The sequence below is a fragment of the Herpailurus yagouaroundi genome, unplaced genomic scaffold (assembly GCF_014898765.1).
Source record: "Herpailurus yagouaroundi ecotype Mexico unplaced genomic scaffold, PumYag 197, whole genome shotgun sequence".
Lineage (NCBI taxonomy): Eukaryota > Metazoa > Chordata > Mammalia > Carnivora > Felidae > Herpailurus > Herpailurus yagouaroundi.
The window spans coordinates 16,858,710-16,925,350 of NW_024412428.1; the positions used below are offsets into that span (position 1 = coordinate 16,858,710).

Below are 66,641 nucleotides of genomic sequence, written 5' to 3' on the forward strand. Positions count from 1 at the left end.
TGATGGCACTGAGGCGGAGATCTAAATCCATGCACACCTATAAATGCAGTAAACACACACACACACAGACACACAGACACACATACACACACACTATTCACTCAGGGCTTTAGACTGAAATTGACCTGTCCCTTCCAAGCAAACTCTCATAGCAATCAGTAATAATAACTACCATTCTATTTGGTAGGATTGACATGGTTTATAATCCTCAAAACATATAAAACACTGTTGCCCAGAGTATGGACTACCTACATCAGAATCATTAGGGTACCATTTTAAAAGACAACTTCCTTTGCCCCCAGGATTCTCCAGGTTGAAATTCAAGACAATCTTTTAGGGAGACAGGTAGGTATCATTACCCCCAAAGGGAGACAGTGTGGCAGGAAAACCATTTTGAAGAGCCCAAGGTATGAGCTTCTACAAGAGATCTCTCACCTGCCGGTGCTGAGGTCTTAGGCAAGGCACTCAATCTTTCTAAGCCTCCACTTCCTCATCTATAGGCTGGGATGGCAGTCAACTAGCTTGAAGGATTTGATGAGGACTAAATGAGATCATTTTTATACGGTGCTTGGCCCATACATTAACATCTACATTAGTAAATATATATTATTACTCTTATTCTCATTTTACAGATATTACAGGGACTTGTCAGCCACTGGTATTTGACATTTCTGACTTTTCACAGAATCTTGTTACACTGACTCATTACATTGGATTGGATGTCTTTTTGCTAATCCCACGTTATGATAACAGGGCCATTTTGGCTTAAAGACTATTGCCCTACAACGCTAACTTCAAATCAGACTCCAATCACTTAAAACTTTGTAGCTTTCACCACTTCAATTACATAATTTCTCAGGTTTTCGAGCTCATGTTTGTAAAACCCACAGGTCTGGCTGACCCTGTATGCGTATTTTATTGTTTATATTCACTATTCCACCCTCTTTTTCGTTCTCATTCCTTCTCACTCTCCTCTTCTTGACGACCGCCCCACCTCACCCCACACTTCCTCCAACTGAGTCCTATTCTCCACACAAGCACCCGAATTAACTGCACATACTAGATGCCTTCCCACAGATAATTCCACAAACAACATGCACTATCTCTAGCTCCATTAATGCCTAAACCATGCACCTTATCGTCCACGTTAGAGACACAGGGTTATCACTGTCCCTTCCCTGTTCAGCCGCGGAAGTCACTAGGTCTAACTGATGCCACCTCAAAAGCATCCTCACTTATCCACTTTACTGTTACTGGCTCGTCAGTGCCCACGCCAGAAGCGTATGAACATTCAGGAGAGTTCTAGGATTTCGCGCTTACAAACAATCTTGTGATGAGTGCTTTCTAATATGTGTTTTTACACACTTCATGTAGGGTAAATGCCTGGCAGTGAAAGCGTTAGGTCAAAGAGATGAGTATTTACAATTTTGTTAAGCGGTAAGTGCCCTTCAAAGACTTCAGGCCACCCCACACTGTCATCAATGGCACACTGTGACACCGTGGCTATTTCCACATGCTTCTCCTCACTAGATATTTTGAGTCTTCTCAATTATGACATTCCGACAGATGAGAAGCATCTAAGTTTTAGACACATATTTAGTATAAAAACTTTTGGGGGCAAATGCCCTTTAATAGGCTCTAGACACACATAAAGATATACTCAATAGCAATAAGGGCTGGCCTGCATACCCAAAGTTTACCCAGGCTCTGGGCTGTCAGCACAGAGCCCCACGCGGGGCTCGAACTCACGGACTGTGAGATCATGACCTGAGCTGAAGTCAGACGCTTAACCGACTGAGCCACCCAGACGCCCCCAAAGTTTACATTTTTAAAATATCACCTTCCAAAGCCTCGGACCACACTGAAGTGGATTCGACTATCATTATGCAGGCTAAAAAGACATTTTGTACATTCTAATAGAATCTTTGCTGCATTTTGCTTATTAGTGCTTTTTAAACTACTATTAACGACACAGCCTGTTTATAAACATTCTCATGGTAAAAAAAAAAAAAAAAAAAATCCAAAGCAACATGGATAAAACTAAAGTCCCCCTGACCGTCCTCCCCTTAGTCCACTTTTATCTAGAATGGTCCCATAGTTGTTGATTTGGTGCATTTCATTATAGACCGATTCAATGTATTTATATACATGTAACTATCATTAGAAAACATTTGGCTTCGGGGCCACTGGGTGGCTCAGTCAGTTAAGCATCCAACTTCAGATCAGGTCATGATCTCACAGTTCATGAGTTCAAGTCTGGCATTGGGCTCTGTGCTGACAGCTCAGAGCCTGGAGCCTGCTGCAGATTTTGTGTGTGTCTCTCTCTGCCCCTCCCCTGCTTGTGCTCTCTCTCTCTCTCTCTCTCTCTCTTTCTCAAAAATAAATAAACAAGCATTAAAAATGCTTACATTTGTAGATTTGGTGAGCTGTGGCACCACACTAAACTCCGTTTTTAAAAACTGAACGTATCTTAAAGATGCTTCATGTCAGCACGTGCAGCTCGACCTCCTTCTTCGTAACTACCGCACACTGTCCCCCCCCCCCCCCGCCCCCGAACCCGTGCTCGTACAAGTTCTCTCGGGGACAAGTTACACTTCCCTGGAATCTCGGTGACGTCGTTGCTATTCAGGCCCCTTGGGGTTTCCCGGGGCTGTGACTCCAGCAGGGCAAGGCACACAGGCAGCTGGGCTCCAACAAGGACAGGAGCTACACTCTGTGCCCTGAGGGAGCGCTAGACGTTTCCAGACCAGCTACGCTCTGAACACCACGCTGCATGAGAAAGTGTCTGCGGCGGAGAACCAGGCCCATCCCCCCCAACCGTAGGCATGCCTCCGGAGTCCCATCAAGCCCTTGCCTCACCAGCTGCCAGTGAGGCTCTGTTAGGTACTAAACGTGCTGAGAGACACAACAGATGAGAGTGTGATTAATCTGCCCAGATTTACCCTTGAGCATTAGCATCCCCCAGGCCACTACCGCTGGGAGAATTGCGGAGCCCGGGGGTGTCATTAGCCGTCGTTAAAGTGGGGCTGGGAGCACAGTTACCCAGCTTCCCTGCAGGCCCGGCAGCCAGCCTGGCCAGCCAGCTGTACAGGCTTTGAGCAGAGGCGATCTTCCAGCCTCCCCTTCGCAGAGAACCCACGAAGCAAGTGTTGGGAAGCGGGACCCAGGCTCCCCATTCTGACTGAGAAGATGGGCAGGGATTGTGTTACCAAGGATCTTCAGGAACCTCCCATCGCGCCTCCATTGCAGCCTCCACAAGGTTGCTGCAGGAGCCTTCCTGACGGAAGGAAAGGGCCCCATACAACCTCGGCATTAACCCGCTAAGCTCGAGGCACGCCTAATTCTCTCCTGCTTCCTCCAAATCCACGGAGGTGTCTTTCCTGTAATTGTCACAGTATCACATGGCCATCCTCGTACGCTCACTGCCCAGCAGAGAACTGGGTCTTGCCACCCCCAACAAATTCCTCTCGATTTCTCATCCCTCCGTTTAGCAGTACTTTCCCAGTTCTAGACCAGGCATCATGCTGGGGCCGAGGATACAAAGGAGGAGAAGATGGGGAACTTGCCAGCAAGGGTTCATGTCTGCAGGAGAGAGACAAGAGGGACAAGTCACAGGGTCGGGTCTTTGCTGTGCTGCCTTCTAGGAAATGTCCCCCTGGCAATGTAAGCGGCGATTCCCTCCTGTTTGTGACTGTGACAAAGAACAGCAGTATGTTCAATCACTACACTTCCTTCGAGCTGGAAAGAGAAAGGTAGAGCTGTGACGCACAGAACCCGAGACCCTGCACTGCTGACCCCGGGGGGAAGGACCCCGGGACTTTCAGTTGGAAGGACCTCAGGGATAACAGAGGCCAAGCCTTCATTGTGCAGCCCGAAAACTTCCCGGTTAGTGGTGTCATCATCATCTTAATCTCTTTTTAGGTAAACTGGGACCCACACATTTCCCAAACTGACAGTAATTCCTGTGTGCCTTTAATGATTTAGGCAATGAGGCAAAACGGAGCCTCACTTACAGAGGCATGCCTCCGGGGCTTTGTTTCTGCATTTAGCCCCGGCCTGTAGCGCCAGAGGAAACTTACATAACCTTTAGGACTAGGGGTCAACGCTTAAAGCAAGATTGATAATTTACTTGGGTGAGGCCAGGAAGTAAGGGAGATTATTCCAAATCCCCACTTACTTGGCGCTTGAAGTAGAAACGAATTTTAGTAAAGCAGGCGAGGTGACTTGCTTGCTTATTTCTTACTTTGGCTCGGTCAATAGTATTTAAATATCAGGTCAATACTACGAACGACCCTTGCCCGCAGATCCGTGTTACTGCAAAACAGTTATTTCTTCTCTAAGCAGAAAGAGCTGTTTGGGTTTTTGTGCCATTGTTTCAAAACGCCAGAACAGAAGGACATACACTACACATCAGGAAAATGCAAAGCAAAACCACCATGAGATAATAATACACGGCTTCCAGAGAGGCAAGTGTTAAGGACAGACAATACCACATTGTGGCAAGGTTGTGCCCCAGCGAACCCTCAAGTATGCAAATTGACCTGATCACCTTGAAAAACTATTTGAAAATATCTACTAAAGTTAAACACACTGGCTCTATGACTCAGTCTTCAACTTCTAAATAATACTTAAGAGAAATGAGAGGTAATGACAGTGAAAACACGTTCAAGAATGGTCATCGCAATTTTATTCATAAAATTCAAGAAATGTAGAGCCACCCTAACCCATCAACAGTAAAATGAATAAATAAAATTGTGGCTTACCCATATAAAGGAGTACTACCCAGAAAGAAAAAAAGACAAAGCTACCACCATATGCAAAATACAGATGAATCTCAAAACAAAATATTGAGCAAAATAAGCCAGACCCAAGAGGGCATGTGTTTTGATCCCATGTGTAATATACTTATTATATTATACTTATATATATTCTTACCCTATGTATAAGAATATATACTGTAAGAGCTCACTTATTTTGCATCATCTCATTCAAAAACAAGCAAAACTAATGTACTAGGTTTGAATTCAGAGTAGTAGCTGTCTCTAATTAATGGGGTTGGGTATTTTCTGGGAAGGGATGAGGAAACTTTCTAGGTGCTGTTATTTTCCATATCTCGATCAGGGTGGTGATCGCATATCAAGGCTGTGGAAATACACAAAGACCAATCGAATGAGAACAGCAAAGTTTCTTTATCCAGAGCCTTGCTATCTGGCACAAGAGTCAGCCTCTGTCACTTGAGTTTTGTCAGAGACTGAAAGGCGGACAGAGGAGTCGGGGGGCTTCATGGTGGAAAAGGGGAAAGGCTTCAGGCAACTGGAGGCTGTTGCATGGGGAAGCTACAGCTGGGCTCCCTGGAAGCCAGGCATCCCCTGTGATTGGGTAAAGGAGCAGGCTTGGCTTTCGTTAGTTGGTCCTAAGTTGGAAGCAGGGACAAAAAGTAGAGAAGCTGTCAGTTATTTAGGCCCTTTGGGACTGATAGTTACAGAAGTTATTGTTTAGCTTCCTGAGTTGTCACTAGAGATAACAATCTAGTTTCTTGCAAGACTGACTTCCTGACGGGCTGGCTTCCTGGGCTGGTTATTACAGACAAAGGGGGTTGTTTGGGGGGACAGGCGGCTACAGGCTGTTCCTCAGAGTTCTATTTTTATATATGGTCCAGCCATTGTCTGTTTGTCTATTCAGTCTCTCCAGATAAGCACTTACGTGTATGTATCTCACACTTCAATAAATAGTTCAAACAGGGGTGCCTGGGTGGCTCAGTCGGTCAAGCGTCCGACTTCGGCTCAGGTCATGATCTCAAGGTCCGTGAGTTCGAGCCCCGCGTCGGGCTCTGTGCTGACAGCTCGAAGCCTGGAGCCTGTTTCAGATTCTGTGTCTCCCTCTCTCTCTCTGACCCTCCCCCGCTCACACTCTATTTCTCAAAAATAAATAAACATTAAAAATCAATCAATCAATCAATCAAATAAAAACCAGAGGATATAAGGTCAGGCTAGTATTGAGGATGGAAAACTCACTGCTTACTCACGCCTTTCTCAGAGAGAGGACAGACAGAGTGGGAAACCTTCAGCAAAGCCAGCCTGTGGACAGATGGACACAGTGCCCGGCCCCGATGAGCAGTGGAGGCCCTGAGTCATTCACCGCACATTGTAATTGAGACGCCTTCACGTGAAAGTTGGAGGACATCCTACTCACCACGCAAGCCACTTAAGTCTTAGTTTCCTCCTCTGTTAATACAATAATAACTAGTTGCGTGGATTAAGTTACATGTAAAGGATATTAGCCGTATCAGGAGGCCCTCTAACCAACCAACACACTGCCTAACATTGTCCTAGAGGTGTATTTTGGTCAAGACGCTTGGAGGGCACCCGGGTGGCTTAATCGGGTAAACGTCCAACTCTGGATTTCGGCTCAGGTCATGATCTCATGGTCGTGATCTCGCAGTTCATGAGCTGGAGCCCCAGGTCAGGCTCAGTGCTGACAATGCAGAGCCTCTTGGGAATCTCTCTCCCTCTCGCTTACCCTCCCCTGATCACAAGCACGCTCTTTCCCTCTCTCTCTCTGTCTCCCTCTCAAAATACATAAACTTAAAAAAAAAAAAAAAAAAAACTCTTAACATTTCCATCAGATTGACTAAACAGTAAACAGATTTTTATAGATTCTTGGCCCCTGATCTCTGTTTTCTTAGTGCATTTTCTTTAGAAACACTTATGGTAAGTTCTTTCTCTGCCCCTTCAAGACATAAATCTTCTTTTTTTTTTTTTTTTTTTTTTTACGTTTGTATGTTTGTTTGTTTGCTTGTTTTGAGAGAGAGAGATCAGTGGAGGGACAGAGAGACAGGGAGACAGAGAATCTGGAGCAGGCTCTGTGCTGACAGCACAGAGCTTGACACGGGGCTTGAACCCACGACCTATGAGATCATGACCTAAGCCCAGATCATGACCTGAGCCGAAATCAAGAGTCTGACACTTAACCAACTGAGCCAACCAGGCACCCCAAGACATAAATCTTTTTTAAGAAGATTTTTAAAAGCCTCTTGCTAGGATTATTTTCTCAAGCACCTGGGAGCCCTTCTTTTGAAATGTAATCCTCTAAGAAGGTAGCACTCCCAATTTTTTGTGGGGTGCGGGAGCCTGACTGCCGTGGGCACCTCGCTGCAAGGTGTAAATATGCCGCCTGTCAGAAAGATGAGAGAAGTGTATTAGCAAACACAGATGGCCTCTGACCATCTCCTAAGCTCCCCCACTCATTTTCCAGTAGCTCGCTCCAGGCTTTAGAAACCCTATTCGCCTTTGTTTCAACACAGTTGGTTCACACTGAGTTGTGGCCTCTCTCCTCTATTGCAATAGTCTTCACTAAGTCTTTTAACTTTGGTGCATTTTTTACGCTGAGCACTTACATAATATTTTATTTATTTATTTATTTATTTATTTATTTATTTGGTAATTTGCTTTCTTTTACCAGATAAGATTCTACATATACATTGTGGATATTCTGGTCCGTCCAGATGATGGCCCCTCTATGTGGGCAAGAACATTTTCAAGAATGTACAATAAATCCCTACCCCTGAATGTATCTGCCTCCTAAAGTAATGGAGCCCCTGACTGTAAGTTCTTACTTAAAGAAAGAGAGAGAGAGAGACCAGATCTTCAGTGCAAAACTACTAAATCAGAGCTAGGTGGTGATCTTATCGTCGCTACACCTATGACTACCACATTTCATAACCACGAGCATTCTCTAAAATGTGATAATTACGTCTCACCCACAGAACGATGATCGGTGCTGAATAGTTACGTGAACCTGACGACACACGTATACTGATTTCCTTTGTGCCGTGGGGTCTCTTATAGAAATATGGAAGACATATTTTGAAATAGAATGTTTAAATGTTCGGGGCGCCTGGGTGGCGCAGTCGGTTAAGCGTCCGACTTCAGCCAGGTCACGATCTCGCGGTCCGTGAGTTCGAGCCCCGCGTCGGGCTCTGGGCTGATGGCTCAGAGCCTGGAGCCTGCTTCCGATTCTGTGTCTCCCTCGCTTTCTGCCCCTCCCCCGTTCATGCTCTGTCTCTCTCTGTCCCAAAAATAAATAAAAACGTTGAAAAAAAAAATTTAAAAAGAATGCTTAAATGTTCGAGAACGTGTAAAAATAAGTGCTTCTAACGCCTTATGCCCTCCCACCTTCAGCTTAAGAATTCAAGCACGGCCAACCCAAGGGAAGCCCCTCGTGCGGCCCGTGTCATGACCTCGCCCCAGAGGAACCTTGCCTGCAGCCTCCTCACGATGAGTTCCAGTGAGCCTTCATCCCATCAGTCAAATGCAGCAACACCCAAGCGCGCATTAGGAGACCAGGCTTGACACACGGGCTCTGAGGAAATCTTCAATTCAGTTTTTCAGGTGGTAGGGCTATGGTCTGTCACCTCTGGGTCTAGGTGACTAAGCCACATGCTAACACCTGTATTAGAGTTAAGCACGAGTGTCCTCACACATCTTTGTGCCTCTGCGTGGGCCTTTGTGGCCCCCAGCCCCCCTTCACGTCCCCCATTCTCCTCTCCCTCACCTGGCCACACCGCTCCCCTCACTCGTCACCTCTTCTAGGAAGAGTCTTCTCTCTCACCCCCACCTTCGGGCGCTCCTCTTCTGAATTTCTCGTACACCTTCCATCGTGGCTTTTCATAGGACGTTGTAATTTTCAGCTAACTCGTGTGCCTTGCCTGGAGATTTGTGGGGCTTTGAGAGCAGGCATTTTATTTTTAGGTCTCCATCTCTGACACACGGTAGATTTTAAATTCGTTCATCAAACAAATGAGGTGAATGGCAACCAAATGCACCGAATGATCAAAAATGATGCTCAAAAACAAACAAACAAAAAAGGATGATGTTCAGCAGCACAATAGATTTAGTGATCAGTTTGACGCCTCTTGTCTGGAAATAATGATCCGTCGGAAGAGATTCTGCCTGCTCTCCAGAGAGGCAATTAAACTGAGAACCATCTGGCCTCACATCTTGTCCTTCACGCTACTGCTGTACCAAACCCCCATACCGTTATGAGAAGAAAACCAAGGACATGTTTTCCTCATGAAGGCGTCCAGAATGAGCCCCCCCAGAACGGGCTGCTTTGGCACACGGATTATTCTGAACTGCAGGTATGCAAGGCCCAAAAGACTCAAGAAGAGCTTTTGGTCCAGGAAGAGATCATCGGAGATCATTACAAAGGGTGTGGTTAGCCAAGGGGAGATGGGCAGGACCTGTTCGTTTAAATTCCCCTCCGCATCCCACGGTTTCTGCCTGGTATGACAAACATTTATTTACCAAACGTTTGCTCTTCTCCCCTTCCTGTGTGTTGGAAGCCCCAGCCTACCGCCCCCTTCTTCTTAGCTCAGGCTGGCACATAACCCTCAATTGCCTGACTGTCGTAGAGCCTCTCGCGTTCACGCGAGGTGTTTTTCTCCCGCGAGTCGTCTTACGTTCATTTAATTAGTAGACCTGCCAAAGAACCTAAAAGGGTAGAGAAAAGGTTTGTCTTCTCCCCTGCTTGCATCATTCTTCTGTCTCCTCAACCTCCCTTTTCTGTATGAAATAACAGCATGGCCAACAGCAACAACAAATACTTTGTCCTTAAGATTTAGGTGCAGTCTCGTGATAGTGTTATTTATGACATGGGTAAGTAAAAAACTCTCTGAGAGTCCAGGGGAGAGATCATGAAGCAAACCACCACATACCCTCACAACATTGTATCACGGATATTTTTGTAAACAATTTATGAAAACATGAAAATGCCTACGGTATGATGTTAAAAGAAGAAAGCAGGAGAAGGAAAAATTCTATGCACGATATGATCCCAATCCGCACAAAATACACGCATGGAAAAATATTGGGAGAAACTGACCCAAATATTAACAGTGGTTAATTCTGAACAGTGCGAGTATGATCGGTTTATACTGAAGGGGGTCAGAACAAATCTCCCTAAAGCGGGCTACTTTGGCATGTGAGCATTTGGAGGAGAAATCAAGACCCAGTGAGCTCAAGAGAGATCTTTGCTCCTCCCTTAACTACCTAGAAGAACTCCAACCCCGGGGGGGGGGCGGTTTCCCAGAATGAGAGTTCTTACCAGAGATGAATTTTCTCTAAGTGACCCATCTCTGTGGCCGAGCAAACATGTAATTACCAAGCACCTGCTCTTATTGCCCTGAGAATTGCCCTCCTCCCCTTTGGGGCCCCAGGGCGCTGGCCCAGCCCGTAGGTCAGGATGACACATGTACCTCATTTTCTCTTTCAGTCTTTGAACCTCTTATGCATGTGGGGTTCCTGTTTGTACACAATTCGATTATCTCCCGTTAGTCAGTCTCAGGTCAATTTAATTCTGAGGCCAGCCAGAAGAGCTTTGAAGGGTAAGGGGAAATGTTTCCTCCTCCGCAAGACTGTCCTAAGTTTTCTTAATTTTTGATACCTTTATAATATTAAAAGGGGATCTTTAAATAAGAAACTTAATCACATCAAGTAAAAAAAGAAAAAAGTCCTTTCTGTTTCCACAGCAGGAAAGCCTGGATGCCTCCCAGGGGAAAAATTAAAAGTGTGTAGATCGAGGTCACCTTCCCTGGGCCTGGGGATGTAGGGTTACAAGTTCTTCCTCTTTCTATTCATTTCCAATCCTGTGGAGAAACAGTCGGTGAAGTACAGTCTCAGCACCTTCCTGGTTCTTTCTTCAGAGAATCAAAGATTTTAGGTGCCCGACATAAAATCTGAAGTGAACCCCTCCTGGTAAATGCTATCTTTTCATCACCTGTAAGTCATTTTCCCTCCTGCCTGTTTCTCTGAAATGTGCACCCAGCTTGCATCAAGGGATATTCTTCAGGGAAAACACAGAATTGCTAGAAAGAAATCCTGTGCTACTCGAAGTGTGGTCTCAGCCCGGCAACCTCACCAGCTTGCAACTTCCTTGGATGCAAAACCGTAAGCCCATCCCGGAACTAGAGTACCAGGCCTTCCAGGGATGAGGACCAAAGCCCCCTGTGTAGTAAAAAACTCCCTGGGAAAAATTTTTTTTCATATTAACATGGAGAAGAAATTCCAAGATTTGGATGATTAAGATTCCAATTGGCTTCACTTTAAGTCTTAAAGAGAAAGGGAACAAAATAAGGAGTGTGAGAGAAGCCAACGGCTAATGAGTAGTGTCGTCCCGAGTTACAGGAGTACGTTACACGAGTACGTGTAAACACGTTACACGAGTACGTGTTTAACAACCAGGTGGAGGGGGGGAGGGAGCCCTAATTTATAGCACTCTGTAGATTTGATCTCCCCTGTGATGTCACTGAGCTTGGAGTTGGGAAGAGACGCACACTGGTGGCTTCCGGACGTTTGTGCCACAAGCTAGTGGCACAGTACCGCAGAAGTCTCCTGCTGGAGGTGACAACAAGGGCTCAATCGCTCATTTAATTCCCTCAACATTTGTAAGTGGAAATTTCCGCACAGTGTGAAACACTAACTAAGGTCAGCTCCTTGACGTATCCAAGATGGAGGAGGGCAAGGGCGAACTCACCCCCCCAATCTCCAGAGGATGACCGATGCCACATCTCTCATAAACTGCCAAAAGCATATGAAATCAGAAGCTGTGACATATAAGCTCCATGTCTGTTTGCACTGTGATAGTGCAGGGTTTTCACTATATTTAAAAAAAACCAAAACCGAGTAACCCTGTGGACAGTTTTAAATATCCCACTGGTCTGGAGCTCCAGCCATACCATTTCCCCAGCTGCTGCTTTCTCTTGTTGATTGGAAGCTAAAATGTCTCAGGAAACGTCTTGTTTAAAAAGATAATGGAAGGTATTCTCGAGAGACCTCCCTCTTAGCTTCCAAGGGATATTTACTGCCTCCAACATATCGATGTAGATAAATATCTCTACACGTATACTTTTCCTTTTACAAATCGATCATGCCAAATGTGTTCTCTATTTCTAGCTCTCATTGGGACTTCTTCAGCAGCATAAAGTATAGACAGGGTGGGTAAGGACCCCCTCTCCCTCCTCACACATATGCACATACCTACACATGTGTATCATCACTTTCTGGAAGTTGAACAAGTTTTTAAGCTCCCCCAAACTCAGTTTTCTCCCTCATAAAATGAGATTATGCAAGAAGCTACCTCAGAATTATTGTAGGATTTAAAAATCTGGGGCGTCTGGGTGGCTCAGTCGGTTGAGCGTCCGACTTCGGCTCAGGTCATGATCTCACGGTTCGTGAGTTCGAGCCCCGTTTCAGGCTCTGTGCTGACAGCTCAGGGACTGGAGCCTGCTTCGATTCTGTGTCTCCCTCTCGCTCTGCCCCTGCCCTGCTCGCACTCTGTCTCTGTCTCTCAAAAAGTGAATACACGTTAAAAAAATATTTAAAACTATAATGCAAGCAAAATGCTTCATAATACCGACATGCCGTTCAAGGTAGTAGTTAGCGCTTATGGCCCAAGTTTTTATTTTCCTCAACTTTTCTCCATGTACCAAACATGATGCAGCTCACATCAACTTTTCTTTTTTTTTTTTTCAACGTTTATTTATTTTTGGGACAGAGAGAGACAGAGCATGAACGGGGGAGGGGCAGAGAGAGAGGGAGACACAGAATCGGAAACAGGCTCCAGGCTCTGAGCCATCAGCCCAGAGCCTGACGCGGGGCTCGAACTCACGGACCGCGAGATCGTGACCTGGCTGAAGTCGGACGCTTAACCGACTGCGCCACCCAGGCGCCCCTCAACTTTTCTTTTTAACCACAGCATCACCAGCTGATATTTGAAAACGGATACATTTCAGCCTGAGGTCTTTGCTGTGTAATGCAAAAAAAGAAAAACAAAGAGTGTAAAGACAAACACAAATTCCAGCTAACACTGAAGAAAAGAGCAGATGATAGACTGCTGTTTGAGAAGAAAAACCAAAGCCACAAAAAGCAATGAATCCAAAACCCTGGGCTCCAACTGGAATTGACGCCAGTCCCGATATGTATCAATCCCCTTCATGGGTAACCCTGTAACTCTCACAAATGCCACAACTCTCGCTCTGCTTAACGTACAAAAAACGAGCTTAGGGCACAAAAGAGGGACTTACCCACTAAATTCTCTTTATCCAGCTTCTCGGGGGAAGATGCCCCAGGATCCATCTCATTCTTGAGAAGCTTTTACGCTTGGCCAATTTTCATGGGTTTGGAGCCAGGCCTGGGCTCCAGGCAGCACCCCGATGTGCTTGGGAGAAGGAAAGGAGACAGAGACGGAATGAGCGAGAGAAAGAAGTCCCTCGTCTTTCTGGAGCACCCCAAGGAGCAGTTTCCCTGGTGAAGGAAGCCCGTTAACATAAACAAAACGATTTCTTTCATGAATTCAGACTGCCTTTGTTCATAGAGAACATTCAAAAGAACATGACCTTTGCTTCCTGTAAAACAGCTCTAGGTAATTCTCTACATCATTTATATTTCATAACACACTTTTATGCACCTTGTGTGATTTGTTCACCACAATGAACTGTTGATATAGTTTACCTATTCTTATGTTTCAGATGATGAGATTTCATTCAATTCAATCTATACTAAAAGATCACTGTAGTGAGTGATCTTTTAAAACCTGAATCTGATCATGTTGCCATCCTGCTTAAAGTAATCCAATGACTGCCAACTGTTAGTATGGCAAAGACTAAAATTTTAAGTGCCCCCAAAGTTCCTGCTAGTCTGCCCCTCTCTCCCTTTCCTGTCTCACTCACATGCTAATCCCTTCACTCACTTGGCAAATAGCCCCACTGACCTTCTATGAACCCCACTAAAGCTATCTGTGTCCTCTGTGCCACAGGGCCTTTGCATATGTTGCCACATGCACACTTATCTGGTTAATACTTGCTTCTTCCTCTAGACTAGGCGTTGGCTAACCACAGCCTGCTAGCCAAATTTGGTCTGCCACCTATTTTTGTAAATAAAGTGTTACTGGAGCACAGCCACATCCATTTGTTTCTGTGTTGGCTGTGGCCACTTTTGTACCACACCTGCATAGTTGAGTATTTGCTATAGACACCATGCAGCCTGCAAAGCCTGAAATATTTTCTATCTATCCCTTTACAGAAAATGTTTGATGACCCCTGAACTATACGATAACTTGCTTAAGGGGTGTGACTAGTTCTTTATTTTTTTTGCCATGGCACCTGCAGCATTAGAACAGCCCAGGCACATAGCTGATGCCCAACAGGTACATGTAGAATGAATGAATAAGTAATTTGTCAACAATAACAGCTCACAAATGGCAACCCTGTTTCTCGAATTCAGGTCCCCAGGCTCCTGTTTCAGGAGTGCTCCTTTCATCATACCACTTACGGTCAAGGACAGTGTAGGTCTTCCTCCACTACAGAAAGAGCCAATCTTCTACTTTAATGATGTTCATCTTTTTTTTTTTTTTAATGTTTTATTTATTTTTGAGAAAGAGAGAGAGAGAGCATGAGCAGGGGAGGGCAGAGAGAGAGGGAGACACAGAATCGGAAGCAGGCTCCAGGCTCTGAGCCATCAGCACAGAGCCCGACGCGGGGCTCGAACTCACAGACCGCGAGATCATGACCTGAGCTGAAATCGGACGCTCAACCGACTGAGCCACCCAGGCACCCCGATGTTCATCTTTCTTATATCAATATTCCAAACAATATTTTGTTTCCCAGGTGTGAAAACAAAGCGATAAAGAACAAACTCGGATCTTTCCCAGGTCATCCTGTCTTTTCTGGTCTTTCTTCCCCAGCTATCTAGCTATTGTCTTCTCCCAGATTGTGGGGTACTTTTGCCAACTACTCAATACTCTTAATTGCCTCCTCTACAAACTCAAATTACAGTAATAGCCAAAAACTGTCACGCACAGTTTGTAATTATAAGAATTAATATGGAATATTAGAACTTTGGGAAAGGAGGCCAGGGACCAGAAACTCAGACTAAAACAGATACGTGTGCACAGAGTTCGTGTGTCTGCTGTAGAATACTTTTCTCTGCATTGTGCCCGTACATCCTTGGTTATGGCTTGATGTGGAAATCATGCCAGAGGCACAGTGGGTAAGAAAGCAGGCCCTGGGCTCGCACCGCCTGGGTATAAAAAAGTCTTGGCTCTCCTACAAACTGATCATGTGACACTGGGTAACTCATTTACCACCCCGCCCCCCGCCTTCATGTTCTGTTTTAATCTGTAAAATGGGTTTGATAATGGTCTCTATCAGAGTTGTCTGCATGAGAAGTATATGAAATGTTCCGTGTAAAATACTCATTATGTTATGAAATAATTACCATTGGATTAATACCATTAATAAATGGTGACTATTATTACCGTCGATGACAGCTGAGCTGCACTTCTCAGAAGTCAGTTCTCTTTCTGAAATGAGGATGTTGGGCTAACCTTCACAGTACTCTTTCATCCTTGCTTCCAGCCAATGTATGCTTGAGTAGGGATTGATTAGGTGAATCAAAGCACTCCCCACCTCTCGCTTGCCTAAGGCTTCTCCAACTTGCTGCAAATTTGAAAACTGGGGCTCCGCCCCCGGGTTCCCGGCTCTGTGAATCCGTGCATTCCACTCTTGTTTCTTCCTGGCCTCTGCTTAATCACTGCGTCATCGTCACTTTGGGACTAACCTCTCATGGAAAAGAGCAACAGGAAAACTTCCTATTTCCATCATTTCTTGCGACTCGGTCACGGACTCTCCTTGCCTGGCACAGGAAGCCCCTTGCCCTTCGAATCGGACGACCCTCCACAGTCATGCTGCAAAATGGAAAGTACGAGTTCAGGTCATTTCTAAATACCGCCCTTCCTATTCGCCAAAGAGCACTTAACGCCAGCGCTGCCCATCACGCAGGCGCAAAGCTGAAAACAACAGGAGCAGTAATTGTTCCCTGGTGGCGGCTGGCGGGAGCCCGCAGCGTGCTTGGGACACATACATCCCTGTGGAAGACGACTAAGCAACTGTTTTTCTTCTTCCTGCAAAACGTTGTAAGTATCTCAGCCTAGAAAGCAAGACTGATTTCACCAAGCAAGGAACAAGCAGGCCTCCGGGGATGAATGAAACACGGGATCCTTTTCTAGGTTTCCTCCTCTCTTGTCTCAAGTATAAACCGTCGTGGGCCCCGTTACTGGAATTTTCTCCCCCCCATCGTGGGGGAGTGGTGAAGGTGGGGGAATGAAGCGGGTCAGGAATTGCTGGAATGTACTCCCAATGGGCATTTTCCCGTGTGTTTCTACATTTTCATTCTGTCAAGTACCGAACTAGGGCTAAAGTCCTGAATGAGGACAGTTGTTTGGTTTTTGTTTGTTTACTTGTTTGTTTGTTTGTTTGTTTTCAGACAGCTATGTGTTTAGAAGCCCTAATTCCATTCCAGCTCCTGATATGCAAGATGTCCCTAAATATGTATATTGATTTTCCTTGACTGTTCATCGTAGAGCACAAACGCTATCTTGAAACAAGTCCTTCTAGCCGTAGACCTGTCTTCTTCCCCAAACTTCAGGTTTCAGGAATGCTCTCCCACCACTGGTCACCCACCATCGTTTCTTGCTAAGATGCACAAACACATTCCAGGACATTTCCTACTCCCTTAGGAAAATGTTCCCTTTTCTTTAAACGATGAAGTGCTCTGATTTCATTAACTTTTCACCAGTATATATCATCCATTCTATTTTATTCATTCTCATGTATACAATTCTTGAATTTCCACATCTCTAAATAACGAAGGAAGTCTGCAGATCCGTATGGATATTTATGTAGCGATAACTCCCCAAATTGCCAATCTGGCCTAGACTTCTCTCCAGAATAATAAGTATTTTCAACTATCAGCTGATGAAATATCTCTACCCAAATATACTCCCCCCACCAAAGAAATATTCTACCCATTAGAAAGCATTCTATTAAATATTTTTGTTATAGAAATTTTGATGATGCATGTGGAATAATATATACAATGTGTGTATGTATATAATGTGTGCGTGTATTTATTGAATAAAAGGGGCAATATACTACCCAACCTCAGAACTAGAACATAACCAACACCATTAAAGCTATTTGAGTATTCTTCCTAAGCTTCATCCCCTTTCTATATACATATATAGATATCAATATATATCAACATGTATATTGATTCTTGATAGTTACATGAGTGGTAAATATAATTCTCCCCATTGTGGCTTATCTTTTCACCTTTAAAAACATTTTTTTTCAACATTTATTTATTTTTGCGAGAGAGACAGAGCATGAACGGGCGAGGGGCAGAGAGAGAGGGAGACACAGAATCGGAAACAGGCTCCAGGCTCTGAGCCATCAGCCCAGAGCCCGACGCGGGGCTCGAACCCACGGACCGCGAGATCGTGACCTGGCTGAAGTCGGACGCCTAACCGACTGCGCCACCCAGGCGCCCCTCTTTTCACCTTTTTAATGATGCCTATGATATCAAATATAGGAAGCTTCAATATATTTAGTGCTTGGTACACCTTATTTAAAAATCCTTCCCTTTCTATGGTCTTAAGGATATGCTCTTATGTTTTATTATTTTTTACATTTTTAATGTTTATTTATTTGAGAGAGAGACAGAGCGTGAGCAGGGGAGAACAGAGAGAGAGAGAGACACACACAGAATCCAAAGCAGGCTCCAGGCTCTGAGCTGTCAGCACAGAGCCCAACGTGGGGCTCGAACCCACGGACTGTGAGATCACGACCTGAGCCGAAGTCGGACGCTCAACCGACTGAGCCACCCAGGTGCTCCTCCTATATTTTCTTTGAAAGCTTTAAGAGTTATTTGTTCTTTTTGACTTTAAGTCTTTAATCTACCTAGAGTTGCTTTTTGGGCATGGCATAGTGTAGGGATCCATTTTAATTTTCTTTCACAGAAATAACCAGTTATCACAGCACCTGATAAACAAATAGTCAAATATCTAACTGATCTTCCATGCCAGTTATAAATTAGTTCCCTACGAGTGGGTTTTCATGGTTTCCTTATTATATTCCACTATCATTTTGATTATCTCCAATGAATTCTTCATTGTCTTAGATTCTAAGGCCCAATAAGTCTTGGTGTTTGGTAGAGCAGGTTCTTCATGGTCTTGAGAAGAGTATGTATTATTTGTAACCATGATGATTGTGGATCCTCCATTTAAATAGTTTCTCTTTAATGATTGTCATATAGTTAAAAAAAATTCTCCGTACTCATTAGAGTTTGCATTAGGATTCACTCTTGATGTACATTCTGCGAGTTTGCAAAAGTGTATACTATCAGGAGGATGTCATCCATCGCTATAGTATCATACAGACTACTTTCACTGCCCTAAAAAATCCTCTTCCCTCCACCTCTGCATCCTTCCCTGCCCCCCCGCCCCCCGCAAACTCTAGCAACCACTGACCTTTCCACTCTGTCCATGGTTTTCTTTTCCTTTTCCAGAATGTCACTTAGGTAGAATCATAGGGAAGCTTTTTCAGATTGGCTTTTCACTTAGTATTATACATTAAAAGTTCCACTGTGTCTTAATAGCCTGATACCTCCTTTTTTCAGTGCTGAGTAGTATTCCATTGCTTGGTGTTTCCCTTTGTTTGAATGGCATTTTTTGCTGTCCCTCATATTTGAAAATGCAACTGACTTTTGAATATATATTTTTAAATCTCACTAAGCTTTATATCTTCTTTTCCAATTATGTTTTATTTCTTTTTTGTACCTTAGCACATTAGAGTGCGTAGTACAATGCTGAATTGCGTTTTACTTGACCAGTCTCTGATTTTAAAGGGATTTTTATAAAATTCCAGTTATGAATAATGTGTGCTCTATTTTTATAGATTTCCTTACCTGATAAAGCTTCCTTCTTTTCCTGGTTTGCTAAGTGTATGTTTTTTAACCATTATTGTGATTGAGTTTCATTAACCATTTTTTATAGACTGAGAAAATGGTTTCTCTCCATTTGTTAGTGATGACTGAACATTTAATTTTATCTTTGCTTTACTGCTAATAAATCTATCCCTTACCCCTGGCGCAAATCCAACTTGATTATGGTGTATCATTTCTTAGGAATAAATTTGTGCTAATATTTTACATTTCACTATTTTCTTGAGTAAAGTTGACTTGCATTTTTTTCTTTAAAAAAATTTTTTTAATGTTTACTTATGACAGAGAGAGAGAGACAGAGCATGAGCAGGGGAGGGGCAGAGAGAGGGAGACAGAGAATCCGAAGCAGGCTTCAAGCTCCGAGCTGTCAGCAGAGAGCCCGACGCAGGGCTCGAACTCGCAGACCGCCAGACCATGACCTGAGCCGAAGTCGGACGCTCAACTGACTGAGCCACCCAGGCACCCCTGACTTGCATTTTTTCTTTCTCATACTACGCTTGTCTGAGATTTAGTATTAAATTAGTCTGTAAGAGTGAGTTGAGGAACGTTTCCTCATATTCTCTTGGAAGAGTCTATGCAGTAGAGTGAGGCTAAAAAGCCTTCTGAGCCTCCCGCCTCCTTTCCATTTCCAAGTGTTGTGAAACCAACATACAGTATGACATCTCACCATGTGCTGGTTTCTTCCACTTTTCTGTGCCTTGTTCTTGGTGTTTTATCTTCCTCCACTTTCCCTCTGTATCAATTAGGAGTTAAAAACACCAATGGCGGGGCGCTTGGGTGGCTCAGTCGGTTAAGCGTCCGACTTTGACTCGGGTCATGATCTCACGGTCTGTGAGTTCGAGCCCCGCGTAGGGCTCTGGGCTGATGGCTCAGAGCCTGGAGCCTGCTGTGGATTGTGTCTCCCTCTCTCTGCCCCTCCCCCGTTCATGCTCTGTCTCTGTCTCAAAAATAAATGTTAAAAAAAATAATAATAAATAAAAACACCAATGGCTTTTAACTCATACTATAAAACTTTTACCAGATATAAATTAAATTAGAAATGTAAATATTTACTTAGTATCAAAATGCCCCTCCTGAATACAAGGACCTGGGAATACTTTAATTTTGATCTTCTTTCGCAACTGACTTGCCAGTGTTGCCCAATATTTTATCTCTTAACTGACCCAAATGGGACATTTGTTTACTAGTCTTGTGTCATCTTTAGGAACAACAAAGGCTCATTAAATTTGATTTGAAGTCTTTTTAAGTCAATAAATTTTACTTTAAGGAATTTCACATGTGATTCCTCCTACTACCAATCGCCTTAGTTCCTCCAAGGTCTGTCATAATCTTCAAGGTAGCCCTTTGTATTATTTTATTTATTATTTTTTTTAGAGAGAGGGACAGGGAGTGAGTACGAGCAGAGGGGATGCCGAGAAAGAGGAAGAGGACCCCAAGCAGGCTCCACACTTACCACAGACCCTGACCCAGGGCTCAATCTCATGATCCTGAGATCATGACCTGGGCCGAAACCAAGAGTCAGATGCTTAACCAACTGTGCCACCCAGGCGCCCCAAGGTAGCCCTTTTTAAAAACAACTTTGGCTCAACCCACAGTTGTCATGGTCAGTCAGTCCATAATTCTTTCAGTTGGACTTCTTTGATCTCCACTTGAATATGGACATATGTCACAAAGTCCCCACCAGTAATCTTTGGAATTCAATTTCTTCAAGCAATTGGCTGTAGGGCCCTAGAAGTTAAATTCTAGAAAGTTCATTGATTTTTATTTTTTCAAGTGATGTAAAAGATATTATTCCTTAATTGTTTCTAATATTGAAAAGTCTTGTTCCATCCACTTTGAACTCATGAGCCTACAAGAAATGGTACAGGTCTCACCGTCACCCCTGCAATACACTTGTGGTGGTAGCGTAACCTGTGCCTCAATGTAGCCACACTAACAATCTGTGGACACCACAAACAACAATGCCCGTTCTCATCTAGGATGAGGCTTGGAGGGAATAAAGTCTTGACTAGATTCACCAAGTCAAGTGGTAAGGCTTAAAATTAAGGTTAACCGATTATATGAATTTACAGTGTTTGCAAATCCCACAGAGACTGTGGGGCTTTATGGAAAGAGAATGAAGAGGTACATTTCCCTACGTTCAAGGGCACATTAATCCCTTTCCATAATGCAGATCTTCATCATCTTCGTTTTTAGATTTCTGTAAAAACCATCCAGTGTTCTACCTCTAATCCAACCTGCGTGCTGCAGCCTAAGTGATTTTTTGCAAAGTGCTTTCTATTTCAAACTGCTGACCTCTAACAAAGGCCCAAGCCCTTAGCATGGTTTACAATCAGGCCCCTTGCTTTTTCGAGTCTCCCAAACTACAAACTTCATTCAAACTCCATCCAGTTACAGGATGATATTGTTGTCCTAGTCTGTCACACTGGGCCTCCATGAGGGATGTTCTTACTCATCCTAAGACTTTTTAGGTCACTAAGAAGGCTTTCTGGACTCCCTCAGGCAGAAAGGTACTCCCCTTCTCTCCTAAATAGTTTTTTGCAATTTTATTTATTTTGAGAGAGAGAGAGAGACAGAGAAGGAGCACGAGTGGGGGAAGGGCAGAGAAGAGAGAGAGAAAATCTCAAGCAGGCGCAGAGCCTGACATGGGGCTCAAACTCACGAACTGTGAGATCTTGGTCTGAGCCGAAATCAAGAGTCAATGCCTAACCCACTGAGCCACCCCGGCGCCCCTCTCCTATGTATTTTCAAAGCACTTGGTAGTACAAGTACCCTCGTATTGGTATTAAATGCGTGGTTCAAATTTACCATTTACTCGCTGTTGGACTTACATCTTGTCTTATTTATCTGGTTAATTAAGTTGCTAGTACTTCCTTCAGAGGGTTATGAGATACATAAACCCAGACCCCAGTCATTATTACAAGTGCTCCAGAAATGTTCTCTCCATTTTTATATAAACCTTGAAGTGCCTGATATGTGAAAGATGAACAGGACATAGCTCCTTTGCTGTGAGAATAGGGGCTCGTTGGATGGTAAACTAAACCTGGCAGCAGGAAGCACTATAGAGCGATTACTCATTCAGTAAATTTTTTTGGGTGGTCAACATATTAAAAAAATATAATCTTTGGGGCGCCTGGGTGGCGCAGTCGGTTAAGCGTCCGACTTCAGCCAGGTCACGATCTCGCGGTCCGGGAGTTCGAGCCCCGCGTCGGGCTCTGGGCTGATGGCTCGGAGCCTGGAGCCTGTTTCCGATTCTGTGTCTCCCTCTCTCTCTGCCCCTCCCCCGTTCATGCTCTGTCTCTCTCTGTCCCAAAAATAAATAAACATTGAAAAAAAAAATTAAAAAAAAAAATATATATATAATCTTTAAAAATTTTTATAAGTGTAAACTTAGAACAAATGACAACTTCCAGCAACTGGCTTCGGAGTAACTATGCAGTTACTTCTTTGTTTGCAGATAATTTAAGGCATCAATAGCTTGTTTCTAGTGTTGGTTATAATAGAACTTTCACGTAAGATACCATTTAAAGGACTGAGCAATCAGTAGTCTATGCGGAGTTTCAACTGAATTTGGATAAAATTATGCTCTATGTATTAGTGTATATGAACAATTAAAAAGCCTGTCAAAGCACTTAATAAAACACTTATAAAATATTTGTCATATCCATAAAGTTTATTTTAAAAAATTGTTAAAAACTAACCATACAGGAATATTTATTAATATACTTAAAAAGTTTGTTCCCCGTGTTGAAGGAAAATACATTAGCAACATCTTCCAGACACCATCTTTATAAAAGTAAAACTTCTAGATGCTGAAATGTACTACAGTAGATTCTATAGTTTACACTTTTAAGATTGAAAATCATTCTCCGTACTACCCCCCACCCCCGCCCCCCTGAATGTGGCAGTTCTTCCCGTTAATGAATGACATTCACTCACATTCGATGCTACCACAGACCCTTAGAGCACACACTTCATGTTTACTAACAGAGCAAGTCTTCTCTATTGGTTGTCACATCAGACTTTTGGAGAAGCGTTGGACTTGAAGTACAAATAGAAATACTATGTCCCGTGATTGTAAACATTCACCAAGAGCTTCCGGAGTACAACGAGTAATAGAGGTGGCCCTATGGTCAGTCAAATGTCCCTCACTCGCTCGGATACTGCTGAGATTAAGAAATAAGTGTCGAAGGCCAATCATCACAAGCCTTACTTGCGTTTCTGTAAGAAAGTAGTTCTGGATACATTTTTAGTCGAAAACACCTGAAAGTCATTCTAAAGACTATATTAAGCACCATTTTCACTTACCTGAAATATATTAAGTTAAATTCAGCAGTAAATGTTTGCGCATAAATGTCAGAAGTTAGAAATAACGGTGGGTTTCAAGTTCCCTTCTGTGGCTACATACGGAGTACTGCGTTCCAACGATGCTAACGGGAACCACTCATGCATTCCAAGGGCAGTAATGCCCCCAGGGCCAAATGCAACCCATGAGTCTGAGGCACAACTATTACTTCTGTCAGTGGATGCTATACAAGCAGATTTAAGGCTGTATTCGGCTATAAAGAGTTCAACCTCCTCTTTAGTATTCTTCCCACACAGATCACATACATGACTCAAAATTTCATAGGGTGGGAGATGAAAAGTCCCCGAACACCTTTTTAATACTATTCTCCGTACAGTTCATCATCAGCATATTTACATAGGGGAGTGTTCATACTTAAAACCATTAAAAAATGTAATCGTCATTGTTTTAAACTCTTATCCCAATTTCCCCAAGATTATCCTCATTCTCATTTTCTGAGAATGTCAGCCAACCTCGCATTAGTCAGATTGTTCACTGCAGTCCTTAGGCATATCCGATGTCGCTCCGGAGGAGAATACAAATGAAAATATATTCACTGCCACCCACTTTGGGACAAGCCTGGTTGTAAAGAGAATGGTGTTCCTGGTGTCGAAGGATAACTAGGAAATCCATCTGGCTGAGCTGAATAGCTTTCCAGAGCCGAAGCTGAGTGGACCTGACAGAAAGAAGGTGCGGGTTAGCAAGTGCCAAATTCATTCAAGTCCGTACCTGCTTTTGCTTACACCCCACCACAGATATTTAGAATGGGAAAGAACAAAAAAACAACAAAACAAAACAAACACTGGGGCAAGATTAAGTCTGCTTATTCTCCCGAAATTTTAATAAACGTTGAAAATACTTCAGATGCTGGAGGCAATGAGAGATACCACTGAAAGACTTCATATTCTTTCCAAAAAGTAAGTTTTCTAGAGAAAATATGCTTTAATGGTCCATTATTTCAGCTTAAATTATAAAAGACCAGCTCGAATTTAACGGACACATATGAAGATTCCATTTGTAAGCTCTAAACTAAGATCTGAAAGTCTCAAAGCGGGAAAAGAATTCATACAGACGAATAGACCCCAGCACCTTTGTTACTCTCCTGAAGGAGGACGAGGATAATCTGCACATTTGGGGAGATTAATCATAAGTCTGCAAACATTCTGCTACGAGCCATTTTGTGGCCAACGTTGGGCTCCCATTATTGCACAGCCAGGTAACCACTACAGAAGCCACCTCCGGGTCTTGCCATTGAACTCCCGGTGGACCCTGCCTGCTTACCTGCTGTAACAAGGCAGACTGTGCAGCTGCATTATGCTGTAATTCCTGCAAGGATGACTGGGAAGGATTCTGGGAGAACCCGGGGATACCTGGGAGGGACAGCAGGCCTGGGAAAACAGAACTGCCTGCAGCTTGAAGGCCGGATGACAGGCTAAAACAATAGACAGAAGAATAGGTCAAAATGCGGCGAAGACAAAAGCTATTGCTTCTATATCTGTCAAATACCACCTTAAGACGTAAAACAAACTTTAAATTTCTCTGTTGGAAGGAATCCTAAAAGTCAGCCACTCACTGATAGCAAATGTACTTTCTCATACACAGTATGTTATTCTGAATTCAGGAAGTCTTGTGTTTTGCATAGAATACTTCCCGCTGGTTTATAATGACGACACATGACAAACACTACAACTGCCTGCGCGGGCGTTAATATTGCACACGCTGCTCTCAACGTGGCTGCAGAGCTCCCCGTGTCCTGGGTACTGAAGCTCCAGCCCCGAAAAACCAGACTGCGGCACCAGCGAACAATGAGATTTTGCTCGGAAGACTCTAAACCACAAGGTGGGCCAAGAACGACCGCAGCCTCCCCACGCACGAGCCACATACCCGGCCTGGGCAACGAGAGCAGAGTTGAAATTGGAGCTAAACGCCGAGGCGAATCCCGGGAGGACGGGAGCCGGGGACGGGGTCGTGGCAGCGACGGGCAGCGGGGCGACGGCGGCCACCGTGGACGGCGCCTGCAGCCCCGGGAACGAGGGGAGCGCGGGGGCGACGCTGGGGGTGTTGGAGACGGAGAAGCCGGGGTACGAGGGGTTTGAGGCCGGCAGAGGTCCCTGCGTGACCGAGAAGAGGGAGGGGACGGCGGTGGACAGGTTAAGGGGGAAAGGGGCCGCCGAGGCCGGCGCCGAGGCCGCAAGCCCCGGGAGCACGGCTGCGGTGGAGCTGGCGGCGGGCACGGGCGTGGACGTGACCGCCGCAGACGAGGTGGCTAGTAACGACCCTGGAAGAGACACGGAGGGGTTGAGAGACGGGTTGCCAGTTAGAGGGAAATTACTGGTCAGAGACGTGAACGGAGGAAGAGCCGTGAACACCGGAGTGATGGGCGCGGAGGAAGCGTGCGGCGGGAGAGCGATGGACGAGAGCGGGTTGGACACGTTCAGGGGGGCGGGCAAGCTGGGGAGGCCCGACAGGGCGGGGTTAAGGCAAGTAGACAGAGTGATGGGCACCGACGCGGACGTGTACGCGCGGCCCAGCGCCCCCAAACCTAAAGTGCCGTGGGGGGGATTCGCCGAGTGAGATGGGCCTTTGAAGGCCGAGGGAGTGGGGCTCGTGGGCTCGGTTTTGATCATGACAGGGATGGTGGTGACGGCGGGGGCGGACGCGCCGTGCAGCTCCGAGTTACCCGGGTGGGGGCCCTGCAAGAGTGGAGCCGACGAGCCCCCGCTGACCGGCACGGAGGCGGGACACGACGCCGGCGTCACCAGGGGAGAATGTGCGGGCAAAGTAGATGGCGTGGAGGCCGAGTTGGCCACGGTAGCCGGCGGGCCCGGGAACATGGCCAACCCGGGGGTGGACGACCTCTGCGCGGCGGGCACGGCCGAGGGGGCGTAGCACTTGCCGGGGCCTGGAGCGGGGGAGTCAGGGTTCGGGTGAGTCAGAGAAGACAGTGAAGCCAGCCCACTTGTAACAGCAGAGGACAGAGCGGATGAGTTGATTAAACTGGTGTCATTTGAGGTCAGAAAGCCTTTTAAAGCAGACAGAAGAGGACTGTTTGCACCGAGGGGACAAGCCACGCTGGGGGCAGAGCCGCCGGCAAGTACAGGAGGGGCAGGTTTGGACACGCCTTGGGATGTGGGTGTTAAGGGCAAGGGGAGGCCCGCAAACACTGAGGACAGAGAGGCGGAATTCGGGTTGTTGGTAGAAGCAGCGGTAGAGGTGGCAGCAAAGGGGAGGCCGGGGAAAGGGGCAGACGTAGAAGCGAAGGTTTCGCTGGAAGCAGGAGCGGCCCGAGGTGCGGACGTGGCCTGAGGGGTTGGGACGGAAGGTGCAGGGGGACCCGGCAGGGGAACCAGGCCAGAGAAAACGGACGGGACGGGAGCCGCAGTTGTGCTGTGGACGGAAGTAACGGGCGCCGCAGGCAAGGAAGGGGTTCGGATGACTGTCGGATTTGGCGTTGCTGGCTGAGGCGTATGGACGGCCGCGGAGACCTGCCCCGGGAACACAGGGAGGACAGTATTCGGCATGTTCATCCCAGAAACGGTGGCAGCTGCCAGTGCTGACGGATGATTTACTGCTTTGACTGGGGATGTGGTGGGGACTGGAGTTGCAGCCGGTGTTGAAGGGTTGGAACCATGAGGAGAGAAGAGTTGACTTCCTGGGGTAGAGAATGCTATGGAGGGAAGAAAGAGGCAAGAATCTGTCACCATGCTGAAGTGTCAAACTGTAACCCAAGAGAAATAGCAAAATGTCTGTAACATTTAACAAACACAAAGAAAACCGGTGACAGGTGTAACTGGCACCCACGTTGCTTGACTCTACGACCCTGATCTGCACTGCGGAGCCTCCGTTAGAGCTAGCTGTCTTCTACCTAGACTCTGCTCAGAAGAGCCCTCAGATGCACACAGAGAAAGCCTTGAGAAATTAGCAAATTCTCTTTTTATATTTTCCCAATTTTTAAAAATTAAAAATTTATTTTGTGGTTAGTGTTGGTGTACTGACTTTACCTTTCATTCTTTCAAACCACTTACCTAGAGTACTAACAAGTCATTGCTCCTCTTAGGAGCTTTTGGGACATCACTTTCCTTGTAGGCCTTCCAGGATTCATGCCTATTTCTCCAGTATTATGGCCACTCGGTGAGTTGAACTTGATATTCCAGTTTATAACCTATACAGCTTTTTCTCCCAAGCATTTTCTCATACTGCCTCCTCTCCTCTACGCAATCTCAACCTCTAATATTTGCTTTGTCCTAGGAGCTCCCTTAGGGGCAAAAGCTGTATCTAATTCATCTTTAGAGCCTTAGCACCTGGCGCTGTGCATGGCATCTAATAAATGTTTGCCACACTAGATATATCACCATTACCTCAACTATAGTTACCAGACCCATCCAAGGACTTACTCTGAAGAACTGTACTATAGTTGGCTATCACATTTTTATTCTGATAAACTCTACGAATAATTACTGTAAGTATTTTGGGGGATGATCTGTGCTTTCTCCCTGAATCAATTTAGTGACCATGTTAGCCTTTGATGATCTTGTTAGTGTCAAGTGGAAAGCATGACTTAGGTTGCTGAAGTCCTAATGACAACTATCGTCTGCTGCCACGCTCATATCGAAGTCTGTTTCAGTTACACGCAGAGAATGTTCCTTTTACAGTGATAATCAACTGAAAGATATTTTCATGGGCTAAGATTCAAGTTTCTAAGTTTATGCATAATAAAGACTCTTACATAAAAAAGTTAACATGGTCAATGAAGTAATGTACTATACGAATCATGGTGGGGAAGGGACCATAGGAAAAGAATGGAAGAAAATAGCATACACATAATCCATTCGTACTAACAGACGGCCAAAAGATGCTATATTGGGCTGAACAAATTTACAGTAGTTTCAAAAAGAGGGGCGCCTGGATGGCTCAGTTACTTAAGTGTCCGACTCTTGATTTCAGCTCAGGTCATGACCTCATGGTTTGGTGAGTTCGAGACCCACATGGGGCTCCATGCTGACAGCACAGAGCCTGCTTTGGATTCTCTCTCTCTCTCCCTCTCTCTCCGCCCCTACACCACTCACACTCTCTCTCTCTCTCTCTCTCTCTCTCTCAAAAATAAAATTTTTTTTTAAAAAAGGAAAAATGGCAGAATTGACAAACAGTAATATATAAACACATACACTTCAAACCAAGAGGCCTGTACCATATTCATGTCATTGCCAGTAATTTCATTTCAAGAAAAGAAAGCCTAGCTATTTTAAATTTAGAGAACATATGAAAAATGGATTTGTACTTTTGTTGGCATTTGTTTCATGAGCAGAAGCTCAAGGAATATATACCTAGTTTTGTACTAAATAATGTACTAAAAATTTATTTAGGTCAGCATTGGTTGGGAAATATTTGAGAATTCACTATTTTATACAATGACATGCTGAGGACCATGCAGTTAATGACTGATCATAAGATAAGACCAAACTGTCCCACAGCATTCTTTATAGCAGCCTCCAAAAGACTGGAGATCTTTTTATATAACAGAGCAAAAGTCATGCACTGTTGATCGTAGTGCCTACAGTTAAAATGTGACAAAACAACAACAAATCGAAAAAACTCCAAAAATATACTATGATAAATATTACTTTCCTGTCACGTAATTTGGGTGTCAACCATAAAACAGTAGATACTGTGCCACGTACTTTATGTCTGTCATTTCATTTGTCCTCACATAACCCTCTGAGATAGGTACTAAAAACCCCATCTTACAGACGGGCAATCTGCAGCTTGGTGTGGTTAAAGCAATTTGTTAGAAGATCATATAGCTATTAAGTAGTTTTCAAAGGGAATTAAGGTTCAGGGCACTTGGGTGGCTCAGTCGGTTGGGTGTCCGACTCTTATCTTGGCTCAGGTCATAATCTCATGGTTCGTGAGTTCAAGCCCCGTGCCCAGGATCTGCACAACAGCATGGAGCCTGTCTGGGATTCTCGCTCCCTCTCTCTCTGCCCCTCACCCGCTCCCATGGACACATGCGTGCCCTCTCCCTCTCAAAATAAGTTAGTAAACTTAAAAAGATAGGGAATAAAGTTTCAGTTATGCAAGCTAATAAATAATTTCCAGAAATCTGTTGTATAACACTATGCCTACAGTTAACAATGCTGTATTGTGTACTAAAAAATTTAAGAGGGTAGATCTCTTTGAGATTTTATCATAATAATAATTTTAAAAGGGTCATGCAGCTATTAAGTGATAGAACCAAAATTTGAACCCCAGACCCACATCCTTAACCACTATCCTAGTTTATCTTTTCGTTTCTTGATATTATTCAAAAGGCAAATAAAATCTTAATATCATGCTAACATTCACAACATAGGAAATCAAGGTATGCTATTCCTAACGTTGGTTCTTATGCCTCTTAACTCCCTTCAAAAATAGGTTAGTGAAGCTGAACATTAAGGCTCAAGTTTCCTTAACCTCCATTTCATAGAAGGTAAATGATATGGTCACAAAGCCAGGCAGCACCAGAGCCAGGATAAGAAAGCGATGTCCTAACATCTCAGTGTTTTCCAGCCCATTATGCTACCTCCTTTAGAAGCCACAGCTAAAAAGCCCTGTTTAGACACCCTGCTCAGGGGCGAGAACTCTCCCACAGAGGCTCCTAACTATGCCCTCTAATGATTAGATTCATGTGCTGCTTTGCCACACAAGAACCGAGCCCAAGTTTTGTCTCCTACCAGAGGGCTTGCATCTCCTTCCTGACCACAAAGATCCTCATCCAGAGGAAGAAGAAAATGTTGTGGCTCTACTGCCCCCTGCAGGCATCGTGCTGGCGACATTTTCCATCTTCCTTTTTCAATTCCACTTTCTGCTTTGGCAACCCTTACTTTTTGTTCTACACTAAACTACGCTACCCCTAATACTTATGAAAATAATGAAATCTGAAACGAGTACTTAAAATAGCTTTTGGAAAACAGGGTTTTTATCAAAAACCTTATGTGTTTCTATCAAAACAAAAATGAGGTTTCTAATATTACATAATGTAAAGTGAATGTGGAACGTAATGCCACATAGCACTCCCATTATATTGCAAGTTTTTCACATAAGACACAAGGGCATATGGTTAATTTTAAACCCAGTTAATATATACGTGTCCTTGTGTATATAAGGTACCACTATCAAGCAACTTTTAGCGAGTATTGATTAAATTCGTTAAGTAGGAACTTTCCCCAAAGCATAGATTCCAGATACATTCAATTCAAACTGTTGTCAGTGGGTAACGGAGCAGAAAACCGGGACAGACTTCAGCTATGTCTGGAGCAAATTTGGTACTTACTTTGATTCTGTGTAGGTTTTGACTGACTGGAAAGGTCTTCATTTTCTATATGAAAATAAATAAATAAAAAGGTTGATTTCAAGTTTTATTCAAGTTAATCACCACCATAATAACCAGAGACTGGCATCAAAAAAAAGAAAAGCTCAGGATGTGGATGCATCCTATGTTAGGAAAAACAACGTACGCTTATAGAGAGAGAAAGGAAATGGAGACAATGGTGGTAACCATAGTGAAGATTGACAGCATCATGAGCAACTGACCCCTAACCTCCGTCCCCCACCACTTCTCCTTAACTTATCGGGCTTTAAATCACCATTGATATTTTGCAGACATATTTAAAAACACTTTCCGGAAAGGTGATGGCCTGAGACTGCCACCCAGGAGCAAGTGCAGGAGGACTTAGAGGTGGGAAATGGATGCCAAGCACAGAATCCACTGCCACCTGAGGGAGCGATCTCACAGGCCGTGTGACGATCCAAGCAAACAGAAAGAAAGGGGCCCTGCTTTCCTGTTGCACTCACACTTCTGCAAAAGGCCCTATGCTAGGAGCTGCCGAGAACCACCCTAATGGAGGTAGACTTGAAGCCTGTGACACGGACCCAAGAGCACACTCCCCCCCACCCACACCCCCGGGAAAGGACCTAACTAGACCATCAGTCAAAGATTCAACGGGAAGAAAATTACCTCATAGCTTGACAGTAAATGCCCAAGAAACAAACAGTGGGACATATACAAGGCGCAGAAGGAACCTGCAAGCTCTGACGTGGTGAGCAAAAAAAGATCATAGCTTGGCTAAGGAACCTGGTACAAATAAACAACCACAACATATGGTGTCTATCAATAAAGATTCAATGAAAGGAAAAAAATCTTTAAAAACTTGTAATGCAAACTGAGAACACATACACACACACATAATAATATGCAAGAAAATATAAGCAGGGAAGGTGAACGTTTAGATATAGAAATCTGATTCCAAATCAATAGATGTAAAGAATGGTGAAGATTAGAAATAACATTATAAAAGCTAACTTGCTTAGTTGGGAATAAGAAACAACAACAAAATCACACTTAAAATGGTAAAAATACAACAAAAAAAGAGGATATATAAATAAATAGGTAAGAGACTTAGAAAACAAATACAGTGCAAAATAAAAGTACCAGAAGGAGAAAGAAAGAACAGATCAAAAAGCAGTAACTAATGGAATAATGAGAACAAAATTTTCCTAAGCTTTAAAGACTTGAATTTTCTTATCTAAAGGGCTTACAGAGTTCTGTGAAAGATTAATGCTAAGATCCACACCTAGACATCCTGACAAAATAGCTGAACTCCAAGATCAAAGACACTTCTGAATTTGAAAGATAAGGAATATTTTCTTTGTAAGCTTACAGAAGGAGACTGAGGTTCTAATAAAGAAGAGAAAGTTAACTGGAATTGGGTTTTTCATCTACAACTCTGTATATGTGCCCTTTTTAAAAAGTACTTAGAGAAATTTTCTGCTCACAGAAAAGCACAATGAGCACATCAGGACCGAGGATCAGAGAACAGAGGAAGTAGTAAGAGGCCGTTAAGTTCAGAGGCCCAGAAGGAAACACGTATGGTATTCCAACAAAACACACATATTGATGAAAAAGGAGAGTGAGAGAGAAGTCAGTGGAGCAGGGAGCAGCTTTCTTAAGTTTTTGTATACTGACAACCATTAACAATACAAAGTAATCACTAGTGATCAAAAGTTCTAAGTTTGGGTGGGGTAAGGCGAGAGGAGCTATTAAAAATAAAACAGCAGTGTGACCAATACAAGTAAACAAAAGTAAGGGAAATGAAAAACTGGGACAAAAGATTAATAATGAATACAAAAATAAAATGGAAGGACTAAGAACAAATATGCAATTTTTATGATATGATGACTGAAAATGCCTATTAAGCCTCATTCCCACTGGTTTAAAAATCAGAATCCAGCTATATGTAATCTATAAACCAACGAACCTAACAATAAAACCCTAAAATAAAAATTAAAAGTAAACATAAACATAAAATCAAATAACGTTATTTCTACAATATGAAAACAAAAAGGACAATACCCAATAACACCACGCAAGAAAGAACTATCTTAAAGTATAACTCAGCTGACATTTTTTATACCTAGAAAACTCAAGAAACTTTCAAGAAAAAAAAGTAGAATAAGTAATTAGTAATAAGCACGTACAAATGAAATATTCCATTTATAATTTTAATAAAAAATACCTTTAAAATCCCTAGAGACAAACCTAAGGCAAAGAACCTATATAAAGAAAACTATAAAATCTTCAAAGAGATAAAATATGCCCTGGGGGAAAATCACTACCACCTGACATAAAGACAGACACAGGATTGAACAGTAAGACTTAATATCATAAAAATGTCAGATCTCTCTAAATTTATATAACTGTATATATTATATAATTACATATTAATTATATGTATAATTAATGATATAAAATTATATAACATTAATATCTGTAACTATAAATATATATATATATATATATATACATGTACACATACATTCAACTGTTTTTAACTGCATAAAATGATCTTCATGTTCAGATAGAAAAAAAAATTTCCAAATATAGTAAGAAAAATAGAAAATATAGTAAGAGAAAGCTAGCCTTACCAGATATCAGAACACACTATAAATCTGCTAATCAAATCAACATATCATCATAACATAAAATAACTAGACTGGAACAGAATAAAGAATCCAGAATTAGAACCACATGTGTATATGAAAACTTAAGACAACTGCATCTTTCAAATCAATGGGGAACACAGATTAGTTAATAAATGGTGCTGGCATGACGGGCTACTCTCTGGAAAAAAATTAAGAAGACCCTCTATTTCACCCCTACATGAAAATAAATTCCAGATGCCGTAAGAGTCTTACAAGACCCGGATAACCTGGACTGCCCAGGGTTAAGAAGATCTGAAACAAGATAAAACAGTTCCAGCTTTTCTTTCCTAGCCTCTCTTTGTCTATGCAAAAATACAAAACTCTCAAGGCTAAAGGTACCATAAACAAGGGTAAGAAATAAAATGATAATTTTGGAAAAAACTGTTTAGCAACTCTCATCGGAGTACCTGCCTGCAAACAACAGAACCACTCTAGTGATTAAAAAAGAATTTGTTAATAAATGGTATTAAGTAACTCTGGGTCTCTAAGGATAGAAAAAAAAATTAAGTTCTATCCCTACCCTACACATATCTAGAAATAAATCGTGAGTAGATGAAAAGCTATATGTTAAGAAAGAGTCCCTCTAAAAGTAATTAGCGAATACAGATGACATTTTCATACTGCTGGGATGGGGAAGGGTTTCCTTAGCAAGACAAAACTCAGAGGAGTCAAATAAACAATACCTAAGTGAAATATTACATTTTTGTGAAAGAACACAAATGAAAATATAGGCTAAATCCCATGTTCCCTACAGACTCAAAGGAAAATGGTGAACTGAAAACCCAGGGGAGGTTTAAGCCCCTCTGAGCACCTTCTTACAAGCTTTTCCTCCCCACATAGGAGTGATGTGCCCAAATGGTAATACTCATTAAGTCAGCTGTACTCTTCGACAGCCTCTCAAAGTTTCTTGCTCACGCGCAACTGTTCCTAGTTCCTCTGTCTCTAGCTCGCTCATGTTCGCACAGGTGGGCCAAGGCCGCTCTGGTAGAACCTGCACATCACACTCATCCATCATCAGGGTGAGCTCGTTCTCCCGTTAGGACACACCACGGCAAACAACTGTTCCCTCCAGTGTACATTTGTGTCTAAGTAAGCTCTTACTTTTAACATCCCGTAACAACACGATTTTACCTGTTCCTACTGGATTAGGAGTATATGGAGGCGGAGGGGGGACACCCGGAGCTATGACGTTGGCTAATGGTACCAGACCTGCATTGTTATAAGCACCTAAAATAAAATTAGAGGAAAAAACCATAATTTAGTATCATTCTGTGGCCACGAGTTCAAACCGTATTAACACAGCTATCTAATCTTTAAAACTGTTACGTAATAGAGTTGCCTTTCACGTGGCGGTTTGGGTCTACTGTTAGGAGAAAGCTGAGATCACATGAGACAACTGGAGATTGTGATTTCCCACTGCAGGCTCATTCCGGACATGAGCTCACTGAACGGCATGGCGGGCAGATCCCGCCGTACTTAAATGATCTGCCTCTTCTGTCAAGCACACACAGTTGAGGATACCTTTGAAAACCAACTACTGAAATGGGATTCAAGATGATTCACCAAAGCAAAAACTCATAATGATTAAAAAGAATCTATAATTAATTTACCAAAAAGTAAATGCCCTAAACTAAACTGGCTGCTGCGCGGCTGTAGACCAAGGCACTGTGGGCAGAATGAGACTCAGACTCATCAGAGCGTATTTCAGAAGTGCTCGAATTTTCCCAAGTACATACACCAACATTTACTTTCAACTTAAGAATAAAGGGCAAAAAGAAGAAAAAGTAAAAAACGTATGAACTGCTGCTTACTTGGTGCGATAGTTGCGTGTGGCCGGCACGGAGGTATCGGATAAGGGACCGGCTTATGTGGATTGTATGTTGGAGGAGGCTAGACGAAGGGGAAGTACAGCAGTTAGAAGAAAACTAAGTCAGGAGCCTCCCTGCAAAACAGAATACAACTCGCCTTTTGACATATTTAGTACTAAGAGGCTAAAAATGCTCCAGCATATCAAAGGCTACTGGAGCGATACGCGGCACAAAATCAGGGAAATGTCTTTGCTCTAATAAATGTGGTTCCTATAATTTCCAAAGGCAGATGCTGCCAAAGACTGCTGTAGAGGTGTTTTTTATTTCTGTGTTAAATCCTCTCTCATGAAGCGTCAGATCTTCTCCAAAATAGCAAACTCCTCTCTGACCCAGTAGAGGTTAATGTGAGAATTCCTAGCTCCTCTTCTGTCACACAAGAATTCCGCTAGGTTTTGGAGCCTTGGCTACCCAAGAACTTCCAACATCCTCCTAAACTCATCAGAGATTCATGTTATCATTCTTACCCTCTTGTCACCTTGGGAAAAAAAAGCACCATATCCGTTAGCATTCAGCACTCTGACAACTCAAGGAGAACGTGGATGGGGGGGGGGGGGGGGAGACTATGAATTCGGTGTTTTGGTCTTCTTGCCTTTTGAAATCCTCAACTCTTTTATTTTACAGTTCAGCTGGTCTCTAGAAAGCCAGAGGTATCTGAAGCTACGCCAAACGTTGTATTTTTCACTACAGTGAGCAAGAGAGGGACCCCACTTCGGGGAATCTCGCACTCATGCTCTTGAAGCAGAGGGCATCCATTGGTAGTAAAAGACCTAGATTCTTCCTAGCTCTCATACGCGGCAGCCCAGTAAGATGCACTAGTCTTGTGCAAGGACTATGATCTGTGACTGTTTTGCTATAAACAACGGGCACTGGAATTCCTGTCATGTAAACAAGCAGGGACCGCAAGACAGCTGTGTGAAGGCCTCAGCCACTTCAACTCGAACAATCCTTCAACCTGCAGGGTCATCTGTGGGTTTAGTTTATATCCTAACCAATCATTAAAATCACTCCCTTAAAAATACCCTCAGCCTCCTGGCTCCGCTCTTGCTTCACCAGTAACACTCATTTGGCCACAACCTTAAAGGTCTCCAGACTCCACTCCTGCAAGGGAACAGGTAAATAGGGACGGCAAAACAAAACAAAACAAAACAAATTTGACTGGTCTCGCTTTGAAATAAAACACGGAACCTCAGAATGGCCCTTAACACTGTTAACTAATTATGCTTTTTTATTTCCCTAGACCCTTCACTTTCCTGGAGTTTCTGGTATACTCTAAACTTTACAACACAAAAACAGAATTTATGCTGTCTGCTGTGGACAGACAGAAAACTACATGTAAGAGTTAAGACCTGTTTCATCATTTCTTCTCTACACATACCGGTTTAGATGGACCAAGAATCCGTGCGGCTATTCCTTTGCCTTCATTAGTACATTCTTCACCATCTTTTTTCAAGGGAGTTCCCTATTTAAATAAATACGTAAATATGTAAATAAATATGTATGTATGTATGTAAGAAAGCAAAGAAATAAATAGAAAAGAATTGAGACTTAAAAAGAAAAAATCACCTCAAAGCAAAACCAAAACAAATCCCTCACAGTATTACACTGAAGAAAAGGACTGAACACGGTAGGGTAAGGACCTGGATTCCAGATCCAATCCTGACTTGGCTTTAACACCCTGTTAAGGTCCTCAGCCTTCCTCTGCCATAGAACCCTCACAATGTGCACAGGCACCCAGAAGCATGCAATACACATGAGGATGACAGGAGAGCAGAATGAAGTAGGTTTTAATTTTTCCCCTCCACAACTGGAGCAACCAGAAACAAGACTTCCATGCCTAGGTATGTGTAACGGTCAAAGGATCAAAAAGAGTACCTATATTACAATCAAAAATAGATGATAAAAAATGATGTTCTCAGTAAGCATTAAGTGTGATAGTTTACATTACGCAAGAATAAGTGAGACCTCATTCAAGACTGCTATTATTAACAGATCAGAATGAGCTGACAGACTATTACGATGCATCCTCCTAAGGGTGTGTCCCTAAATGGTACATACTAGTAAGGAAGCCAACTTCCAAGATGGCTCCCAGAGGTCCCCACATCCTGTATGCCCTTGTGAAGTTCCCTTCCAGAATGAACAGAGCTGACCTGTGTAACAATAGGGTATTCCAGCAATGATGGCAATTTGACTTCCAAGACTATGTCCTAAGAGATAACACAGCTTCCACTTGCTTTCTCCTGGATTATTTGCTCTGATGGAAGTCAGCTACCAGGTCACGAGGTATTCAAGCAGCACTACAGGAAAGTCCTTATGGTAAGGAACAAAGACCCCCACCAACGACCAACACTAACTTGCCAGGCATGTACACGAATCCCCTTGGGAGCAGAGTTTCAAGCTCTAATAGAGTCTTCTGATGACTATATCCTCATGAGAAACTCTGAGCCAGAACCAATCTAAGCCTCTCCCCACTGAGAGAGGCTGTTTTAATCCACTGAGTTTTAGGGTTATTTGTTATAGCACAAAAAATATATACCGTTCTTTGAAAAGATTATCTTATAAAGACATTTGAGGAACACCGGTTGGTATCAAAACAAATTTTTTTTCCTACAGGACTTCTCAGAGCCTTTAGCATGCAGTGTGACTCTCCAGGAAGGAAACATTGCACATAATTTTCCAAACACACTTAATTGTGAAACCGAGGAACACTGAGAATATGAGAAATGGTCCTTTATTAAGTGCAAATAAGTGCTTCTAACAAAACAAACTCATCCTCTTTTTCTGTTTGGCTTGTTTTCTATACATTTGACACGCGTACTTTAACGTAGTCTGAACTTTCCATCAGTAAGGAATCCACGAATTAAGCTGCCAACGTAATAAATTTCCTTTCCTTGGTAGAAGCATCATCAACTGGTATTTTCTTTAAATATCTTAACTGTGCTAAATTTCATACTTAGCCACAAGAAGTTTCCATAGTCACAAACATATACTTACTGGGAAAATTCCATTTATGCGACTAGGTTTTCCTTTGGGATATGGATTTCCTGGGATTGTTCCACAAGAAGATATCATGGCATGAGGAGCTTTGCAGCCCCCCTTGAAAGCCTGTAACAAAAAAAGAGGGTAGTTAAAAAACAAAAAACAAACTCATAGGCTAAATATTCTGGGTATTAGGAAGACCCGTTAAAAAACATGAACTGAGGAACAGCATCACATTAATCTGTTCATACATTCATCAGCACTTACAGTAGTGAACATGACCAAAATTCTTTAGTAAAATCATTTTATTTCAATGGAATTACTCAAGCGGTAACATGTGTTTAATTAGCTTTCTATTGGTCACAACGAACAGACTCCTACACAAAGATATCTCCACAGGAGGTTTTGCAAATTGTGCGCAAAAAAGTTCATTTACTATTTAACGTGTCCCATTTCTCCAATGACCAAGAAATAACATCGTCCAACTCTACAAATGCCAAGCTTATGTTACAGGTGAGGTAAAGAGAGCAACAGATGACACGGACATGGGTCTGCTCTGAAGACACGTGTAACTTGGTGGAGAAAACACAAGCAAGCAACATGGGAGGGACACTGGGTGTCCAAAGAGCTGTACTGTTGAAAAAGCAAGAGATATCTGGGCAAACTGCATTCATCATAGTGTGCCATAGTCATGAGACACAATGAGGGATGTTCTGGCTTATTACTGCCTTCTCAGCTTCTACAATGGTACACTAACCGGTCTTGAATTCATACTCAATAAATATTAAATGAATGAAAAACACTACATTAGGCGACATATATCCCAAGAGACCCATATTACGTTACAGGGGTATGAAGTTATATATGGCTGTGTTTTACAGCTACGCACGATGTCACATATTCTGTTGCAGAAGTATATTGGTTTTATAAATTCACTCACAACACATGTAATTGGCTATATAATCCCACCCTAAAAATTATCTCAATTTTCGCTTTTTATAAATAGTACCAGGGTACATACCCTTATATACAAATTGGTATATATTTATTTCCTTGGAATAAATTCCTAGTAATAGAGTTTTGGGGTCAAAAGGCATGAACGCTTTAAGGCTCTCCTAGTTTACCTTCCAGAGAAGTTGTACTAACTTACATTGACTAGACAGCCTATTCCACAGAATGCTCAGGCCCATGTTACTTCTGAGAAGGAAAAGTGACCTGATCAGAATGCTTTATATGGAAGAAAACAACAGCAGTAAATGCAGCGTGCCTTAAAGAATTTCGTCAAGAGAACCAATGAACAAGTTATTAACGTTAGAACTGTGGGCTCAGATCTTGCTTCTGCTCCAACAGTTCATGAGTAAGGCGAAGTTTTCTGCTGGCTCTGAGCTTAGCAGAGGCTGCAAGATTTAATGTGCCTCGGCAGTCAGGCCCCAGGAGAGGAGTCTGCATCTTCCTCAAGCGGGTTTTTAGTCATTAATTCAGTTTCCAGCCATCACGATCTTAAGAAACAAATACCTTAAGTAACAAATCAAGTAGGTTTCGGTAAGTACTACTTCTTCCATTCTTGAGATTCTAAAGTAGTAAACTGAATTCTGCTTCATTATCTATCTCTTAGATCTGATTAACGTAAGACTGATGACAATGAGGGGCACCTGGGTGGCTCAGTCGGTTAATCTTCTGACATTGGCTCAGGTCAAGACCCTGCGGTTTGTGGGTTCAAGGCCTGTGTCAGGCTCTGTGCTGACGGCTCCGAGCCTGGAGCCTGTTCAGATTCTGTGTCTCCCTCTCTCTCTGTGCCCCCCCACCCCTCCCCAACTCGTGCTCTGTCCCTCTCTTTCTCAAAAATAAATAAACATTAAAAAAAAATTTTCTTTCAGGTTAAAAAAAAAGACTGATAACAATACAAATTTAAAACATCACATTCACAATTACAGAAGATAAAGGCAAAAGCTTGGAGGCATGGCAAAGCTACTAGGGGATGGAGAATAAATACCGACTGAGGCTTAAGCTGAGGAGCTGAATAGGTCACTCTCAAGCCATTTCCTCATCCGCCAGTACCCCCTTCACCCAGCTCTCATCCTCCACGGACTGTAGGGCTGTCATTCTTGACCCATCGCACAAGAGCAGTCAGGTCATTTGTCACAGAAACACGGGAATAAGACTGTACTTTTTCATCAACGTTCAGAAGAGCCCAGTGTTCTATTTATAGAGCAATCTTGAGAAAATTACCTGTTCAAGTACTCTTTTGCACCGTTTCTTCTCAGACATATTTATCCTGAATAAATCTTCAATGGGACGAGAATTCTGTGCATCAACAATGTTTCTACCAAGGAAATGCAATTTAGCTTTTAAGAACCTGGACATACAATACAAAGGCCACAATCTTTACCATACAACTCTACCTGAGTAAGCGTCTCCCCAATGACACAGGGAGAAAAGTGATTATTTCGTTTTAATTGGTGAATATAAACAACATGCTTACATAAAATTGATAAATATAACTGAGCTGAGGCTCCTCTGGTTACCTAAAAGTAACAAAGTAATTCAATAAAGAGCACCATTCTGAGATTCTTTGAAAACGTCCCCTCACGAGGAGTAGCAGGAGATCTAAGGCAACAGAAAAAAAAAAAAAAAAACCTATGTGGCCAAATGCATAAGAGTCATGGTTGATCTAAAACTGAAGCTTACCTTGTGCTTTAATTTTGTATTTTTGTGCACATCTACAAAACACTTGTCGGTTGTAAGTCCCATATGTTATATGGTATATAAGTCCCTTATTGCACTTCAAGATGCACGTGCTCGAAATAAACAGCAACCTACAGACTGTTCCATCTTGCAGAACAGCAGGCTCTTTTCTCCTTGAGCTGACATTCATCACAGTCACTTACTCCATGCAGCGCTGAGTGCTTTCACATATCTTACAGTATCACAAGTTCACATATCCTACCGAGTAGGTGAGATCCTTATCTTTACACCCGAGGAAAATAAGGTCCATAAAGAGTAAGCACATATCAAGCCAAAAAAAACATGTTGATCAGAATGTGGCAGAACCTAACCACAAACCCGGAGCTTTCTCAATGAGCCTTTCAAACTATTCAGAGTAGGAAGGCAATGGAAGTCACTGAAATGCGGACAAACCAAACAAATAATCTCAGCATGGCCTGTTATTCTCTAAGGTACAACCACGTGTAATAAGTACACTAGATATTTAGATATAAAAATTCAGTCTACACTTTCACAGATTTTATTAGAGTTCCATTTGCTAATAAAATTCTAACACACACTAATGAGTTAAAAAAGATTTAAAAAGTTTTCCAAATTTTCTCCAATGAAGTAACAAGAAAATGAAATACTTACGAAGCTAACAGCTCAAGAGCAACTAGCTTGTCTTTACTGAAGGTGAAACAATTGAGAATATGGACCACTTCTGCTGGGTGAACAGCCACCATTTTCTATTAATATAAAAAATAATGTTGTTTTCAACATGTCAAGTTTTCTTGCCAGAAATTGCCTTTTTTAGGGAAACATGGTTAAATGTTCTTAATGTAAATATTTGAGGTAAAACTGCTTACTTAAAAGTAAGCCCTAACAACCATGTGACTTCAACTCAGGCTTTTTCTACATAACCATTTCAGTTGAAGACCTAAGTTCCCCATGCACTCTTTCTTATCATTTCTCAGTGGATTCATTTATAGAAAAAAATACTTACATATACTACTTTTCTCAGAAAGGTCACAAAAAAGGGGGTATTTATAAATATGGGAAATACTTGGCTTGAGAAGTTAGAAAAAAAACTACATTCCTCAGCTAGAACACCAAGTAGTCTATAATCAGGGATTCCTAAAGTGATGTCCACGTGCTGAATACTGTTACTAAGATAGGGGGACAACAGAGTCACCTCAGGTAGGGAAAGGACAGGTTAAACAGTACGAGTGTGCACGTGTGTGAGCAGGGGGAGGGGCAGACAGAGAGGGAGAGAGAGAATCCCAAACAGGGACTGTCAGCGCAGAGCCCTGCTCGGGACTTGACCCCATGAACCGTGGCATCATGATCTGAGCCTAAATCAAGAGTCAGATGCCACCCAGGCACCCCTAAACAGAACTTTACTGCAGAACTTTCTTAGGAGTCTTACAATAACGTGCACTGTGACACTCCGAGATTGTGTGCAATGTTACATAATTTGACTAGGGTACTTTTGTTTTTGAAGATAAGATTCAGCCAATTTACAGATTTATGTTAACAGTGGATGGAATTCAAAGGAAAGTCAATGCCAGATCATTTAGAATCACTGCCCAATAGATTCCTACAATTTAAATTTTTTTTTTTTTTTTACATTTATTTATTTTTGAGAGACAGAGAGAGCGTGAGTGAGGGAGGGGCAGATAGAGAGGGAGACACAGAATCCGAAGCAGGCTCCAGGCTCTGAGTTGTCAGCACAGAGCCCGACGCGGGGCTCGAACCCACAAACCGCAAGATAAGTCGGACGCTCAACCGACTGAGCCAGCCAGGCGCCCCTAGATTCCTACAATTTAGAGCAGTGGTTTTCAGACAATTTTATCCAGGTTAGCACCAAGAGAATTGGTTTAACTATATACCCTTTTGCAAGTCTTTAAAAAAAATTTTTTTTTTCAACGTTTTTATTTATTTTTGGGACAGAGAGAGACAGAGCATGAACGGGGGAGGGGCAGAGAGAGAGGGAGACACAGAATCGGAAACAGGCTCCAGGCTCCGAGCCATCAGCCCAGAGCCCGACGCGGGGCTCGAACTCACGGACCGCGAGATCGTGACCTGGCTGAAGTCGGACGCTTAACCGACTGCGCCACCCAGGTGCCCCCCTTTTGCAAGTCTTTAAATGGACATCTAAAAACTATGCTACAAGTTTAAATATTTACAAAAATTGATTTATTTATCTTCGTTATATATTTGTAAAAACTTTGGAACTACTGATTTAGCTCACTTCATTTATGAAAATGTCTATTGTATAACCTAATTGTCAAGATTAGTCCTCTGTGAAAACAACCAAATCAGACTGACTTTGTCAGAAAAGGCTGGACTCATTAAGTTGTGCCCATGCTAGCCTTTCGCCTCTAAATACCTTAGAATTTTAAGTTTAAGGTAGGTCCAAGTAAGCAGGCCTCAGAGCTTTGTCATGAATTTTTCGTCTTAATAAAATAAGGTGAGGTCCCCATCAGTATTTCTTACAAAACCTCTCTGCTTTGCTCTCCCTCTTAGGAAATTACTGGTCTCTTGGGTCCTTGGGGAAAAGATTTTCACCCTGGGGTGATGGGTGAGATAACCTTTTTTTTTATAAAGTTAAAAAAAAAAAAAATTGTTAAAGAGGAGAAACACTAACACATCCAGACACTTTCTTTGCCAAATTAGTTTAGGAAGCTAAGGATCTGTAAATTTCCTTAAAGCTATCTGTGCCTGATCCTCCGAGGAGAATCTTCCTACATAGCCAGATACTATTTGACTTAAATGTCTCCTTTAATTTAGGCTCCAGCACTGTGCTGGCCATACAGTAGCCACTAGACACATGTGTCTATTTAAATTAAAATGAAAGAAATAATACAGTTCCACAGGCAGACCAGACACATTAGGTGCTCAAAAGCCACATGTGGTCAGTGGTTACCAGACTGGACAGCAGAGATACAGAACTCTTCCATCATCGCTGGAAGTTCCATTTGGACAGTGTTGGTCTAAACAATTATAAATATAAACCCAACTGACTACTGTTCTAAAACTAAATACAAAAGGATAAAGATATCAAAAATTTGAAGGACGTACACAAAAACACTTAAGAATTCAAATTCTAGGGGTGCCTGGGTGGCTCAGTCGGTTAAGCGGCCGGGTCATGATCTTGTGGTTCATGAGTTTGAGCGCCAAGCCAGGTCTGCCTGCTTTAGATTCTGTGTCTCCCTTTCTCTCTGCCTCTCCCCCACTCACGCTCTGTCTCTCTCTCTCAAAAAAATAAATAAGCTTTAAAAAAAATAAGAATTCAAACTCTAGGGGCATCTGGGTGGCTCAGTCGGTTAAGCGTCCAACTCTTGGTTTTGGCTCAGGTCATGATTTCAGTTTATTGAGTTTAAGCCCTGCACCGCGCTCCAGGCTGACAGCAGGGGGGGCCTGCTCGAGATTCTCTCTCTCTCTCTCTCTCTCTCTCTCTCTCTCTCTCCCCCTTTCTCTCTGCCCCTCCCCTGCTTGCACTCTCTCTCTCTCTCTCTCTCAAAAGAAATAAACTATAAAAGAAAATTCAAATTCTATATTTTGTTTGCCTATAAATATTTTCTCTTCCAATCTGCCAATTAGGATCCTATGGTTCACAACTTAATAAGGTACGTACAATTTAAATTCACAGTTTGGGGAGTCTTAATTTTTTTAACAATTATTTGATTAATCAAAGTATAATAAAACTTAGGATTAGTTTTTCTAATGCAAACAAATTACAACCTGAGATCAATTATAGAAAACAAGGGGAGAATTCAAGATACTTAAATTCTTCATTCTAAAGAAAAGTAAGTTACTTACATGTTGTAATGCTTTCATTGCCTTTAACTGAGGTTCAGCCCAGGAGAAATATCTCAGTAAATCAACCACCTGAAAAAGCAAAGAACTCCTTTAGCTCTAATGATACGTATTTGCCAACATTTCTACAAGATTTGTTTCAGTACTTTGAATTACTATTTGGTCCCTTACTGGCACAAATCACAATTTAAGTGCTCAGTGGCCATCTGAAGTAGGTAGTTACCACGAGGAATAGTGCAAAAAGAGAACATTTTGGTCATCACAGAGACTGGGGCAGCGCTGCTACAGAAATAAACAAAAAGTATAAAATACAGGAAAAACAAAGTCCCTAAAGAAAAGAGAATGAAAAAGTACTAGGTGGAGATAAATGTCAGCTGTATTACGAATGGAAAACTCTAAAAATTTAGTGGAGAGTGACAGTTTTAATCAATCACAAAAGGGTGTTCAGTGGCGTAGTTTAGAATAGGTCTGCTATCTCCTGCTCTTTTCCTTGAATCTCAAGGGCACGGATCTCGTATTTACACCACAGATCTATTCCCTAAAAGTGTAAGAAGCACCATGAGTTACTCCAGCAATTTGTAAACAGTAGGGCATTTGGGGAACACAGTTAGCCAGGCTCTCCCACCACTACTGCCACCGGCGAATTTCAAATCAATGAGGGAGATACTACGAGATCTCTTATAAAAGATGAGGAGGGCATCAAGGTCACAACACTGAAGTTCCTGCATAGTCACCACCACCCTTTTCACTGCCTCCAAGGGAAATCCAAAAGAAAAGAAAAAAAAAAAAAAAGACTCAAAGAAGGAGTAATAAAATCTGGGTTAGTGAATTAATGTGTGAAGGTTTCAATTATTCTACAAAACAAAATTAATGCTAGAGACTGGAGTGGTATATGAAGGGCAGAAAATACTTTCACTCCTTATAAAGTGACGTGTATGTTGCAAATGAGTATTATGCATATGTTCTTTACTATTATGGGAATAATGGTTTTACTATACATACACATAGAAAATGCTACCTGCCCCTTTACCAACCAAAGAAACGTTGCTATCACGTCTGAGATAGGAAGAAAAACCTTCAATACAATAAGGAGGCTTAGAAGGTCATACTTAAAAAATAGCTTTTAGTTTTTTAAAGTTTTTGATGACTTTAGCAAAGTGGAATAACCACCAAGGGAAGTTTTCTACAAAATTTCACACACACACATATACTCGAAAGAAGAAAAATTATTATCTATGAGATATTATAAATCCTTGTAAAACATTTAAATTAAGGTGATTTTGAAAAGTAATGGGACAGCTGGAAAACACTCACTAAATAGACAGCAATACAATGCATGCAATTTGTAAAGTAGCTTTTAGGCATTTAAGAGTCAAAACCTCTGTAGGCTTAAAGTGATCCAAACCTCAAGTTTTAAAAATCTTGAGATAACAGATGAGAAGTTGGAGCATTTACTAACTCCACCTACAGATTCATCCACTGTCTACCCTCTCCACATTCTTACCCTTTCCCAGAACTCTTCTCCAGATGCACATTTCTCTTTCTGCCCTATTTCTCTATCAAGTGTTTTTTAAGTATTCCTCAGAAATCAGGCCTCTCTATGTATGTTGTGTGTATGCATACATATGCATACACTTTTTAAATTAGCCAACTCCCCCTAAAGCTGCATGAGTTTTCATTAAACTACTATGCTTAAAACATTATTTGTCTGGCAGTGACAGAAACTACTTACTAAACACCACATTTTGTTTTAACATGTAGTCAATTTCGTAATTACTGACTTATAAATACTGTACAAATTTGGGTATGTTTACCATTAGAAATTTATAAATTCATGATGCTGTGCTCAGAATAAATATTTGAAAACTGGTCTTGGACACTGAATTTTAAAATGTTACCAGGGGCACCTGGGTGGCTTAGATGGTTAAGTCTGACTCTTGGTTTCGGCTCAGATCACGATCTCACGGTTCTTGAGTGCGAGCTCCATGTCAGGCTCTATGCTGACAGCTGCGGAGCCTGCTTGAGATTCTCGGTCTCCCTCTCTCTCTACTCCTCCCCCACTTGCTCTCTATCTGTCTCTCTAAATAAACATAAATCAAATCAATAAAATAAAATAAAATAAAATAAAATAAATAAAATAAAATAAAATAAAATAAAATAAAATAAAATAAAACATTAACACAGGCGCCTAGGTGGCTGAGTCAGTTGAATGTCTGACTCTTGACTTCAGCTCAGGTCATGATCCCAGGGTCCTGGGATTGAGCCCCTCATTGGGCTCCACACTGAGTCTGGAGCCTGTTTAAGATTCATTCATTCTCTCTGTCTCTCTGTCTCTCTCTGCCCTTCTCCCCGGCTCGTGCTCTCTCTCTAAAACAAAAAATAAGATAAAGTTAATATATGATGTTGCAGTGAAAGTAGGTATGTTTATAAAGTACTCTAACTATACACTAGGTAAAATTTTCTCCCCAAATGGAAAGCTTCTAAAGTTTCTGAATAAATACAGCAACAAACGAAAAGCAATTCTGAACTTGACCAGCAAGTAAATAGACATTAACCAGAATATCAGAATGAAAAAAGATCTTTGTATACACAAATACCTGTTCACTAGAGAAATATCCATGCACATATTCAATTGCTTTTAATTTGTACTCTGTCAGAACAGCCTAAGAAAGGAAAAAGAAAAACAGCATTAGCATGTGTAAGCTAAATAGTAACATGCAGACGTCAAAACTGCCTAAGCAACATGGCAGCCCTTCTTCGGCCCCAGCACAGGCAGCGAAAGTCACTGGGGTGACATGACATTCTACCTTTCCAGGTTCCGTGCAGTAAGGGATACGTTGAGACAGCAGGAAAACCTCCTGAGTCTCCGTACTCACTCCTACCAGGAAAAGGAACAAAGCTGTAATAGGCAAGCGTTGACATTAATAGAAATTCCATACAGAATTCCTGTAAATGTTATTAGAGTTTCAGAACATCCCAAATTCAACCAAACTGTCATTTTTAAGAAGCCTAATTATATCAAACATTATTCACGCGTTCATGCATCAATTATTGAGCAGCTATTATGTGCTAAGTGATAGAGAAACATGAATGACAAGGTCTGGTCAGGTTCTCAGTACTTCCACTGGAATGTTAAGACCCCAGGGAGCCAAAAAGGGCCCTCAATTCATTCTGTGTGCCTGCTACTAACTGGCCTTGTGGCCTCTGAAAGGCATTTTAATTAGCTTGAGAACCTTTTTAACCATAAAAAGGGAACAACATTCACTACCCACCTCAGAGTTACTGTGAAAATTAAAATAGTCAATAGTAGATCTGACACATAATAGTACTAAGTTATGGTTCCTTTCCTCACAGGGCCTCTATCAATGGGAAGTTCAGAAGGGAAAGTATGGTCGTCTTGACCCAGCACTGTCCAGAACCAGCTGAAATCACATATGTTGTCCTTGCAACTGTTTGCCAAGCTTAGAGATGGAAACAACCATAATTTGGTAGCTACTAATCATTAAAAATCAACTAAACCCTTTGTACTATAAAACAATATTTGTACTTGGTATATATATCATTTTGCTAGGAGAAAATATGACCAGTTTACTGAAAGAAACATCCAGGTTGCCCAGTAGTTTTTCACTGAAAAGGGAAGTGAGGAAGAGAGAATGGGACTCTGGGTAAGGTACTCTTACTGTTGAGACGTAATCTCAGGAAGTGATTACCTGGTTTAAACCAATTTATATCTACAAAGTCTGGAAGCAATTTTTTTAAAAAACAATAGTAATTCTCATTTAGATATGCCTACATTTTTATCCCATTTTAACAGACTTAAGACAATGCTGATATATCTAATTTGCTTGCAGACCAAAAATAAGGATTTAAATAAGAAAGTAAATCGCTATCTCATGACTTTCATCTCTGGAAAATATCCTATTCCCCTCATTAGTATTTGTGTGTGTGTGTGTGTGTGTGTGTGTGTGTGTGTGTGATCTTTTCACAACATAGAAGGGAGAGATTTTGCAAACTGCACCCTATAACTTCCAAAAGTAGAAATCTACTTGGTCTACTTGAACCCACAAATTACTTCCTCATAAACAGTAAATATCAGCTCATAAACAAATGTTACAAATTCTATACATATAGTTGACAACCTGACATTTTATCGCAAATTTTAATTGGACAAGCTGGATTTGCAAAAGCTGAAATTTTGACCAAAAACAACATTCCATATCACCCAACATGTAAATTTAACCTAATACGCGAATTTGAAAAACAGTTTTAGGACAGATGAAGAAAACTAACACTTTGCTTTATAGAAAATGCAGAAAAACAGCATGTCTACAGGCAATTTCATTCATCTCATAAGCTGAAATCAATCACCAGAGCATAAAGTAACAAATCCTACCCTGTCAGTCAAGGGTCTTAAAGGTTTGGAAATGGCCAGAAGTTCTAAGCAAAACACTCAGTATTAGCATACTAATGGTACAGATGGTCCTTCCAGATCTAATTGTGTAAACACTTTTGTGCTTTAAGTATTTACTGGGCTCAAGGCTACATTCCAAGTATTTTTGCTGTTTGGTTCATTCTGGGAGGTAGGTTACATACAACAGCCTCGAAAAGAAGCAAAAATCTAGAAAACAGGAAGAAAAAAAGTGTTGAAATTCAAGTTATTGAAGCCCATTCCTAAGAATATGACTTTAAACCTAATACATTTGGACGTTGTGTCCGTCCAGGCAACACATAGGCTATCTTCAGATTTGAAAAACATGCCATGAGAACTCCCATTAAAGAAATTTTAGACGTATTATCTCTTAATTGTCAGTCTTAGGTTACTGAAAGATGAGATAAAAAGTTAAATATTAAATCACTTTTCCGCCAAGTACAAAGCTATTAGATTTGTAGAGCCGGCTTCCGAACGAGTATTCTTTGAATATATTTTCCACAATACCGCACTGATCGTCAAATTTAGCATTAACAACTTAATTTCCATTTGTATCGTGAAATATATCGCGATACAAGCTCCCGTAGTGTACATTAAAATTCCCACGAATTTTGCAATCCTAAAACTCGTATTTTGCACCATCGGCACGCAGTCCTTCAAAGAGAATTAACTACGAGAATTCGTAGCTCATAGATTGATTTAAGGCATTAAGTGAAATTACCTTTCTAATTTCATCCAACACCGTTTCAAAGGACTTTTTGTCCATCTTGGTTAGTTTCGACGTGGTTTTACACAGTTGCACTTTCAATCACAAAATGTTCATCCCTGGTCTGCTCTAATAGTAAAAACGTTTATAGCTGAGGAGGAAAGACTCCAGGAGCAAGAAAAAGGATGCAAAGAGGTAGAGAGTACTTCAAACTCTGCAAAAATTTCTAAAAATGGACACTTATAAAAACTTTTTATTAAATGCAAAAACCGCCAGACTTTCTCAGCTTCAGGACACCTCGGGGAAGAGTCCGGTGCTCTCGGAGTCCTGCAAAGAAGCCCAGGGCTTGGCAGCCGGAGCTGAGCTTCGGTCCCCTGCAACTGAAGGCCAGGCGCCGCCGGGGAAAGGTCGTGAAGCCGCTCTCCCGAGTGGAGCGGCCGGGAGAGCAGATGCACCTGCGCCCCGGATCCTGCGGGCGGCGAAGAGGAGGTACCGGCCTCTCAACCCGCACCAGCGCCTAGGCCGCCGGCCGCCGCCCCTCACCGCGGCGCATGGCCCGACTTGCGTTCAACCCCAGCAGCTGCGCTGGCTCCTGGGTCCCGTAGCCCGGGCAGCGGAGGCCGGGCAGGCTCTTTGTTACCAGCTGCCACGGCTTCCGGGAGCGGGCCGGCAGCCGGAGAGCACCGGGCGCCGGGCGAGGGGGCCCACACTCTCCGGTAGGGGGACTCCCGAACACCGCGGCGCCCACGGCGTCTAGAGCCCTTCCTGGTTACCCCTACAGCTCCCACCGGCTCCTGGGGGCCTTTAAAGAAGCTCGTCGCGCCCCTGTAAACCCAACTCTGCGCCGAGAGCTGAGGCCTCTCTTTCCCGAAAGCCAAAGGAGGGGTCCTGGTGTGGGAACGTAGGTGTCTACACCAAATGCCTGGATTTCTCAGAATCGGAGGTAGCAGAAATCTTTCTCAGAGCTTGAAAATCATTTTTTGAGAGCCAAATTTCTATTTTGCGGGTTTGCGTGTGTTAGGTTGTGATTTTTCAATCTTAATTGAAAAAAAAATGAACGTCGAGAGGTTAAGGCATATCTATGGATACCCTTATTTTTGGCTGACGGGCGAAGTCCGCAGTGTGGACCGCCCCAAGGGGCGGAAAAGGGTGGTCAGTGGGTCAGCCCGAGCCGCGTGACCTGGGGGCGTGGACCCCGAACGCACCAGGAAACCGCTACCCGAGATCTGATTTTCTTTCACCCCGATCTGTGCTCTCCTCCGGGTTTTCTAAACCCGCGCATCCAGGGAGAGGGAATTGGAGATAGGAGCTTCGGCCCCGAGGTTGGGCCGACGCCCTATGCGGCGACGAACGGCGTGGACCTGAGAGCGTTAGGTGGCCCCCAGCCGCCTGCGGACCCTTCCGTCTCGTCATGGCGAGATTATGGGTCGGCCTGGCAGGCGCTGGCTTCTTTCTTGCATTACTGGTTTTGCATTCGCGTTTTTGTGGCTCGCCGGTGAGTTGAGCAGTGAAGACGTGTCTGTCGGGTGTGTGGACGGCACCGTTGAGAGGCGACGCCGCTGTTGTGGGGTGGAGGTGGCGGGCCCTGGCTCCCGCACTGGCTTGTCTCAAAACCCCCACCCGGGCCGAACTGCCGACGTCCTGCTTTGTCTCTTCGGGTTTAAAAGTTTGTATATGATGCATCGCCGTTTCTGTGTTCTTTCTTTCCCCAGACCCCACTACGTCTCCAAATAATTTGCAGGTTTGTATTGTGGCCCCCTTGGTCTTTCGACGTATAAACCCATTCCCCAATCGTTTCTGTCCAGCAGCCTCAACACCTCTGTATCAGGTGTCAAGGCATGCTTAAAAATAAACATTTATTGGGGCGCCTGGGTGGCTCAGTCGGTTGAGCGTCCGACTTCGGCTCAGGTCATGATCTCGTGGTCCGTGAGTTCCAGCCCCGCGTCGGGCTCTGTGCTGATGGCTCAGAGCCTGGGGCCTGTTTCAGATTCTGTGTCTCCCTCTCTTTCTGACCCTCCCCCGTTCATGCTCTGTTTCTCTCTGTCTCAAAAATAAATAAACGTTAAAAAAAATTTTTTTTTAAATAAACATTATTTATTTTTTTAACCTAGAGAGTGAACTGAATCTTAATCTTCTGGGGTTTTTTTTTTTGTTTTGTTTTTTTAAGGTTTTAAGGAAATTTGCTTTTCAAGTTTCCTGGACAACCAAGGAAATTCTTTACCGGCTGGATGTGGGATGGCCTAATCGTCCAGAACACTTTACTGGAACAACATTTTGTGTTGCAATTGACTCCCTCAGCGGATTGGTTTACGTAGCCCAGGTTAGTAAAATTGGGATTAAAAAAAAAAAATTATGAATACAAAGGAAACAGCTTCTTGATTTGCTGCACTAAGTAACCATGTATGTTTACATTATGGTAATCGTGAAATTTGGTTTTTTTTGGATTGGTTTTGAGTAAATATTTTGGTTTTGAATGTAATAGTTAATACTGTTAGGTTTTGAAGATGGTTTTTAAGCATTATTAATTTCTCAATTAACCTTTAATTATTGTTTTTCTCTACCAAAATAAAGATTACTTTCTAAAAAATAATCTTATCTAAGCAGTTATTTTTATATACCTTCAGAGAGGGAATAACATCCCAAAGGTGTTAGTGTTCACAGAGGATGGATATTTCCTACGATCCTGGAATTACACAGTTGACACACCTCATGGTATATTTGCAGCCAGTACACTACATGAACAGTCTGTCTGGATCACGGATGTAGGAAGTGGTATGTGTAGTAATATCTATTAAATTGTCTTGCTACAAATCATATTTTTGCCCATGTTCTTGCTTGTATGCTTTAAAATCAAGAGTTGCTAAATCTAATTATAATTTCTTTAATGACTTATGAAATTACTCCTTTCTAAAAATCTTGTACTTCCGTAGAGTCAAGACATTTAACAAGAAGGCTACCGTTGTGATTCTTCCATTAACTTGTCAAGGGACTTTTCCTCTTTGTTAGCACCAGTTGTGAGACTATACTTTCAGGGATCCTTTTTTATAGTTTTTAAAACATCAGCTGCTCCTCCCAGGTTAAATGTAAACCTCTTGTGTGAAGCCACAGAACTAACAATCTCTGAGAGTTAGTGAAGTCCCTGTCTCATTTTCCTTTACCAGTTCTCTTTCAAAAGAGATTGTGCTAAGAAACCAGAACTGCTTTGTTGCCCAAAATGCAAGATTTGCAGAAACTGCGGGGTTAATGTTTCTGAAATCCTACCTACTGCAGCATGTCTGAAATTTTCCTTCCAAAAAACATTTTTAGTAGAGTATGTTGTAAATCAAGCACAGTTGAGTTTATAGCTGTGAATGGTTTCATAGGTAACTGTTTGCGTATTATTGTGGCTTAAGACAAGATAGTACCAGAGATGACTTGTGATTATAATTTCAGGATCTCAAGAATGAATGGGATCATAAAGACAGTGTTTCTAGTATTCTTGGGCCCAGTTACATTCATGGCTTAAAGGACATCCTGTTTCTTCACTTCTGGCTAGTTCAGATGCCATTTTGGAATTAGTGAACTCTCAGTTTTTGTTAGAAGTGCTGTTACCATTTGTTCTCAGAACCCAAGAGATTTCTGAGCTTCAGCTGATAATCCATTCATTTCAAAATGTAGTTTGGATTGTAAGATTTTGGTTAAAAAAAAATCTAGACTGCATCTGATTTCATTGTAATACTGTAATGAAATATGGCTCTTTTCTCTCTTTTTTTCAGAATTTACTGTTAAAAGCCTTTAGTTTTTCATTTATTCCATTCATGTGATCCTTTTTTATAAAATACTTCATTGATTCCCACAAATAAAAAGAACACACATGACCTCTTCATTCTTTCCATTATAGCTGGGTTTTTTTCATGCACAAATACGGAGACACTTTATATTCCTTCCCATTTTTTGAAGAAATACATTCCTTTAATAAAAATATGGCTGTAAATGAGCCTATAAAAAAAAAAACAACCCACAAGAATGTTTTCCACTGGTATTCTGTGTCCTTTGCCAATTTTTTAGGAATTTTGAAGGTTGCATTCTGTAATAATATTATGTTCTCATTATTGCTACAAACTAACTCAAGCTTTCAAATGAGGCATAAATATAAATACACTTTTTAAGTTAGAATTGTAATGCAAGTTTGATTCACTTTATTTCCAGTAAGCTCAGTGTATCCGATTTATCTTTTGAATGCCTAACAGTTAGTTTGGTCTTGGTATGCCTTCAAATTGATTTCTCTTAACTACTTTATGGTTTTTTCCTATTTTTTAATACTTTGTATTTTTGCTTGTAAGGAATTTCCACTCAAAGAAGTCTTGATGTAAGTGAAAGGATATGATACTAACAATTTGGGAAGATTTATTCCCTTCTTAGGAAAAAAATGTTAATGGGTTGAATTTGAACTTGTTTCCACTAGGAGAAAGGGTAGTTTTAAAATCTGTATTATAGTGCACTTTTTGTTGACCTACTAAAATTTGAGCGCATGTGATTGAAATAATGATTTTCAGATATAAGTTCCTTTTCCACTTCCTTTTTGGTTTCTTTTTGCAAGGAATGCTCCTTCAAGGTTGTATTTATGATAAAAAAGAAAATGATCTACCTATAATTTAGCATCACAAGCTTCCTGTATAAGGAGCCAATTGTTTTGGTTTGATTTACTTGAATTTAGAATCTACTTATTTAGGAGTACCTGAGGTTTTAATTCATAATAAGTTTGGTTGTAACTAATGAAGAAGCTCAATTAACTGTTTAATTCTAGTACATTTTTGCTCTCTGCTTACTTGAAAAACATGAATGTTTGGACAGTGGTTGTATTTGTGAAGTGTGTGTGTTTATCTTTATAGGATCCTATGGTCATACTATTAAAAAATACAATTCCTTTGGTGATCTTGTTCAAGTGTTGGGTACCCCAGGCAAGAAAGGCACTGGTTTGACTCCCCTACAGTTTGATAACCCTGCAGAATTGTATGTAGACGACACAGGAGATATTTACATCGTGGATGGAGACGGAGGATTGAATAACAGATTGATCAAATTGTCCCAAGGTACCTGGCTTAGCTTTGCATGGCATTATGAGAATGTTATTCAATAAGTTGCATTGCTTTAGTTTGCTTGATATTTGGTAAATATCATAACTGTTGCATGTTGTATATGAAGCTGTGTGTAAAGGGCTCAAGTGAGATGTGTGGGATGGCCAATAATAAATGGTGCTGATGACAGGCTTGCTTAATTCTCAAAAGGTAGGCGTTTGCTTTGAATGAAACTGGAAGCACTTTGGGGATTTATAGTGGGCTCAAGAAGTAAGTGGTTATCCTGTCCAGTTCAGAATAAGGAGATTGGGAACCTGACATCCCAGAGCTGAGGTATCCGTCAGTTTGATCAGCTAAAGTTTGTGTTTGTATTTTACTGTTGTTGTGTCCTCAGTAGTATTCTAGGTGCAGGTCTATTTCAGATGAAACCGTTAAATGGTACTCTGCGGTATTGATAAAGTAAAATGAGACTAGGAGGAGAAACTTCTGTTGACTGGAGAAGTAGGGCAAGGGTTCCTAAAAGAAGTAGTTCTTGAACTACACTGATTTTGGTGGGAGGAGAAGGGAGATGGGAGGAACGTTCACAAGCTCCATCACACAAGGTCTACAGGTGGTAATTAGCAAGTTTTCCAGGAAAGGAGCTTAGGATGTAATTTTTGAATAGTAGAAAGTACGATTTGGGATGTTGAAGGCTTATCAAAGAATTTTGAAGCCATAATTTTGCCTTTAAAATGTCTGAGGTTTTTTAGTGGGAAGGTGATGTTACAGAAGCAGTGTTTACAATAGACACTGTACCGAGATATATTTGCAGTAAGTTCTGTCATTTGGACACGATATAAACCCCTACATGGAAGCTGTGTAGTCAGCTTATCACCCAGTAACTGAGTTTGGTTGGTGATACTTAAAGGGAGGTGACGTAGGGATAAAGCAAGACTCAAAAAATTCTGTGAAAGAAACAACCAAACTCAGGAGACAGATTAAATGGCTGTGATAAAAAAAATTGCCACAGGGGCACCTGGGTCGCTCGGTCGGTTAAGCATCTGACTTCGGCTCAGGTCACGATCTCGAGGTTTATGAGTTTGAGCCCTTTTGGGGCTGCTGCTGTCAGCACAGAGCCCACTGTGGATCCTCTGCCCGCCTCTTCTCCGCCCCTCCCCCACTTGCGCTCGTGCACTCTCTCTTTCTCTCTCTCTCAAAACTAAATATCTTTTTTTAAAAATTGCCACAAACTAAATGGCTTAAATGGAAATGTTTTCTCTCGTAGTTTTGGAATCCAGAAGTCTGAATCTAATGGGCAGGCCATGCTCCCTCTAATGGCACGAGAGGAGAATCCCTCTTTGCCTCTCCGGCTTCCCGTGGCTCCAGACATTCCTTGGCTTGGGGCAGCATATCTCCAGTCTCTGCCTCTGTCTTCAGATGGCTTTCTTTTCTGTGTGTGTCTGTGTCTCAAATCTCCCTCTCCTTTCTCTTACAAAGACACTAGTCATTGGATTTAGGGTCCACCCTAAATCTAGGATCATCTCTTCACAAGATCCCTCACTTCATTATATCTCCAAGACTCTGTGTCCAATAAAGTCACATTTACAGATACAGGAGTACCTGTGACTCAGGCTTGGGCATATCTTTAGGGGTAGAGGTAATAGGGGTAGAGGTAATAAAGGAGACAGAATATAAAAACAATGTGAATTTTTAAGCTCAGAGGAATTGTAATACCAAATAACCGATTAGTTAGGAAGGGGTATCAGTTTGAGGGAGATGTTGACATGAATCACAGCAGTGGTTTTGAGTGATAAAAGATTCAAGTGGAGATAGTCATTAAAGAAGTCGATTAATTGCTTGAAACAGAGAAGGAATTTTTTTTTCTGGTAAAGCATAAGAATTAAAGTGGTATACAAACAGAAAGCCAGTAAAGCATAATCAATTGGAGGTATAATTGAATAGTTTGTTTGCAACTTAAGACATAAAATATAACATGCAAATGTGTCAGGTATTCTATATGTTGCTCTGACCAACTAACTATGTTTACCACTGTCCAGATTTTATGATACTTTGGCTGCATGGAGAACGGGGGACAGGGCCTGCCAAGTTCAACATACCTCACAGCGTTACAGTTGATTCGGCTGGTCGGGTAAAAAAATACACTCTCGTTGTATCTGGAACTGTGTATCTAAATGTGTGTGTGTGTGTGTGTGTGTGTGTGTGTTGGTGTATCTTGTATCTTGGTACCAAGATATATATAGATATATAGATATATATATATATATCTATATATATCTTGGTGCACATGTGTGTTTCTGGACATATAAATTATGAATGTTTGTGGTTGTGTGTATCTGGGTATGTCTGGGCAGTTCCTTTGGGGCTGGGTATACCCACGTACTCTTACAAATGTTTGGGTCCCATACTGGAGAAAGTTCCCCAAATATTTAAAAATGAACAAAATAGATTTTCTATGTCACTTAAAGGTAGAAGGAACAAATAAAGGAATAGAACATAAGTAACCTGAAGAAGAAATGAGTCACCCTCCCACTAAGAAAACTACAATGTGTTTGAATATATTTTTAACTTCAGAATTAAATTCATTCTAGAATATGTTGACCAAAAGGGAGAAGGGAGAGGTTAACCTTGGAAGCTTGAAAACAAGAGCCACCTTGGCAAGCTCTGTTCTCACTAGCTCCAGTGTGGGGAATGGAACACTTTAACTGACGCATTTCAACCCATTTCTTTTTTCCCACCCGTCTCTTTTGCACACCTTTAAGCATACATACCACTTCTTTGGGGTTACTTTCCCAAAACCAAACCCCACCCAAAATGTTACCTTAGTTTTTCCTGTTTTCCTATAGTGGCCTGTACTTCCCCCATTATAGTAACTGTCACACTATCGTATCAATTAACTGTCTCCCTTGACAGAGTGTAGGCTGTATGAGGGCACGTACTGAGTCTCTTTTGCTTTATATCTGGGCGTCTGGCACATACTGGTCATCTTATATGTAACTGAAGTGACTAAAGGACTTACTACACACACAATAGATGCATCAGACGATCTTGGCTTCATACCGTTAGAAATTTAATCCGTTTCCACTTCTGGCTTTGTGTTTGTCAAGCAACCTTCTGATTGTGATTTGGCTTCCTGTGTAGACAAAATGAGAATGTTTTAATCATAAAATCTTCAGGTAGTTCTCAGTGTAGATAGGAAGATAACTGAACATGTGAATTTTGTCTGTAAATGGGGAGCTAGAAAGTTGGAATTCTGGTTTTAAACACATTACCCTGCTGGCCTGGTTAACTTCTCCCTTTGTGGGATAAGAACAAGATCAAGTTTCTGAGCAGGCAAGACTTAGACCCTGGTAAATTCTCCACAGTGATAAGTGCCCTTGTGAGAGGCCTTGGAGAACATTTGATGGACATCCTCTGGCATTACTGAATGATGAGAAATGTGAATGTTCATTTCCGCATACTTGTGTTTTAACCACAGTCATGCTGTTCTGAACGTTTTACGTGATTGACTCAGTCATCATCCAAGCCTATGTGAAAAGTTCATTAGGTCCAGAGGTAAACTTGCCGGTGTTTCTTAAACAAGATTTCTCAGATTTTGTTCAGTAGGAAAGATAACGCTAACAATCTAAAGTATTATTCAATCTTACGACCTAAACTATATTTCTTCCTTGGTCACTCATCTTTAAGACAGTAATCCCAAAATCTTTAAGGAAATCCATCCTTACTAAAGAATCACGAATCAGGAAAAGGTCTTGAGAAATTGCCTTACATAGAGATCAACAACCTCTCTAAAGTGAAACAGTTTATTTGTGTCTTATTGTAGATGAATTTAGTGGCTACTGAAACTCAAACATACTGGCAAATACATAGTTAGGGTTACCTTGAAGAAACAGTCCCTGAATCCACAAACCCAAGATCCTGAAAGGAGAAGAAGGTAGAGGTCAGTGGGGCAGGCCCATACTTCCAGTCCATTCTCACATACCCCTCTATAATCCTAGCTGCATGTCATAAAGTGATTTCGCTGTGTGTATGCTGTAGGTTGCATGTATCAGATATAGTACATGAGATGCCATTTAACGTGAATCTACTCTCCTGTTTTATGACAGTAGTTTCCTTAGTAACTCATACCAGCCTATAGCAAAACGGAATTAAACCTGTCGTTAGCCTACTGTCATTCTTAAAAGTTACTGAAGTCTTCTAAGCTTCCCCTTCCAGTGGGTTGGCACTTTGGACATGCCTTGCTAAATAGCAGGTGGATGTTTAGTGATACTGCGATAGGAATGAATACCCTAGCCTGGGCTCCTGAGGAACAAGGCTGTGTTTCTTTCTTTTTGTTTTCTAACCTAGCCCTGGAACTGGCAGGGTGGCAGTACTCAGCCGGAAGGTGAATGCCTGTGAGAGGAACGGATGAATTCTGTCCCTCCTCAGTGTTGCTCATGTTCCGCATCATGATGGAGGACTCTGGTTTTCTTGTTACTCGGGTGCTTGGTAGAGCGGGCAGAGTACTATGTGTGGGCTTTGAGTTGAGACAGGTGGCCTAAAGTGGCTCTCCCACATATTGGAAGCTCACTTCAAACGAGGGATTTAAACTTTCTGAACTTTAATTTCCTGTCTGAAGATAGGGCTTACCTTCTTTGAGGCCCTCTGAGTACCGCATGAGATGATGTATGGGAAACTAGTAGAAATAAACATCCATCCCGCCCCTCCCCCTTTTTGTTTTCTCATTGTATGTGGATCTTTTCCAAAAAACATTTTTTTGCTTTCTCAGGTATGGGTTGCTGACCGAGGAAATAAAAGAATTCAAGTATTTGATAAAGACACTGGGGAGTGGTTAGGAGCATGGAATAATTGTTTCACAGAAGAGGGACCTTCTTCAGTCAGGTAACGTTTTCCTTTTTTTTGTTGTTTTTTTAATGCTTTTTTAAATCTGATTTATGTTTGCTTCTCTGAAGAGCTAGCTGAAACGTTAAAATATTGTTTTCAGAAGGTGGAAAAGGAACAGAAACAAGTTTGCAGAGAATACGTAACCATATTTCAGATCCCAAGCAGAGGAAGAAAAGCAGTTAAAGTCCCAGTGCACTGTGGGGTCGGGGTGTCAGATAACATATGCTGGACCTCCTACAGCTTTCACCCTCAGGGTACATGTGGTGAATTTTTAAACGTAGAACGAAAATAGAAATCTGGAGTCTGTAGTGTCAGCCTAGCACCGACTCTCCTGTCCATTAGTTTCATTTTGTGTGGTTCTTGCGTATTACTTTTTGTTGTCGTTCAAGCTATTCTTTGGCTACATCTACCTTCACAAATCTTTATTCCCTCATAAACAGAATTAGACAAACTTAAATTCTCCTCGAAAGCAACCTTCAGCAAGTATAGGTGCCTATTGTTGTTAAGCGTTGTAGGGGAGAAAAATGTTGAAGAAGTCAACATTTATATTGATCTTGCATATTGATTTATTCCGTAAAATGTCTCTGTCCTTAGATTTACTCCTGACGGGAAGTACGTGATCGTAGCCCAGCTGAATCTCAGCAGGGTCTTACTGGTGGCCGCACCCCCAGTGGGAAGCATTGGCAACTGTTCCGTGATCAACACAATCCAACTAGCAGACCAGGTTTTACCTCATCTCTTAGATGTCAGCGGGAAGACTGGAGCCATCTATGTAGCCGAAATCGGAGCAAAGCAAGTGCAAAAATATGTCCCAGTGGAGGGCTATTTTCCTTCGTTCACACATTCATAATGTTTCTTTTCCCGGAGATGTTTCAAGTGGAAGTTCAGATTCTCAAATTCATTGTCATGTCTTTACAAATAACGTTCAGGCACCAGTATTTGTTTCTTTATTTTCCCATGATCTAGTGATGAGAAGAATTTGTTCTTAAAAATTTTTTTTTTCTTTAAAAAAAATTTTTTTTTTCAACGTTTTTTATTTATTTTTGGGACAGAGAGAGACAGAGTATGAACGGGGGAGGGGCAGAGAGAGAGGGAGACACAGAATTGGAAACAGGCTCCAGGCTCCGAGCCATCAGCCCAGAGCCGGATGCGGGGCTGGAACTCACGGACCTCGAGATTGTGACCTGGCTGAAGTCGGACGCTTAACCGACTGCGCCACCCAGGCGCCCCTTTTTTTTTTGTCAACGTTTATTTATTTTTGGGACAGAGAGAGACAGAGCATGAACGGGGGAGGGGCAGAGAGAGAGGGAGACACAGAATTGGAAACAGGCTCCAGGCTCCGAGCCATCAGCCCAGAGCCTGATGCGGGGCTCGAACTCACGGACCGCAAGATCGTGACCTGGCTGAAGTCGGACGCTCAACCGACTGCGCCACCCAGGCGCCCCAAGAATTTGTTCTTATATCCTTCAGGACCATATGTTTTGTTGCTGTTCTCATGACTTAGTTTTACTTGTAAGTGCATAAGGCTATTTTAACGAAGGAAATGTAATTCTAAAAAATGGGATCTGAAAGAGGGACTAAGACCATAAGGTAGGTATTTGCCCAGGTAGACTAATCCTCCCTGGGAGGAAGAGGGAAAGGAATAAAAACGGGTTTTGCAGGATATATTGAACTTCATGTGAGGGACTACAAACCTCCAGTTTGTTCACCTTATATAAAATGTACCTTTTGAGCGATTAAGTCAGATGGGCTCTTGATCAATGAGTGCCCACAGGATGCTAGCTCCTAGAGATTCAGAGAGGAAGAATCAGGACTTACCTGTGGGAGCCTGTTCAGGAGCATCTAGGCCAGTGGGAGACAAGTGTGCAAACTGATACAAGCGTGTCAGCAGGCCTCAAGCGTGTCTTGTAGGAACATTACATCTGACTGAGAATCCTGGAGATTTTGCGGGGAAAGTCCATTCGAGCTCCCAACTTGAGAAACCAAAGAGGGGAAAACAAGGTGGTCCAAATGGACAAGCTGTAAAAAGTTACAGACTTGCTGAGAACCCTGATAGGCTTTCCTTTAAAAGCCCAGCTTGGCCTGGGTCCTTCAGCTGTAAGATACTTCGTCTCAACCTCTAAATGTAGGAATGAAACAGCAGGCATTTAAGCACTTTACTGAAACGGATCTTTACAAGTACTAACTGGGATGTTTTTTAATTAAAGGTACGACTGAAAATAGGGCCCTTCATTCCTTTTTTCCTCCTTCCCTCCCTCCCGACCTCCCTCCCTTCCTTATCTTCTTTTTTTAAAACATGAACTCAGTTCATTCCTAACATCTGTCTACCTCAAAGAAGTTTTAGAATTGTAAATATGGGGATCTGTTAAGGTGAATAATTTCTTAGCTTTCTATTTCTACGTCTCTCTACCCTTTGGTCTGAATACCAGATGAAAGACCATCTTTTCGGTTCTAGTTTATTCTAGGTTCTGTTCAGACCTCGCCGTATGATGATGTCAACTCCTTCGTCCCCTTCTTCTTGTATTCACCTCCCTCCTTATCCCGGACTTGCACTGTAAATCGTGTAGCATGTGAGAAATCTTGAGCTGACTTTCCTCATCACCCATTGTAGCTGCCGTCTGTTTTCCAGACCTCAAGCAATTCACACTATTTTGATGCTCGGATCATATCTTGACACAGTTAGAAAGTTAAATCTACCAACAGGAAACTGTCCTGTGTTCCAAGGCCTTTGATAAGTGTGTTTGTGCCACTGACCAAGCTGTGTGATCTTCAGTGAGTCTTCTTAGTTTTTCTCCTTAGTAAAATGGGAGCATCATTTCCTTCCTCCTTCAGAAATGCTGCAAGGATCATATGTACGACAGATACAAATGTGCCCTTTGAAATCTAAGCTCCCAGGGCATTCGAGGCAGAAATTCTTAAACAGAGATCCTTCCAGCTGCTGAATTTACCTGATAGCAACTATCCAGTTTGCCTTAATTTTGCGTTGAGTGCTGTTTTCAAAACCTATCGTCGTGAACTTTATGCAGCTTAGCAAATATAGTAAATTTATTTGGATAGAAGGAAGTGATTTGAGAGTTTTGTTTTGTTTTGTTTTTAAGCCAGGACAAGAAGTGCAAATACCTCTTAGAAGGAATACAGGTTAGGTAAACTGATCTTGTCATTTTAAAAATGTTATAGTTAACTTTGTTTTATGCCAGTTTCTTATAAAACTTGTTGAAAGTATTGTTGCCATATATCTTGCTAAAAGTGTTTACTAGCATACTTGTAATCATAGTATTTCACTTTTTTCCTTTGGGTTAATTGGTTAAATGATTGAGAAAATGTGTTGTATTTTGACTAAAAAATATGAATTAAACTTTTGGAAAGAAAAGGCAGTATTATCTGGCTCTCTAAGTAATGTTTGATTTTATTGTTATAAAAGCAGTTTTAGAACTTCTTATTCTGTTAAAGAATTTCAGCAATCCTGATAGCACAAGTTGGCACCGAGAGAGTATCCTTCATTCACGTGTAAAGTATAGGCTAGATCTCCCGGAGGGGGAGATTACTTTTCTAAATTAGGAAACCAAAGACTGTATCTGCCCTAACCCCTATTAGAACATCAGGTCTCTATGATGGAATTATTTGTCTGCAGAGGCAGCCTGTGTGAAATCAAGAGGGTAAACTAAGAAGACCCATATAATTTGTGCTTCGGTCACTTACCAGGTCAAAAGACCGCTTCAAGCATTGCAGTCGTCAGGCTAAATAAAGGCAGTCAAGTCCCAACTTTTATTCTGCATTTGTTGATTTTGAACACTGGATTTTAAAACAGGGTACATTGGATAGCCCGCACTGCAACTGGAAACTGCCAGATTTTTGCTCCTTTGACTCACCAAAATAAGTCTGTTGGAATCAAGAAGAAAAAAAAAAGTATCCTAAATGTATGACTTTCTTTTACTCTAAAATTTCAGCGATAATCACATAAAAAAACCTTTAAAAAAAGAGATTCGTTTATTCAACAAAAACGTGAAAGCGCAGATGTGCGAAGGCTCTCAGGCAGGTGTCCTCTGCCCTTGCCCTCGCAGTTGGCCATCTACTGGAGAGAAGTTTCCTTTCAGTTCACCCTGGGAGGTGCCTTCCTTGCACTGGTGGTGTCTTACGTTCTTGGTACAAGAGAGGGCGGTAGAGTCCTGCTTACAGGACTCTTGAAACCGGAAGTGGATTTTCATCTTTATAGTTTGACTTTTTTAACAATTGAGGTAAACCATCAAACTATCTTGTAGGTGACATCCTTTCCAAGGATTATTGGGATATTTACTGTTGAGACATTTCCATGTTTTAAAAAAACCAAAACACTTTTTTTTTAATTTTTAATGTTTATATTTGAAAGAGAGAGAGTGGGGGAGGGACAGAGAGAGGGGGAGACACAGATTCCGAAGCTGACTCCAGGCCCTGAGCTGTCAGCACAGAGCCCGATGCGGGGCTCGAACTCACGAACCGTGAGGTCATGACCTGAGCTGAAGTCGGACGCTCAACCGACCGAGCCACCCAGATGCCCCAAAACACTTTCAGTAAAAGCCAAACTAACAGCCAGAAGGGAATAACTTATTTTAAACTGTAACCTGAAGAGGAGTTTAGTGTAATAGAAAATACATTCATATTAGCAGAAAATTATTCCTTTTCTCCTTACTAGATTTTTTTGTTTTAAACAATTTTGCTTCATAGTTGCTGACTCTTTTACAAATATTATTTACAAAGAGGCCCAGTAATTTCTCCACCAGACACTTACCCATAGAATCCATGAGTTTATAGAGTAAGTTAGTCCTGTGAATATGTAGTGACATATAGATACTCCCTTTGTATGTAAGAACTGAGTGGAATTTAAGCAGTGAAAAATAGCGCTTTTTGAAACTTTTGTTTCTTCCGTGGTAAACAATGAAAGGATATTGTTATGATTTAATTCTGCCTTTATGTCAAAGTGGCCCATCTTGGGGGATCCTGTTTTCAGCGCCTATAATAGTCTGACCCTGGTAAACAGATTTGTGGTGTGGAGTTTCCCTTCGGATGCTACATGTAAGAATCCCACAAATAGACTCTAATCCAAAAGCAGTTGACCAAAATAATAACATGGTGTCTGGAAATAATTCTGAGACCTTCAAAGGGTGCTCATAGAGCATAGGATTACTGAACTATCCTTCAGAATGAAGATAATAAGTGGAAATAAGTGTGGCCCGTTGGTCCAGCTTAGTGAAAGAACATTCTAGCAAAGAGCTGTTCAGCAGTGGAACAGACTGTGTTCATATGGGAAGTGGTAAAGTTCAGTGATTCAGAACCCGAAATCTGGAGTTAGGTTGAGCTGGGTTCTGATCCAAGCTCTGCCACTTACTTGCTGCGTTGTTCTGACACTGCCTCATTCCTCTCCTTTGTGAAATGGAAATATTTGTATTTTCCTCATAGGGTCATTGTGAATAGAAATGAGATTGTGCGGGTAGAACATTAAACCTAGTCCCTGACACACAGTAAGCACTCCCCACACCTTAAGAGACTCGTTTGAGGTATGTCAGCCAGAGACCGGCAGTCGTGCCATCTTTGGGCAGAAATTCTTACCCTGGGAAGATGAGAAGACCAGATGACTTCCCCTATGGTGTGATTCTGTGTTTAGTCACACTATTGAAGACTAAAGATACTGTTGTAATACACTAAGTCATCTATCATTTAGGAATGGCCACTTTTTAGTCATCTAGGAATATGGTGGTGAGCAAGGTAGACTCCTTTTCTGGAATACACATTCTACATTGGGAAACAGAACAGTTTGAGTGAAAAAGTGAGATTCTGATGAGACTTTGTGGTAAATACTAACACTTGGTTGGCTAAACACCCATTCTCAATTGTCTTCCTTCTACCACTTTGGAGACTGGAAGAGCTAGGTGCTTGCTTTCTCAGCCTAACCAGCATCTAGGGGTAGTCATGATGTTCTGGCCAGTGCAACATAAATGGAAGTCTACTGGGGGATTTCTGGAGAATCATTTGCTTTTGGATTTAAGAGAATAAAAAGGTATGCTTAGCACCACCGCCTTCTCCCTCCTTCCCTGACGAACTTGAATGTAATGCCTTGAGTTGCAGCAGCCATCTTGGAACTATAAAGCAACAAATGACATTCTTAAGGAAGGCAGAAAGAAGGCTGGGTTTTTATGATTGGGGAACCACTGTATTGACCTGGTAATTCCTTACTCTAGATTTTTATGTGAGATAATTAAGTGTTTTAGTCAACTTAAGCCAGTGTTTTGGTTGGGTGTTTCTTGCAGATAAAAAGCATTCCTAAGAAATTCAGTATTAAATTAACCTATTTGGATTCATATTTTTTTTATGGTTTTAAGATTCTATATCCAGGAAAATAGTCTGCTCTTATGTCTTATTTTATGTCCTTTAATAAGATGTTTTTGGTGGTTTTTTTTTTCAGTTTAGATTCTGTGCATTTCTTTTGAGACACATTTAGATTCCTGTGTCAAATTTATCCCGCACGTTTATTAATTATAGCTACTAGAGTAGGATTTTTTCCCCATTGCTGATTAGTTTTGGGTGGTATAGAGAAAGGGTATCAATTCTTTCTTATGTATGTCATATCTGTTCACCTTAATAAACCCTTATTAATTTTAATTAGCTATTATAGATATTCAGACTTTGTAGGTATACCACTCTGAAAATAAAGATAACTATATGCCTTTCAAGATTTTTATTGCTTGTTTGATTTTTTAAAATTTTATTGCATTAGCTACATTGTTCAAAACAATGTTAAATGATAGTAGCAATATGATGTATCTTTGTCTTATTTCTGATTTTAATGGAAATATTGGTACTTTACCAAATATGATATTTGCTATTGAATGTTGGTAATTTTCATACTTAGTTTTTTAATCTCAGAATTTTATTAAGAATTATTGCTTAATTTTGGGGTGCCTGGGTGGCTCTGTTGGTTAAGCGTCCGACTTCGGCTCAGGTCATGATCTCACAGCTCATGGGTTTGA

At 41.9% G+C, this 66,641-nt stretch overlaps 3 protein-coding genes and 1 pseudogene across 5 annotated transcripts in view; 1 reads left to right on the forward strand and 3 right to left on the reverse strand.

Annotated features, from left to right (window-relative positions):
* STOML3 (stomatin like 3) overlaps nucleotides 1–13,266 on the reverse strand; it is a 23,215-nt gene extending 9,949 nt beyond the window's left edge. The window contains exon 1 of the mRNA XM_040448282.1: nucleotides 13,082–13,266. Within this exon, the coding sequence (XP_040304216.1) occupies nucleotides 13,082–13,133 (52 nt within the window). The 5' untranslated portion in view covers nucleotides 13,134–13,266. The remainder of the gene's footprint in view (nucleotides 1–13,081) is intronic.
* A 7,426-nt stretch (nucleotides 13,267–20,692) lies between these two features.
* LOC121013057 (uncharacterized) lies at nucleotides 20,693–20,824 on the reverse strand (annotated as a pseudogene).
* A 1,664-nt stretch (nucleotides 20,825–22,488) lies between these two features.
* On the reverse strand, nucleotides 22,489–50,574 carry PROSER1 (proline and serine rich 1). The gene is made up of 13 exons (XM_040448283.1): nucleotides 49,718–50,574; nucleotides 47,165–47,230; nucleotides 44,571–44,639; nucleotides 41,400–41,494; nucleotides 40,272–40,365; nucleotides 38,058–38,168; nucleotides 36,442–36,525; nucleotides 35,010–35,088; nucleotides 34,330–34,425; nucleotides 30,491–30,535; nucleotides 25,066–26,848; nucleotides 24,463–24,613; nucleotides 22,489–23,857 (listed from the first exon to the last, which is right to left on the reverse strand). The coding sequence occupies exons 1-13, from the start codon at nucleotides 49,760–49,762 to the stop codon at nucleotides 23,735–23,737; spliced, it is 2,841 nt and encodes a 946-aa protein (XP_040304217.1). The 5' UTR covers nucleotides 49,763–50,574; the 3' UTR covers nucleotides 22,489–23,734.
* A 280-nt stretch (nucleotides 50,575–50,854) lies between these two features.
* NHLRC3 (NHL repeat containing 3) lies at nucleotides 50,855–60,575 on the forward strand. Of its 3 annotated transcripts, none has more exons than XM_040448286.1 (8): nucleotides 50,855–51,197; nucleotides 51,415–51,443; nucleotides 51,870–52,022; nucleotides 52,327–52,474; nucleotides 54,628–54,774; nucleotides 56,796–56,887; nucleotides 59,525–59,637; nucleotides 60,235–60,575. In XM_040448286.1, the coding sequence occupies exons 1-8, from the start codon at nucleotides 51,125–51,127 to the stop codon at nucleotides 60,488–60,490; spliced, it is 1,011 nt and encodes a 336-aa protein (XP_040304220.1). In that variant the 5' UTR covers nucleotides 50,855–51,124; the 3' UTR covers nucleotides 60,491–60,575. The 3 variants fall into 3 exon arrangements, with proteins under 3 accessions (XP_040304220.1, XP_040304218.1, XP_040304219.1); XM_040448284.1 differs by having other exon boundaries at nucleotides 50,858–51,197; nucleotides 54,574–54,774; XM_040448285.1 differs by lacking the exon at nucleotides 51,415–51,443 and having other exon boundaries at nucleotides 50,859–51,197; nucleotides 54,574–54,774.
* Nucleotides 60,576–66,641: the final 6,066 nt, after the last annotated feature.

What these genes read in the sequence shown, in the direction of transcription:
- PROSER1 (XM_040448283.1), bottom strand. Translation starts at nt 49,762, where the DNA reads ATGGACAAAAAGTCCTTTGAAACGGTGTTGGATGAAATTAGAAAG. An exon ending in CAATGAAAGCATTACAACAT is followed by an intron (nt 41,495 to 44,570) that starts GTAAGTAACTTA and finishes TTATATTAATAG; the next exon opens with AAAATGGTGGCTGTTCACCC. An exon ending in GCTCTTGAGCTGTTAGCTTC is followed by an intron (nt 40,366 to 41,399) that starts GTAAGTATTTCA and finishes TTTCCTTGGTAG; the next exon opens with AAACATTGTTGATGCACAGA.
- NHLRC3 (XM_040448284.1), top strand. Translation starts at nt 51,125, where the DNA reads ATGGGTCGGCCTGGCAGGCGCTGGCTTCTTTCTTGCATTACTGGTTTT. An exon ending in GATTGGTTTACGTAGCCCAG is followed by an intron (nt 52,023 to 52,326) that starts GTTAGTAAAATT and finishes ATATACCTTCAG; the next exon opens with AGAGGGAATAACATCCCAAA. An exon ending in ATTGATCAAATTGTCCCAAG is followed by an intron (nt 54,775 to 56,795) that starts GTACCTGGCTTA and finishes ACCACTGTCCAG; the next exon opens with ATTTTATGATACTTTGGCTG.